This window comes from Manacus vitellinus, unplaced genomic scaffold (genome assembly GCF_001715985.3).
Source record: "Manacus vitellinus isolate BGI_N305 unplaced genomic scaffold, ASM171598v3 scaffold_22_pilon, whole genome shotgun sequence".
Taxonomy (NCBI): Eukaryota; Metazoa; Chordata; class Aves; order Passeriformes; family Pipridae; genus Manacus; species Manacus vitellinus.
In genome coordinates, this window is record NW_021939632.1 from 9,869,750 (window position 1) to 9,928,992 (window position 59,243).

The 59,243-nt window shown below is 38.6% G+C and overlaps 1 protein-coding gene across 1 annotated transcript; it reads right to left on the bottom strand.

The window, feature by feature from the left end:
• Positions 1–9,652: 9,652 nt before the first annotated feature.
• On the bottom strand, positions 9,653–54,773 carry ITGB6 (integrin subunit beta 6). The gene is made up of 17 exons (XM_018072708.2): positions 54,667–54,773; positions 40,230–40,294; positions 39,711–39,787; positions 38,890–38,969; positions 35,938–36,162; positions 34,800–35,026; positions 33,760–33,925; positions 33,064–33,225; positions 32,205–32,300; positions 26,877–26,966; positions 22,080–22,214; positions 21,467–21,884; positions 20,783–21,005; positions 17,905–18,002; positions 13,229–13,348; positions 11,764–11,930; positions 9,653–10,459 (listed from the first exon to the last, which is right to left on the bottom strand). The coding sequence occupies exons 3-17, from the start codon at positions 39,769–39,771 to the stop codon at positions 10,358–10,360; spliced, it is 2,370 nt and encodes a 789-aa protein (XP_017928197.1). The 5' UTR covers positions 39,772–39,787; positions 40,230–40,294; positions 54,667–54,773; the 3' UTR covers positions 9,653–10,357.
• Between the last annotated feature and the right edge of the window lie 4,470 nt (positions 54,774–59,243).

Consider the following 59,243-nt stretch of genomic DNA (forward strand, 5'->3'; position numbering starts at 1 on the left):
CCGTGTTCCCAGGTTCGAGGCTCTGCCCTTGAGCATCCCTACTGCCCTAGATCCCATTCGGAGACTTGTGTTTTTAGCACGTCAGCTTGTGAACTCGAAGTCATTTTACGTTTTGGCATGGGCAAAAATAATGGCAATTTTCCATTTTGTTCATCTCTGTCTTCAGTGGAGTATTTGCAGGAGCTGCCCTCCTTGGGTTGAGTTTCAGTTTTAGGGAAAGCAGAACCTCTGGGTTAAAAATAGAGTAACTTTACTGGAATCAGCAGGAAAGTTCGTTTTTAATCTGCAAAAGCATGTTTCTGCGGTGTTCTTTATGCTTAGGAGACAAATACTTCTATAAATATGTACATAAATGTATAAAAATATGTTGGAGCATAACTGAACCGCGACTCTGTTCCCCCAAGTCCACCTCAATCATGATACAAGGATGGAAAACAGAAGCCTTTGTGCTTGGGGAAATTTCTCTGATAGTTCAATAGAAGAAGGAATTGAAATGCAAATGAAGCCGAACACTTAGAAAGAAGCACATAAGTGGAGAAGTTTCTTCCCATTTAACAGGTGATAAAAATGTCTGGCAGACAACAAGCAGTAGGAAAATGCTGAGCAAGCTGGTCTGACTTTGCAAGACAGAAGAGTTGTGACTCTCATGGAACTGTGATGTATCTCTTCTCAGGAAAGCTGCAGGTTTCCGAGATTTTCAGGTTCTGAGAAAGAAGGTTGTTAATGAGCCATTTATAAAAATCTGGCCACTCATAACTGTCTACATCTCTTCAGGAGTGTTTGGCCACTGCTTTGAGTACTGATCTCCAGAAAAAGACTCTCTTACTCCAGAACCTGCTGCTGGGTCACACTGAAAAATTGTGCACAGTACATGGTACAACATTTAAAAATATTGGGCTAGTAAACAGAAATGAGGCTCTTTGGGCTGTGGAAAGGAGCCTTACTTCAGGTGGTTTTTTCTGCTGATTTCAGCAAGATGAAAATAAGCACGTTCTGATTACAGATTGCTAATAATTAACTTAATAGCAGTATTTTTGTAAATATTTTGCTAAGTGCAAATTAGCAACTTATTCATTCTGTGTGGTTTTCCTTGCTTTTTTTTCCTTTGATATTCAGAACTGCCTCTTTGACTAAACAGTTTTTTACTGTTCTGAATCTGTTTTCTTCTGACATAACTGGTGAATTCTTTCTAGTGCAGCTGTAGTTATACTGACCTAGCTATTTACAGCTAAGCTATACCTACTTAATTACAATAATAATGGCTGGCATAGTGGCCTGTAAAATCAACACGGTTGACAACATTTTCTGAAGTAAATTTGATGGCAGTTTATATTACCTTGCACATTAAATGGTATATCTTTCCAATTTTATTTGGTTGGTTGGGGGTTTTTGTTTGTTTGAAGCTTTATGTATGTTCCTTCAAGGCATTTGCTGTAGTGATTTGGCTCCTTTATTTTATTTTCTGTCTGGAACTCACTTTTTGTAAATATTTTTCTCTTCATTTCTCTGTTGATGATCTGTTCTCTTTCTTTTTGTGTATTCTTGGACCCATACGTATAAATATAAATATAAATATATATGCACTTGTCTGAGTTGATCTGCCTTTGCTATTTAGGTACTCTAAACAGATGTTCAATTCCTTCCCCTATCTTTTCTTAGACATTAACTTCACTTTCTGTGTGAGATCCATACCGACATATGAACTCTGTGAATGTTCATTACCTGCATCCATGAATAAAATCCCTTATTAAATTCACACTAATACAGTTTGCTCACAAACCCATTGCTTTTCCAAGGCACACACACAGATCCAATGTGTCGTGCTCAGCACTCCTCACACAGTAATTTCTGTTCATAATCTGAAGTCTGAGGACAGGTCTCATTTTTTTCCCAGCCAGAATGGAAATACCAAACCAGAGAATACCTAGGAAGAAAAAGCAGGATGAAAATTCCTTGCATTAGCAGTGCCCAGCAAGCAATACTGCCATCTTTTCTTGGAGGGACTGTCCTACATCCTGTTTGGCTCTGAAAAATGGCATCTTGAATCAACTCCCAAGTTTGCATTCATCTTCCCTTTTACTCAACTTTTCTGTTTACTCCAGAGACAGAACTACTCTCATTTATCAACTCTGCCAGTCCAGTTGCATCTGGTTATAGTCACTACAGGCACTGCTTCCACCTTCTCTACCTCATCTGCTGCATCCCAGACATGAGCAGTGACAGCCTTTCTCCTTTGGCAGTCCCACCTGTGTTTGTTACATCACTCCATTCTTCCAGGCTCCCAGGTAATTGCTGTGGCCATCAGGCTCTGCAGTTTCGCTCCCTGTCAGCTCACACTGAGTAAGGCGACCTTACAGGACAGTCTGCACAGGCCAGTTTCAGGTTAAATGAAATCTCTGATTGTAAACTGCCAGTTTTTGGTAGGAATTTTACTGTTACTATAAATCTCTGTTGAATGGGCTGTTGATTGACAGTAATATCAAATTCAGTAGCAGACAGACTTTCACGTAATTGATGTGGCATTAAGGGAAAAAATCCAATATTGAAATATTTGCAATAAAACAAAACTGGTTAATGGGGCTAGAGCTGCCTCTGGCCTGTCACTGGTAGTTTCTCAAAGCCTATCTTTGACTTATCCTTTCCCTTTGAGATCCTTAGCTGTGTTATTCATCTTTCGATGTACCATAGTCATTTTTTTGCCCTTCTTGTTAGTACTGTTAGTGAAATCAATAAAAGGAAACTGTTTTTGCAAAGATTTGCTACGAGAGAATGGCTAATGTGGTCCCAAGAAAAGCTATTAATATTGCACTGTAGACTTGTTTACTAAACAAACCTATGATTCATTGTACTCAATACCAGAAATTACCCATACTGTGATCAAAACATATTATCCTTTTTAAACAAACCAATAAAGCCATCATATAATTGTTTAGCAGAAATTTTGTTTCCTGGCTTAAATGCATCTGAGAGACTGTTTTCTCTCTGTTTGTTAATTATATTCAAACAAGTTTGTAGGCAAAACCATTCCTGATTTCTTTGGCCAGATGTGTCTTCTACCCTATGCTAACCAACTCCTTAAGCACAGATCATCTTTAATTTATCAGAACAAAGCTTCGTAAATCACAGTAATAGGGAATATGCAGGTTCCATTTTAAAAACAAAGTGGGAGTGAACACAGATTCTGACAATGAAGCATTGAGGAAATTTTTTGTTAGCTCTGGGAAAACTGATGCTTTCAAGAAGCACAAGACCCTCAGTCAGTGTGTTCCCTCCATAGCAACATGCCCACGCTGCCTCACCAGCCAGCCTTGATCTCCAGTGACTGCCACCAGAAGCTCTCTTGCCAGGTCCCATTGCCTCTCTGTGCATCCTGCTGATTTAATGGTGCCTAAAACAGGAGGGTCAGTGAGCCTGGCTTGCCTTTGTTGTAACCTGGAGTGGCCAGAAGTGAAGGTTAGGAAAATTAAACTTTGTCATTTACTAAAAGATTATGAACAACTCAGAAGGAACAGACAACTGCTAACAAAGTACTATCAGTCTAGTCGGAAAAAAACTTGACTGTGTGTAACACCTGGAACAAAGATACATGCTTGCAGAAATTCTAGGGCATAATGTGTACTCAGTGCTGACATGATTTCACAGGTTAGGACAGGGTGTGCCTTTGCACCTTGTACACTTCTTCTCACAAGAGCTGATCGTGTTTTCTCAGCCGTGCATACACATTTAGACTCCAAAATCCCAAAGTTAATATAAAAAGACTTATTATGTTCATTAGAGAATATGCACGCAGAGAAACTCAAAGCAATTTTATTTTGCCTCTTTCCTTTAACCAGTTTCTTCTCAGGTGAAATAATACTTGCATTAGATACCTTACTTTGTATTCAATAAAAATGCATTGGCATAGATTTTTTTTGTTATCTTCAATATTTTGCTTTGTGGCAAATCAGATATACAGTCAGCCTCATATTTGAGGATTTAAGAACCATCATTCAAGAAAGTCTGGAAACCAGAGCTCCCATTGGTTTTGCAAGCAGTAGAATCTGTCTTCATTACTTATATACAGTTATATTTTATATTATATCAGCACACACACATATGTGTAGGCACCAGTGTTAAAATTTCTGCTCTCTTCTCTGAATTTTATGCTGCAAAAATATTTTTCCTTTGCATTCTTCCATGCCCAAATTGAAAATTCATTAACAAGCACAAGAAATCAAATTGGATTGATAAGACCAAGCGTTTTCTAGTCCCTGCTCATTTCTGGAAGAAGGAGAATAACACTTGCTCGTGGATTTTTTCCTATGAAGAGTTAGACATGTTGGTGAGAACTGCATGATTTTTCTGCAGAGAAATTCTGTTTACTAACATGAGGCTGAGTTTATCATCAGATGCAAATGTGTAGTCAAAAAACTTAAATGCTTTAACTGTAATAGGGTAGATGCTGTGACTATGAGTCACTGAAAGGTTCTAATCAGTGGGAACGACTTGCCAGCAATGCTTTTTAACCAGTTTGGCCTTTGATACAGAGAAAGAAAGGAAAATTCCCAGCTATTAAACTTTCTCCTCCTTTACATCCTTAGAATCTCAACATGAAAAAACTCAAAATTTAATCTAAATTAATTAAATTAGTGACTGTACAGTAAATCACATAAATTGAATTAAACATGTTCAGACACTCTTGTCCTTACTTTGAAATAAAGATTAACTTGATTAAGACCAGTCCAATTCAAAGTGAACGTTTTCTACACAGTTTTCATGTGGATTATTCAGCCCTTAATAAATTCCTCAATATATTTCTGAATTAATTTCTTGAGTGCCACTAGTGGACAAACCCTTAGGGACAATCTTTCCATAAGCTCTTTTGGGATGCTGACAAATCACCCACAGTAAATAAAGTGTTCAGTGAGAAGCCTCTCTAATAAAGCTCTCTATCTGCCAGATTCAGAGAGCATCAGAAGGGAAATCCAAAAGTTGTAGTCTATGGGAGGGAGATGTTGAACTGTTCTCTTGCAGCTGCTGTTCCAGACATGTGGCAGCAGTAGCTGTAAGTACTCTAGGATGAATACAAGAAGTACAGACCACTGTTTCTGTAAAAAGCCAGACTCTCTTGACTGTGGTTCATTGGACTGTCACCTTGTGTGCTGGCTCGTGACACAGTACCACAGAGGACTTTCTCTCCCTGCAGATGCTGGTGAAGGAGAGGGAAAATGTGTCAAAAGTTTTTCTAACAATTCATTGATGTTAAGGACTCTTTTGCTAGGACTCTTAGGCTGAACAGTTCTTTTCTGATTGGATATATTGTCAGGCTTAATTTCTCCATCACCTTTGAGATAATTGGGGATTTTTGTTATTGTTGCTGGACTTTGTTTTGGTTTTGGTTTTTTTTTTTAATTTATCATTTTTCAAATCCTCCATAACCTAAAATAGAAGCAATCAAGGTTTTGTTATGTGGTAATTACACTATAATTATAGGTCTGGTTTTTAAGTTGTTGAGAGTTTTGGAGAAAGCAAATTTTAACCTCACCTAAGAAGATCAACATGAGATACAATTTGCCTTTGAACTAGTTATTAACTTTGAAGCCTGATGTTGGTACACAGTTTTCCAAACACAGGTAACATCTAACTGCTGAATGCTAAATAGAAATTTCCTGTTTCTTCACACCTAAAGACTTTAGTTTTATTTACACTCCTACCTTTTCTAAATATGGAAACAGTAATGAAAAAAACCCCTGTTGAGGAAATTTACCCTGTGGAAAAATGGCTTTTTAAAAAAAGTATCATGTTTTGAGAACCTCATCTATCTGAATACAGAAATGTCTTGAAATTGTTTTAAATTGTCCAATTTGATTAAAAATAAGTCTAAATTGTAGTGTAAATACCACAAGGAAGGAAGAGGTTGCAATGAAAGGCTTCTCTCTGCTTTTCCGTGATGATTGGTTGAAAAGAGAGAATGACCCAGCTTCAAGGAACTAAGTTCTTGTCTACCAAGATCTTTGAAAAGCCAAAGCCTTTTTTTTATCTACACCACCTGTTGTTACTGTGGGTTAGTTGCTATCTGTCAATGTTAGCTGATATGTAGATCAGTAAAAACATAGAGGTTTCTAAGCATGATCATTCATAAAAACAAACCAAGAAAGTCTTGGGGTAGCATACATTCCAAATTACATGCCATGAGTATACATTATGCAATTGTATCACTTTTTTTTTCCACAATCCACTGTGAAATGCAAGAGAACATGATCTTACTGTATGCCTGGAGAATACAACAGACTTTAAATATGTTTCTGTTAAGGATGGAGAGGAATGTTCTCTTCCTCAGAGCAGGAAATCAGCAAACATCAAAATACATGACTTTTCATTAGAGGAAAAAAAGGAATTAAAGGGTTTAAAAAGAAAATATGCACCTGTTGTGTATTTCCTAAAAGATATTGCTGCTGTTACACTTACAGAATGGATGGATCTTTAGCTTTAAGCAAGTTGTGCAATTTAGGGGTCACTGTACAAAAGAATCATAGAATGGTTTGAGTTGGAAGGGAACTAAAAGATCATCTAGTTCCAAAGAATGAAAGAATGCCATATGTCATCAATCAGGGTTCCAGAAATAGGTTGCTTACAACATTCATCCACTAACTCATTTCCTTGAAAAGCAAAAGGATCACAAATGAAGAAAATCCAGACATTAAATTGCTGTCTTGAAAAAAGGGAGAGAAGTTATAAAATAATCTCTAGGCTATGACAAAGCATGAAAAATTTGCTAAGATTCATGAAACTATATGAAAACAATGATAAAGACAGATGCCAAAAAAGAAAATGTAGAATTAACAATTAAAAATATTAAAAATGCATTCAATTTTACAATCTTTATTCAAGGTCAGATAACTCCTTTTTTACACAAACAAGTTGAGACATTTACTGGTTTCTTTCAAATGGATGAAGCTAAAAATTGTCTCTTTTTTTTTTTTTTACTTTTAGATTGTGTGTGGTAATTTTCATGCCCACTGCAAAACAGACTTGAACTTCTACATAAAGACAGATGAGACATGGAGAGTTGCACCTGACATCTCAGTCCTGTATCCCAGACTCATTACCCACTTGTTATATTACAAAACAAAGTTGAATGCAATCTGGACATGTAAAATACCAACCAACATGCAACTTTTATAAATCAAACAAAAATTATCAATTTAACATACATTACTGAAATTACTATGCTATAGGATGTAAAAGATACACAAATACCCTAAAATTGCTAAGGATTATTCTTTAATTCAGTTTAACTCTTCAGTGAACAGTAGTATTACTATTAAAAAATGTTTTGTCCTCTCTCAAGGTCCAGCCTCAGGCCAAAACAGTATTTGTGAAAACAGCAGAAAGACTTTTTCATCCCACTCACCACACAGAAACCCACTTATAGTTTGGTGGAGAAAAATAGAATAGAGAGAAAAATATGAACTTTGGTACAAATGCTACAAGATGAAAGTGATATAGTTAATACAGAAGGATGAACATCACTCTTATCTCTAGGGTGAATGCCAAGTAAGATCTTGAAAGTTCTTGAAATCTGGGAGTTGAAATCTAAATTAATGCTGGTAAAAGAATGGCTCATATGAATGAGTCTAGTTATTTGGTATCCCTCAATAACAGAAACCTTCCTCACCAAGCCCTTCTATTTTCTCTTTTCTCATGAATTCCTAATCATTTGAGTGATTTCCATCCTGACAGTTCGGAAGGTGGACAGAAAATTTATGGTACAGTCATCGCAGCAGGGAATTGCAAATCATACTCCCTGATTTCATTACATCTTTGATAATTTGGAGAGAGATTGTTAGGAGGAGTAATTGGGCTGTAAACATTGTCTACATACCAAATTGGATCTTTGATGATGACCGGAAGATGCAAGTGATGAGAAGAGAGCAAGAAGCTTTGTGAAACAAGATCTCCTGTAGGAACATGGAATGTAGACCACCAAGCATTTGATATGAAATGCAAACACCACCCTTTTAATAACATTTGAATACTGAGATATGTTGCAATATTGAAATGGGTGACCTACAGAAGAAAGGCTTTGAACCCTAATATTGAGCAGCAGAATCAGCCTTCTCAGAAACAGAACTTAAATGGTATTTAATAAACACTATAGATTTTTATTACTTAAAAAGTAATAAAAATATTTTCATTTCTTTCAGAGAAAGTTTATAATTTGATGACTTCTGCATGAGAAACAAAAGAGTAACAGATTACTTACATGGGCTAAATCTAGATTTCCCTAGTCCCTTAGGCAATCCTGACCCAAGTAGTATCTAAGCAGATTCAGGGGCCAGCTTTGCATCCCATGAGTTTATCCATGTGCCAGGGAAACAGGATTTGATCCCATATGTAACTTGCACTGACATCCGTGGGAGTCTAGCAGTTGGAAGGGCCAGAGATGCAAGTTTTTATCTGTGCACAGTTTCCACAATGAGATATGCAGGAATACCAAAGAGTACAGATGCGAATCTGTTCCAGTATAATAAGAGACATAATTTCCATCATACTGCTATATTTTTGTACTTACTTCATTCGTGAAGCCTAGCCATGAAAATGAATATGGATATTGCATCACCTTCTTTCCAAAGGCATCTGATACTATTTCTCTTTGCACAGAAATATATAAGTTCTAATCCACTTACAGAGAGAATTAATCAGTTTGTTTAAACAAAACAATCTTTGTAAACGAAAACTAATAGTTTCACTGAAACTAGATCCTCATCTGTAGCCATTGACTCCAGTAGGCTTTGTATCAGGCCCTAAAACAGGCATGGGTCAGTCTCACTTCCAGAAAGTGTAGCAGATATGGAGTCTGAAGTTGCACAGACTTTGTAAATATTTATTACAAAATGGACATAATTTTTTTTAGATCAAATACATGATTTACCACAGGGAATGTATGTGATCGTTTGTGAGTGTGTCAATGTTTCTTTGATTTCTAAGTTTTCTTTTCTAAGTACCTTCATATGTACCTTTTGACCACCTGTTTCAGAGTAGCAAAAAATGCAGCTGAAAAGTGATATTAAAAAGTAAGTACATTAGTGGTATCTTAAAATAGCCCAATGCTGTAATTTTTTTATGCCAGCATGTTAGCTGCTTTTTGGGGCTTCTTTACCTGGTGCTATGCATGGTAACAGCATTACAATTTAAATATTTATGGCAAGTCATCTGTAAATAGCTAAAACTGAGATCTAAAAATCCTCATTAACATAATGTAAATGAAGTGAAATCCATAGATCTGTTTCTTGTTTAGTTTGGGGGAAAATAACCAAACAACCCAGCCCAAAAGAGCTGAATATGTTATTTCACATATGACTAAACAGTTTGGCTGCTGGGCATTGAGAGAACCTCACAATTTTGGATATATCAACAAAAAAGTATTGTCTTTGTGTGTGATCCTGTGTATTTTGTGTGAACATTTTCTGCATGTAAAGGGCTCCTGAACCAGTTTGTGTGATGGGCCAGCATGTGAGGTTTATTTTGAGTGTCTAAACCATTCACAGGATGCAAATGGTGAAATGGAGTTCTGGTAATCCTCTGGTTTAAAAGATTCTCTACTGGGGCCTCTAATTTACAGATATTTACCTTTTGTTCTGGATCCTTTCTACTAGAATTTAAAGGAAAAAAACCCAGTCTATTCCTGGAGGAGAAAAGTATTCATTGCAAGTGAATAAGGCTTGACTCAGCTTTCCCTGAGAAAACCCCAGGGACCGGGTCCTTAAAGAACATCAAACAGCAACAAGGACAAGGAAAGAGGGAAACAGGACAAGAAAGAAGAATCAGAGAGGAAATGCTTCTGTGTAACTTAGACACATAAGACAGTCAATACCACTACTTTTTTCTGATGAAAAACTATTCAGTCACACAGGTGGTATGAGGAAGCTCTATCCTCAGTAGTTCATTCATGAAAAAAAATCTTTTTTAAATTTAAATCAGCCCACCAGATAGACTGGTACAAATACATTCCTAAACACAAATATATGGGATTGTTTGTATGAACAAAGTAGTGTAAAGCTCATTGTAAATACCTAATTTAACAAAAATAGTCTTACATATGATAATTTTTAATCCTCAGTATTAATGACAAAATTATTTGTGATGCCATTTTTTTAAGATGGGGGCTTAATAGTAAAGAATTCAATTTTTTAATATTTCTACCAACCTTTATGTCTAATATGATATCTATATTTTTCCCAACACAAGATATATTTTCTCCAACAGAACAGTTATACCACTGCAAGGTGCAAACAAATATCACATAATCAGCTGAGAAGAAACAGGTGTCTTTAGATTCCCTGCCAGGATAACTAAGTTTGTAGTGTTGGAGGTGCTAGTAGAAATCTGCAGCCATGGCCCCTTTTTGCTTTTCTTGGTTCTTGTAAGTTATATTTTTAAAAGTGGTTGTTGAGCCTCTGTACAGTGGATTTGTTTCCTAAAAAAAAAAAAAAACAAAACAAAAGAATCAAAACAAAAAGACATGAAATGGGAGTCACACAGTGTTTGTATAGAAGTAATTCTGTACTTTTGATGATTTTAGAATAGCCTTCAGTGCCTCACTTATATTCCAAGCCACTGAAATTCAGAGTGGTCTATAAGAGGCAGCACAAACCAGCCTGGGGTCAGGAACATGCTCCCCTTCACGTCTGCCTCCCAGATTAAAGTCAAACAATACTTTATTAAATGCGTCCCATATAATCTGTGTATCAAACCTGGTGGCTGGACAATTATAAAAGCACAGAGAGTGTCTCAGCAGTGAGGTGTTACCTGTCATGGTCCTCTTTCTTGAGCCACATAAGCTATCTACCCTGTGGTGGGAGAAGGGCAGGTCTCATCTGAGCTTTTAATCCTGGTCTCTCATCAATCACTTCCTATCCTTTCGACTTGTGACAGAAAAGAAAATTAAAATGCTTCTATCAGGTGCATCCTTCCCTTCCCTCTTACCATATGTAGCTCTCCTGAAGGATCAAGAAAACATTTTCAGGTGGCCTTGCCTGTAAGTAACTGATTTTTCCCATCTCAGAAGCTGAAAGGCCCATTCTTGGAGTAATGTTGCAATCACAGGACTTGGTAGGAGAATGGAGCGGAATGAACAGCAGCACATTGCCTATCCTCCTGACACTCCCTAGAAACGCTTACTCAACATGTTTGTTTTTCAAAGATCCTCAGAAGTCTTGAAGATTTTGCAAAAGAGCAAAAAAGTCAAGGGCAGAAAGGAAAGAAGAAAAGGGAACATGTGGTGTAAGCTTGCATTAGATGCCTGAAGCTATAGATAGAAGATAAGGCCTGAATTTCTCTGTCCTTTTACCTACATTTTGGACAGCTTCCATTTGCTGCTCCTCTGTGTGAGTGGGCTCCCATCACACAGGCCATCACAACAGCTCTTTCCTAAACAGCTGTTTCTGGGCGGAGGGGTACACCTCTGATAATCGCATAGGCAGCCAAGAACTTTGTTAAAATTAATCAAAGACAGGGCACTAATTAAAAGCAACTAATAAAAATAAAGTTATCTACACATTCTTACATGTGCAAGAAATTAAACCAGGAGATTAAACTCTAGATATTTTTCATCCATAAAGGAATCATAATTTTACTTTATAGGATACTAAGTGTAGTGAAAACCTACCAACAAAATCTATCCATTTAAAAGAAAAAACCAAGACACAGAATTTTAAAGGCACTTGTGCATCATGCAACCAAATTAAATAACCTTGTATGAAATCAATGCCTGTCACGTACCGTTTGCCACTTAACTTTTGATTTTTCTGCTTCAAACTTGGCCACCTCTTTTCGGTCTTGAACTGACACCAGCAATTTCCATATACAAAGTAAAACAATGCCAATGAGAAGGATAGCAAGGGTGACACCCACCATTATCATTGGGATATTTGGAAGTTGTGTGCAATCTGTGAAAAAAAACCCGTTATGACCATGGATATCTCCAATCAGTAAATTTTAGGCAATTAAAAACAGCCAAGAAGTGTTCTGAGCTTCTCATTTGCCATGAGCTGTGCACACCTTTTTCTCCAAGTCCACTTTATTTTCCTCCTGCTAGCTTGCTAAAGGGTTTGTGAAACCAGTTGAAAAATATTGCATTAAAAATTTAAAAAAATTAATTGTTAACTTGTTCCACTGCGCTTTTACCATGTCAATCAGTTAGCAGCTGCTGCATACAGAAACAGATTCAGAAAAGCCAGAAAATTGATTTCAGATCTGTGGCAATATAATCCTAAAAAACGGCTGAGTTGACAAGATTATGAATTTTACAATGTTATGGCTGGAGCTCTAGTCCAATTAACTGATATTCAGCGTGTTGCAGAAGAAAAGATTCTAGCGAGATCTGTATCAGGGTAAAGTCATCAATGATATTGATAAAACAGAGGAAACTACATTACTGTCATGAATACAATCAGTAAAAAAAAACCCTTTAGACTTGTTGAAAATGTAGGACTGGGCAATTGGAAGCAATTTTGGATTTCAAGTCCTGAATTAATTTTATCATACAATATTTCAGAGAGTCAAAATTAAAACTGAAGTTTTTGCTTCACCAAAACACAAAGAAGTTTGATTCTTTTAATATTAGAAAGTATTGCTTATGTAAGTTGAACACTACTATTTTAAAAAATTTTCTGCTGAACCATGGTTTAAGGACATTGAAAAATTCATTTCAACTAATCTGTCTTACATGATTGTATTTCACATTTTGATTTTCCTTGATGTCATCATTTGACTAATTCTGAGGGATCTTTTAGGTCCCTTCCAACCCAAACCATTCTATGATTCTATGATACTGCAACATTCAACAGAATTACAAAGATATTTTAGAATTTCATCAGGTAAACTCAATCAGATAGTCTTTTGAATATTTGTCCATCTATGAAATATATATAAATTTCAAAGTGAATTCTAGTTTTATCATATAATGCAAATGACATCTAGTATCTCAGAATTGCACAGGGCTTTAAAAAAATTTGCTTATTCTTGTAGCAATGATCACTGTGCCCATCTTTCATGAAAGGTCAAGTATTCATTTTACCACTGCATTAAATAAGTACTTGAGGAGGTACTCTTTTGGCTGGGCAGAGAAGAACTACAAACACAGGGAGGTGCTGTTCTGCTTAAAAGAGCTCAGCTTCTAGATTGCTCACCCTGTCTGTGGTTTTAAATCAGATTTCACATAGGAAAAGCAATATTCACTGCTTACCTTTCTGTTCTATGCTGTGAATGACTGTCCTTCCCTGTTCATCCACAGCCAGCAGAAATGTGGTTATACATTCATTTTCCCCCTGCAAAGAGCAGGAAATGGATTTATCCTCTGAATAATCTGCAGAGAGAAGAAAAAAAGTCATTCATCAGATCAAATTAAATTTAACATTTAATAACTAGAGAGACTGCTGGCATCACGTTTGTCATAGCCCCATCTGTGGATGGTAAAGAGTGAAAGACAAAAGCAGTAACACTCTCAGAATTTCCGCTAAATTTAATGGCTTTTCTACCAATCCCAATTTTGTTTAGTTTCTGATTTTTCGCTTATATTTCCGAAGAACTAATCCTGATGTTGTCAATCTGCACTGACCATCTAGTGTATCCTATTAGTGTGCCGTGAATTTCAATGAATTGGAAGTGCCTTCAAGATGCTTAACTGCCATCTGTCTAGGAAATGTAGTCGTCCCAAATTAGAGGACAAAGTAAAGAGTAGAACCAAGTGTGTTCCTTTGGTTTACAGCTACTCCTGCCATCTCTAGATCACGTGTCAGAAGTAAATATACATATATCAAACAGCAATGGATGCTGTTAGAAGGGCTGCCATTCATTTCTTCCACAAGAGCCCCCTCAAAGGTCAGTGTGTGTCCTGTACCATCACAAGAGTAAATATAGATTAATAACAGAAAATTGTAATTCTGGGATTTTTGTAATGTGATTCCAGGGGAAGCAAATAAAGTGACCTGAGATGACAGTCTGCCCTTGTTTATTCGTCTCTCCACTTACTGTTGATCTGCACAAAAGCTTAATCCACTTCTTTCCTTCCAGATTATTCCTAACTGGGGAGCTTTTCTGCTGAGAAAAATTCATTCAAAGGGAACAGGGAGACAGGAGGAAGGTGGCTTTGAGGGACAATATAAAGCAAATAAGACAATCAAAAATTACCATAATTTGGAGCGCAATCATAATATAATATTTTACAGAGAAAAAAATATCTTATAACTGTGTGCAATAATGGATTATAAAGAAACCTATGGTACATAAAGAAATAAGTGCTCACTCTGTTTTTTTTATTCACATGGCTTATTATAAAGTTTGGTCTTACAGAAAACACTATTAAACGCTATAGAAAATATGACAGTATTGACTACAATAGCCCCTTTCTCTGCTTGTTATAAAAAAAGAATCACATCTGGTTGGATTTTAATGGAAACATGCTCTTGATTTAACGATAATCTTGTATTTAACCTGTTGCCTGTCCTTAGTGGCAGAGCAATGTGTTATCTAGCAAAGTGACAGGCAGCCAAGACTTGCTGATTTAACAAGATTTGGTTTTGTTAGAAGGGCCACAAACTGCAGACTGATGGCTCTCATTGCCAGGTCACAGTTCCAGTAACACTGTCACAAGTTCTGCAATATTTGTACTTTCCCAACTCCTTTAAGCAAGCAGATTCAAAATATTAGCTTGCTTAAAACAAACAAAAAAAAAGGGTAGTTGTTAGCTATCCTGAAGATGGCGAAAAACTTGCAGACATATTCCAAATATCATCCAGAAGGCAGTAACAGCACATGTATTAGATATTTTTAAATAGTAATTTTTAATTTAATGTCATCATTTGAAACCAAGGGGAGCAGAAGCATGATTATGTGTAATGATGTAGAAATGAAAGCAAAGATGTCCGTTCAAGCTATTCAGAACCCAGCTTACAGTTAATGTTTTTATTTCTCTGATGTTATTTTTAGGATGAGGGATCACTAAGAGACTCTATTGCATATATTATTTGCAGTTCATCAGCACAAAAATTTGCCTACGTAGGTAAATTCCTGTAATTTACATCTGTGTAATTTTCTGCATTCTGCAGTGAATCATCACTTCTGCCTGCAGCCTAATGCTATTAATTTCAATTGTATTTGAAATCATTGGAGTCACACTGGAGGAGGAATTGGGAAGCAGTGGCAAGAGGGATACTCAAAGCATGAAAGACTCCTAAGAGAAACTAATATAAAAGATTCAACAAAAAAAATTGACTGTAAATTTAAATGTCATTATGCCCTTTCTTGTTTGCCTTTTGCTCAACAAAATGCTTTTTTTGAACGGAGTTCATCTCACTTTGAGTCATAACAGAGCAGTGTTGATATAGAGGTTTATTCAGGCTTCAGTATCCGTTTTGCTGCTGCACTTGGAATTCGTGAGGTGTCAGCACTACGAGGGAGGAAAAACTCAGTTTCTCCAAAGAAAGCGTAACTGTCCCTTCTGGGCTTGTGGCAGGAGCAGCCTGGTGCCCTGTGGCTGGGGTGGTGGCAGGAACCACGTTTTTGGAACAGTGGTTCTTCTTGGGTAACGAGGGCTCCTCTTGCACCCATCTGGCAAAGGAGGGATTAGCCTAACTTAAATGTTCAAGTACTAAAAGTGAATGAAAATAAATGTATAAAAGTGATGCCTGCTGTGGAGATAAGCCCAGTAAGTGTGAAGCCATTAGCACCTCCAGAGCCGCTGGGCATCCCATTCCCTGACAGATCCTTAAGGGGAATGGCTGACCCATTGTGTTGTGGGGAGCAGGAGGAGAAAGCCCTGGCAACCCCAGAACCAAAGCAGAGGAAGTGAAAGCCACGACTCAGAGCCTAAAATGGGCATTCCCGTTTAGGAAACAGGAAAATGTAAAGCCTACACTTTTTTCCTTGCTTCATACTTCCAGTCATTGTATTGCAACATACACATGCAAAAGAGAAATGAAATTTTTTCAGTGCTAATGTTTGTCCCAAAAGCCTTGAAGCATTAAAGAAACCGAAACGTAAACCGGAAAGAAGTAGACTACCATATGAAGTTGCTCAATACTCTTTCTTAAATATTACGTGGTGTGCCAGTAATAGTGTTTCAAATTGTTGAGTTTTGTTTAAGTAATAGTGTTTATTCTATGATTATTTTTTAATTCTTATTTTGAAGGTTATTTTTTTCCTCTAAGGACTTCTTAATGAGGCTACCTCCATGCCAAAACAAATCCTTGGAGCTATTAGACAGGCATTTAAGATGAAACACAGTTTGCAACAGCTTCATCTTTTTCTCTTTTTTCTTTTTTTTTAGAGGTCCAGATGGGAACAGTTATTCAGTCTTCACTACAGTAGTTGCTGTAACTGCTAGAAATAAATTTTAAACCTAAAGAAGTAGCTGACAGTCCCAGTCAGGGAAGCATAGGACATGAAAAAAAGGAAATAAGCAGGAATAGGAGATGGTATTGTCATGCTCATATTCCAGTGACCTCTGTGTATGTGAACAGAGGCATATAAATGGCTCTTTCTGCTCTTGATCAGTTTTCATTGTATTTGAAAATAGAATGTTTTACATATTCCAATCTACAAATATCTGCCATCTGACAACAGCAACTTGCAAACTTTACAGAGATACAATAGAAGTGTTTATATATTTTTTAAGCCTGTAAAGATATTTTTATATTTAGAAACAAATACTGATGTTTAGAAAGGCAAAGCATGATAATAATTTTAATAAAAATACAAAATTATAATTAATTGTCCTTAAAAGGGCAATATTTGTGATATTTGAGCTCTGTATTATGGAGTATTTTCATCCAAAAAAAAGGTGTAGCTTTCCTGGAAATATGTACATCAGTGATGACATTTCTGCATGCACAGCTCTGGATAGCCTTCCAACAGCTTGCGGACACAAACCTTAGACATGCACACAGGATTCTGCGTTATCATCCTTATTCTTACATTTGTCTTATTTAATGCTTATTGTACATATGTGATGTGGACACAATACACCTATGCAGAATATACCACCTAAGGAGTCCTTCTGCTGTACCTTTTGCAACCAGACATGTTTATCTGGTATTGGCCTTTTTAGCCACCAGCACGCTTGTAACAAATGTGGGTAGAGCCCTTCCCAAATCTTTGATCACAAAGCCTAGCCATGATGTCCTGCCTCACTTAACAATTGCATGTGCCACAGGGTTGGGACTAGAGTTGCCATTAGAATACATACAGACTACCTGTTGAACAGGCAAGCGTCTTCCCCTACAAAAAGAAAAATATGCACTCTTTCATTTAAAGGTTTGTTTCTGTTTTTTTTTTATTTTGGTGCTTTTTGGTTTTCTTTTTCTGATAGTATTATCTCACTCAAGATTAATTACTGTTCCAGAAACTTCCCTAGATGGAGGGCAGCTTTGAATTAAAGTGAACAACTGGAAGATGTGCTTAGCCTTTTAGAATATAAGAAATGTCTTTGCCACAGGTTAAAGGGTTGTGTCTAGTCAACCAGCGATAATCAAGGGTCTGCCTAAGGACTGGAGTCAGGTTTTGTATTTGTATGGTAGAAGAAGCCCCACTGGAACTCATGGTACAGTCGTAACTTAAACTTAGGGACTTTCATCAATCACTGGTTTACAGGGACTGGTATTTATTAAATTCTATACTTTTCTCCATAAACTTCTTAGAAAATAGGCATGATTAATATGATAATTAACCTGAAAGGGTAACACCAGCCCTCTTCTGCATTTCCTGCTTGCCTCAGAAGAACCATAAATGACAGTAATTGCCTTATGAGCCATAAAATAATTCCACAACAGAAAAACAAGGCTACTTTCAAATATAAAATTACTGAAAGTGGAACCTACCACTAATCACACACACACACAAGAAAGGAGAACAGAGTATACCAACCCTTTGCAATGCTGACAGTTGCATCAACCAATTTGCATTTTTCACTGCAATCTCCCAGTGACTTGTCATGGGAAGCCAAGTGACATTCCACACAGCTCCTGTGGAAAATAATTCAGCAGCCCATCAATCTCTGCCTGTCACAAAGCAACAAGACAAAAGCCAGTATGTGTGCATCTGCATTTTAAAAGGAAGCTAAATAAAAGGTCTCCTGCTATGGATACAGCAGTTCTCAGGAATATGATAGGTACTGCCGCCAAAAAAAATCCCAACAAAACCAAGCAAAAAAACCCCCACCTGAATAAAGGTATTGTGGATAAGCTCTGTCTTGTCCTCTATTCTCTCCCAGTTTATTAGCTACCAGACAGAACCCCAGGCAACATTATTCATGTAGGTCTATCAAAGACATGTGGTTAGTCACACACAATATTCATTTTTTTAAAATTTCAAAAATAAATATTCTGAACATTAAATACTCTTACACAAAATATCAGCTGAAGGAATTCCTATCAGATGAGTGATATCTGAAATTGACTTCAAAGAGATCAAGTTGGGGCACCAAGTATAAGTCTGCCTTTGTTGAAAGTCTGTTGAATAATGTATTAAAACACTTTTCAGGTGTCTCAATGGTTGTCTCTTGAATGTGATTACTTGTGTCAGGAATTACTTAGATCCTAATAATACTAATGAAATTTACTGGAAAATTATTTTTTTATTTAATGGTGGAATGATTGAAATACTATTTAAAAACACAGAATTTGAACCAATTCCTCTAGAAATCTCTCAAAATCTTCCCATAAATTCAATGAGGATTTTAATAAATCCAGAGTTTATTAATGGAAAATAAAACAACAAACAGAATTAATACATGAAAATTTCTGATGAAAAATGCATATACTGATTTCTTACAAATAGCTTCAGGGGCTGAGACTCTGAGAAGCAATCTGAAGAACTGAATGCATAAAAGAGGGAAAGGGAAAGGGGAGGGGAGGGGGGGAGGGGAGGGGAGGGAGGGAGGGAGGGAAGGGAAGGGAAGGGAAGGGAAGGGAAGGGAAGGGAAGGGAAGGGAAGGGAAGGGAAGGGAGGGAAGGAAGGGAAGGGAAGGAAGGGAAGGGAAGGGAAAGGAAGGGAAGGGAGGGAAAGGGAAGGGAAGGGAAGGGAAGGGAAGGGAGAAAGGAAGGGAAGGGAAGGGAAGGGAAGGGAAGGGAAGGGAAGGGAAGGGAAGGGAAGGGAAGGGAAGGGAAGGGAAGGGAAAACAGTGGCTATGTTCTGTTCCACTGAGTTATATATATCCATGGGAATATGCTGAGGCTGCTGAGTTTATCTTCAGGGGATGGAGATGACCTTATCGCTTGCTCTGTAGATAGTGAATAGTAAAGTGAGCAGGTAATGGGATAGCCTCTATCTCATGGAGACAAATTCAGTGTTGTTGGTTTTGTCATATTTGCCATGTTTCTTTTACAACACACTCTCTTTCTCAGCTGCCTAGCCATTGATCTCCACCCTCTCTGACCTGGTCTTTCAGCTCTCTTGGTTACCCTACCCAGGTGTTCCCAATATTCTCTCTCTCCTGGCTTTTTGTGTCCTGCATTTCAGCACAAGAAGACACTGAAGTAGAGAGAAAAGATCTAATATTGTATACAATATACATGTTTAAGCAGGATAATGTAATGCCTATCATGTAACTTTATATTTCTTATTCTCTGCCAAATCGGGCAGAGCAAAGCAGCAGCCCCGTCCTTCATGTTTAGAGCAGTTGCATGCAGAATTTCTCTTTACTCACAGCTTTGAACGTACTGAGAGGCTTACTTTTGTAGGTCAAATTTAGCACTAACAGAAACAGATTCATGATTTAATCACATGCCATGGAATAGCTTCTTACTTAGATACAGTAGAGACTGCAATGACAGGTATGAACATGCAGTGGTATGGAAGAGAAATGGGACTCAACTCTAAATGAGACAGGACATCATCATGAAACATGCAGCTGAAACTGCTCATCACTCAGAAGGCAAAGCCAGGGTCATTAATAACATGTTCTGTGAAGCCTAATTCAACTTCTAGCTTAAATTTCTACTGAAGACTGCCCAGTTTGGACTGTAGCCCTGCAAGAACTCATTTAATACAAGCATGAGCGATGGTGTACTTTGAGTGGTCAGCTTCACAACCTGAGTATTTTTGGTTGATTTTCCTGTTATGCACCATAGCATTTACCTCGCATCACAGCAGGAAAGCTACATAAATTTTGTATGCTCAGTGGACAGAAGACATTTCACCATTTACAATCAATTTATCATCAACTTATACATGACATACAGCTACCCACTAATTCATCCCCAGACTATTACCTGGTTTATCATACTTGCACCTTTTTAATTCAACCAAGCTTAACTGAATTTGGACTATGAATTTGCAGATGTGTAAAACTTGAGTGGACAACACTACCTTATTCATTCATATGCATGAGAATGGTAATAAAAATGCCAATTTTTTCTGCAAGTCCTCATTTTTGCTGCAGCAGCCATGCTGGGACATTTTTATTTTGTACCATGCACTGGAAGGAGGTTCGTCTGTTTTTGTCTGATGTCATATGAGGTCACCGTTCTGATTAGTTGTACAGCCAGGGACAGCAGTGGAACTGTGAAGTTTTACCTGTGCTGCTTGAAGGTGATTTAATTGTTTTCCATAAAGTCCTTTTATATGAGAGTAGTGCTCATGAATGGTTGAAATATAAATTATGACTACCTCTCTCAAAGGGCAAAGAAGCTCTTGGGTTCTGGTCTGTAATTTACAGACACAGCAGTAAACATAGTGCTGAGGCAGTATAGGAAATAGATACCTGGATGATACAAACATCAGAGATGTAAAACCAGCACATTACCATCTGGAACTGCAAGAGTCACCGCAGAGAGGGCATTTTTCACATGTTTGGCCTGAAGTCCCTGGATGGGTGCAAGCACATGTCCCACAGATGCATTCTCCTCTCTCACTGCACAGTGTCCCATCCTCAGCAATGCAGGCGCTGGTGTCAGTTGTGCAATTACAGTATTCACCAGTCCATCCACTGTGGCACTTGCATTCCCCACAATCACAGTCACCATTGCCTGGAAAAACATTTATTGTGCTTCAGACCAATCTCTTAATAAGAATCTGAAAGATGACCTATAAAATCATTCTCCTTAATAGAAAATATTTTTCCCTCTCTAACCTTTCTTCCAAACATCTTTCTCTCACAGCATTTTCAGTTTTAAGCTAGAGGATCAAATTTTTGTTTAGACTGGCTGTAAGCCAGTGCAGCTCCATTGTCTTTACTGGAGTCCTCCACACAGACCTTGTCTCCTGACAGTGCACAACCTAATGGGTAAATACTTCTGATTTATAATGGTATAGCCCAGGAAAAAACTGGTTTAAGTCTAAAGACCATCCAGAAATAGCAAATTACTCTTTATACAGAATTGATTGCAACTGAATATATGATGAAAGCACAAATTCACAAGCTCACAGCTAAGGGTGAGTCAATAAAGCTCTAAATACAGACACTCAAAATAGCACCAAGGGACCATACCTCCACACTGAAGCCCTCTGTGCCTCCCACAGGAGAAGTCATCACACTCGCAGTGAGGCCCGTACACCTTTCCGTACGGGGACGGGTGGCACACACACTGCCCGCAGTAGCAGTCGCCTCTCCCGCTGCAGGAGCTCTGACCAGCTGAGCCCTTGCAGGAACTGGTGCCCAGGGAGCTCTCGTCGCACTCACAGTGCGGCCCCACATACCCCGGGCTGCAGACGCACACCCCACACTCGAACGATCCTTTCCCTTGGTTGCATTTTGGGCTGTTCATCTCGGCCTTTGCCTGACAGTTGCAGCTGCATAGGGGATGTATTTCCATTTCCAGCACGTCACTGAGCCCCACAGGTTTTATCATGATATGCCTTCTGTTTTTTTCACAAGAGGGGAGACTTACAGTCACATTGAAAGAGACCTGGAAGAGAGAATGGGGGCTGTTAGGAGGTGAAGCACAGGGAGCTCTGCAGAGTAGTCAGGACAGGGTAATAGATACTGCCAGCTTTTTGGAAATTTTTTTGGAGGAAGATTATTTAATAAAGAGAAAACTCTCTACCTTGGTGTCCTAAATTCTCTGGACTTGATGTCTTTGGAGAATTTGTTCTTTACTTACTGTATCTCCCACTTTCACGCGAGAGCATTTCTTCTGATGTGGAAAAATGGTCCCATTGTTACAAATGGCCGTGAAGGAGAGATTGAGCCCTTCTGTCTCTCCCAGGATCTCCAACTCCACCTCAGACCTTAGCTCCTTCAAGGAAAAAAAGTGAGGTGAATGGAGTGATAACACCGCCAAGCTCTGCCAATGTTCTGCATCTGTGTAACGTGGACTGTAACTTATCCCAACTTACACAGAAGTAAACCCATGCTTTGGTACTTTGTTTACAGACCTCTCTATTGCAAGAAAAACAGGGAACAAGCAAAACAAAGTAAATGCCGATAGGCCTGGCTTTCAGTGGAAAGCAATGGTGGCATCAGTTTAATATCCACTATCACGGGGCTTATTTCCTGCCCTTGCAGGAGAACAAATTCAATGTTTTATTAAATCATCTTTCATCACTCTGCTGACTGATACAGGTTTTCCTTTAGATCTGGTCTTACTGAGGTGTGGATTTGTGTCCCTGATTGCATTGCTAGCTCTGGGCTTTTCCTGATTAGCCAGGCTGTGTCAATATTGTTCCCTCCCTTCCTTTCTTCTCTTGATGAAATTCCTACTTCATAAGCTGTATGTGCTATTTCAAGCTGTATTCAACAACATTCTCATTTCTTAAATCAATTTGTTCAGTCAAACTTTCGTTTGGTAATTCACAAACTTTCTTCCTGAACTTGCTCATACTAGGTTTTTGTATTTTAAGTCTTTAAAATATTTTACAGTGACTTTGCTTACATAGCCTTAATCCAAAGCCTGTCACAGACAATGGGGAAATTCCCTATGATTTCATTGGCCTGTGGATCCAGTAAATGGAAATTTTTCAAAAGTACCTCAGTAACTGCTGAGTAAACATCTCACTGACTTGACTTTGTGCTCATGCGAGCCTAATTGCTTACAAAATACCCCCTGCCCTTCAGTCAGAGCATGAGGAGCTTGCTGACTTTACTTCAGTGAGTCATTCTACTAAAGTTATCAGGATGACTCACTGGAGTAAAGGTCTGGTGGAGTAAATCAAAGTAAAAGTAGAATAGGTATAAACCTGCACAGACAACAACTCTCTGTCCTTTGTACATTCCCTGGAAATTTGTCTTAGGGTTGTAAAACTGTGCCCTGGGCATCAGGTTGGTAATGTTGGTAGCTTTAGATATGTCCAAATTTCCGTTTACGTTTGTTTTAGAGATAGGTGCTTATGTCGCTATTGAAACAATGCAAAGAGTCATAAAAATTTGTTTGCAATAGGTCGGTTCTCACGAAAGGAACAAATATAAACATCTAGATAACACTGTAACTGTTGGTATGTGTTGATGTTACAGGAGATATCACCAATAGTTTCTCTTCCACCAGCTGCAAAACTTCAAGGCTCGAACAGAGTGCAACTGTGAGAGAAAATTAAATGCTGTGGAACACCAAATCGTAATACTTTGAATTCTGGAGTCTGTATTGGGTCATTGGAATGTGCCTTGCTATTGTGAGAGGTCAGATTGGACACTTTATGCCACCAAAAATGAACACATAAACTGTGACAAATTTGAATTTTTTTTATCTTAATATCTGTGATTAATATTCTAATGATGTTTTAAATTTACTGAGCTGCCTGACCATAGTTTGAGGACAGACAGCAGACAGTTTAGTGAGCTTCAAGCCATTCACAGAGAAACATTTATGGTTCAAAAAATTTTCTGAATGAAAGAACAGACAAAGCAGTGTTACATACTTGTGCCCTTTTGTTACCTGTCTTTTCTAATATACTATTTCTTTGGTCTCATTTTCTTGCAAGTGAAAGGATCAAACACTGGGGAAAAAAAGCAACAAGTGGAATTTTTCTGAAATTTTAAAATCTTGGAATGGCTTTAATCAAATGGCCTGCTATCTGTCACAATGCATTTTAGCCTATAGCTTTGCAATACAAAGTTATGGGGAATTCAATGCTAAACAAAACAGGCAGAAATATGCTTACAGAAGAAAATGAATCATACTTGGAAAGAACATGAGAACTCTTTGTAACAAATATTTTGACAGCTCAGATTTTCTTAACTTTCTTACTTCCTCTCTGAAGAGTCTAGATGGCAACACATTGTGAATGGCATTAGCAAACCTTATGTTTGCACAGCAAGCAAATACTCGAAAACACTTTAGAAGTGTTAAAAGATTTAATCTAACTCTACCCAGGGGGACAAAGAGTTATTTATTCCTTTTGTGTGAGTAAAGAAACAGAGACACACCACATTGAATTACATTGCTGAGAGTATCATGAAAAGTGTCTGACAGAAGTGGCATTAGATCTTCGGGTTTGCATGTGATTTTTAACTGTAGATCTACCTTCATTTCCCCCCTCACAGTAAAAACCTCAAAATTAGATATCTTCACTTACATCAAATAAGGTGGGTTTTTTGTTTCCTGCTTGGAAGATTTTCAGTCTTGAAGCAATAAGACTTTTAATCTTTAAGGTTATATGTAATAGGATGGACTTAGGGAAATTTTGAGTGTGACATGTTGCTACTTGTACACATTTTACATCTTGAAATCTATGTGGGATTTTAAGAACCTATGTGCCGCCCTGGTGAACTGTCTGGACATGCTGTACCTGGATGAGGATGAGATGAGTTATGGCCCAAAGGCAGAACCACCCTTTCTCCAGTCACCTCCCTGATGCTCCTCAAGTGGAACAAGCATAGAGCTTGGAGCTCCCTCCAAACCATGTCCATGGGATGGGTGAAAACAGGATCAGCTGAAACAACTCAGGAGCTGCATCGTGGTCACCACTGAGAGCTCTGAGAGCTGGTTGTCTCAAAGCATGCAGCAGCTAAAAAGCCAACAATGTCCTAAGTATATGAGCAAGGAGGCTGAGAACAAGACAGAGGGCATAATTTTGTCTTTGTATAAATAGTGTGTGCCCTCTATTGTGTACTGCAAGCTCTTGTGGTCTCCACATGTCAGGAAGCACTCGTTAGAGTCAGGGAGCATAAAGGTACAGTCAGATAAAGTCACCAAGAGCATGGAGCAGCCAAAGAGAGACTTAAAAGGCTGGGATTTGCCAGTCTGAGATTGGACAACAGAGAAGATTGGACTGTGGGTGGAAGATGTTTTAGTGATAAAATATTATGAAATCATGAAGACATTAAGATGAGGTAAATGCAGAGCTCTTATTCACCAAATTCTGCAACAGCAGAACTAAAGTGGACTCTGTGAAATTTTAAAGCATAGGGAGTAGGCTAAGATAGGAATAAGAGAAGTGTATCTTGATACAGTGTGACTGAAGTCCTTTTTGCCGTAGAAGGCAATAGAAGCTGAAAAATCAGCAGGTTCAAAAATGAGAGTAGGAAAAAAGTCATACATGATAGGAACATAAGCAGATGTTAAGAGGAATAGACAAGGATGCACTCTCCACATTAGCAATCTTCCAGTGAAGCACCATTCTGTACTTGATGTTACAGCACCAGCACACAGCCCTGGAACTTTTTTTGTGTGTTTTTCCATTACTTACTGGACAACAAATTGGTATTTCAGCTGTTAAATGTTGGAACCTCTGCCTATATGTTAGAGTGCCATCTTGGAGAAATCCTGATAGGAACCAGATGTGACCTAACAGCAGGTTGGAATCCAGAAGTGAAATTCTGTTGCCACTCAAAGTTTAGCAATTGCTTTCCTCATGTAAAAATTCCCTCACTTGTATTTATTACAATTTGTAAATTCCTAAGACTAGACCTGAAGCTCTTTCCTTATATATAATTTTCCATAGAATGGAGAATCTTCTGGTACTTTGTATCTCATTTAAAAAATCATACCTCACAAACTGTATTACTTTCATAAGAGTTATAAGAGTCATAAGAATCTGGTTTGTTTTTGACCAAGACCAAAATAATTTTTGCATAGTGATGATTATCTCATTCAGGTGATAGAAGGAAGAGCAGGAAAAAAAGTAAGGAAAGAAGCAGAAGCTATTTGCAAAGAGTTGTTTGTCATTGCAGACAACTGGTAGAGCAGGTTTTTTAAAAAAATGGGCTGAGACAGAAGAGAGAAATCTGTTGTATATCAGTATATATATAAATTAATATATCTGAGTGAAGACCTGCACAACTGTCTAAGAACATTCCCCTGACAGAAGAGAAACAGGCACGCAGAATGCATTTTACAAACAAAGCTCTGAAGAGCAGTGCTGTGTTTATGTTCCTGACATCGTTACAGTATTTCTTTGTATTACTTAAACAAACCCATTCAAGTCTTGATGTTATCTAAACAAACCCATATTGGCTCCTGTGTTCCCCTTTTCAAAAACTTCAGAACAGCCTCACAGGGGCAGCACCAAATTGCTAAAGCAGAGAAAAGCACTGAGCATCGGATAGCGCTTTTTTCCCCCAGATATTCCCACGAGGCAATTGTATATCTGCTCTGGTGGCAGCTACCAACTGGGAGAAAACTGAGTCCCCGTCCAGGTGCAGAACTGGGAGCCCTGAATATTAAAGAAGCCTCAAGAGTAGGTGTGAAATAAAAGACTATGATGAAGGCAAGACAGATGAGATGCTGATTTAAATTCAGTATTTCAGAAGAACCAAGGCGTGACAGATGATTATAGGAATTTCGTTTCTGCGCTCCCTCAATCCTCAGAGTGAACACAACCTTTCCTGTTAAGGTCATCACCTAGCATTAAGAGATGATGCAATCAGTGCATAAAAAGAATCAAAGACACTTGTTTTTACTAAATTGCAAGCCAATTTTGAACACAGAAACATGAAGGAAAAGACTGCATTATAACCATCTTACCTGATATGCAGTAATGATCAATTGGAGAATATTTCCAGAATCCTTCTGTAGTCGTCCAACAGTAGCTCCAGGAATAAGTTTTGCATAGTTCTGAAAACATAAAAAATTAATTTAAAGCACAAAAAAACCTTAGGTGATAAGGAGCTAACATCTAAAAAACCCAAATCAAAACAAAAAACCAAAACCCAAAATGCCCTCCACGATACCCCCACAACAAAACCAAATACATTGAAGCCAGCAAAAATAAATGACAGTGACATTTTCAAGGATCCTTGTAGACTCCATTCCACATGTCCTAATGAAAAAGTCCTATGGAGAAGAGCTAGTTTCACTGAAAATTCATTGGACATATATTGCTGAATCACCTCTATAAGTTTGATTCTATAGTATTCTTTGAGCTCTAATTTTTCAAATTTAGAAGGAGGATATGTTTTATCAACAGTTTTGTTTTTCTCTAATAAAAATATCGAGAAACAGACTCATCTGCTCTACTGTTGCTGCACGATTCAAGAGACTTGGACTCTACATTTTTGTCCTTGCAGATGTATCTTAGTGGTCTGTGGCTACGATGGATGGTATGTTAAATTTATGTTAATATTATAGTACCTATTTAGCAATTTATTTTGGTGATAAACTTTCTTTTCATTTTGCATTAAATTGCATTGTGCCATTAGCATGACACCTAGCAGCTAGAGTTTAAATATGCTGAATTAAAATTTATCTTGCCTGATTGTTAATGACATGAACTTCTCTTTCTTGTACCCGTGACTTTGGAAAACAATGTATTCGTCATTAAAAAAAAACATATTGTAGCATTAATTTTCTTTTGCATGATATCATATCAATGCTGTTATTCTTAATAAAAAAAATCCAGAGAACTATTAATAACATGGATAATTTGATACTCTTATATCCTTCTTATACTTCATCTCTCCAAAAGTCCTGTGATTACTTTATATATTATGTGCGGAATAGTTATCATTCATTAGATTTCTAAAGTGCTATTGTTAATCAGAGGGATTAACTACATTTCAAGTTACAGCTGGTGACTTCTCATTCCTGACTCCTCCTGTGATTAGTGCCCTCTCAAGGATTCCTGGAATATTGAAACTGCATTTTTTGCACATGACCTTTTTTGTGAGAAAAGATGATAAACCTGGAATTTAAAATATAGCCCTCTTTAATCTGTGGTATGCAAAACAAACAGCAGGGATATACCACTCTGAAGACTTCATTTGATCTTTCCTCTTTGAACAAAAATTTTCTGCATGGTGATACAAGGATGATGTTTCAAGCCCAGGCTAAGCACGTATCTCCAGTCCATTGGTTAAACCCTACCTTTTAGCAAATATTTCTTTTTAACCACGAATAAGGTGAGGTATATTGATGCTTTTGGGGTGCTACTATGGTAAAACATCCAAAGTATGCAATGGAATTTACTCTTTTGGCAAATATTCATTAAGAGGTGAAGTGCCATTTTATAGAGATACTCTGATTTATATTAGGGAAATTGGACAATTATAAATTTGACCTCAGTGGGGCCGTGTCTAACTTTTAGCTTGGTAAATGAAAGAAGAATTTTCATCATAAATAGAGTGTCATGCAAATATATAACAATAATTTAAAATTCTGTTAAAGTGTGGAGACTAGAGTATTTTTAGTTAAATTTTCAGCAGTGCAATGCAGCATGAAACTCCAATTTTCAAGCCGCATTATTCCGTGATATAAATAGAAATAATTAATCCAAAAAGGAGTAATTTCTGTTTTGAAAGAAGTGCTGCTTAGTCAGGATTAAAGAGAGAGTCTTTCCCTTATCTAGATTTGAATAAATTTTTAAAGAATTCTGCTTGAAAACAAATAATATCAACAATAATAGCAACTACTTCATAGAAGCTTAAAGACTGGTGTTTTCTTTTATGCTAAAATAGGATATGTCAAAATATAATTATTATTACAATAGTCACAGATGAGTGAATGGCTTCTATAGGATAAAAACATCCTCTGCTGCTTTGGTAAGACTCATCTGAGACTAATGATGCTAAAAGTTAGATATACATTAATATATTTTAAAAGATAATTAAAAAAAAATCCTTTTTATAAATCATCTCAAATTATCTGGTCTCAGTGTAAGGAATTTTCTCTACTCTCTTGAATTTAATTTTGAGTGGCTGTAAAAATGTTTCCACATGACTGCTTCTTGTACACAGAAGTTCTTGTGCTCAGGGACAGCGTCAGATGTCAGACCTAAATGATCTCTTGCAGTTGCTGTACAGTAGCTGTTTGGATGCATGGAAGGATCAAAACTAACACCAGCTCTGCAAAAGCATATGTATTCTGTGCTTGTGCCACCCATAATAATTGTGTGTTAGATAATTATACACATAAGTGGGTAAAGTGAAAATTCAGTTGAAGAGGATCAACAATATAACATGAATGAATTATTTTGGGCTAAATTGTTGGGGATTATACAGGGCTAGAAATATAAAATATGTATTTGACAGTCGGAACACTGCACTTAAGACTAATGGAATCTATCAAGTGTATTTAAAGAGGTGCTTTCTAAGTCCTCACAGTAATTTTAATGTATGTTTGTCCCTAAGAACTGAATTATAAATAGCAATGGTCAGTATTGGGATCTGATATAATTAGTTGCTGAGTTCAAGTAGATTTGTGATGAGATATGGGGAGAGGCTTTCCGCCTCCAAGAATAATTGGAAAGGTTTTCAGAGGGAGGCTGCAGAATCTCCATTGCTGAAGCTTTTAAAAAGTGAAACACCAAGACAAATGTGGTTTAATGGTGGTTTAGGGTCCTCTGCTACCTCTTCCAGGCTACCTGAGCAGTGGCCTTACCACAAGAATAACTCTTGCCTTGTTTTGCTCTTTTTGCATTCTTAAGTGTGGATACTGGTTATTTACATTTATATTACAGAATTTGCATCACACAGATGAAAACATGGCACTATTGCCCTGTTTGCACATCCTACATGTACCCTTGAAAGCATATTGCACTGTGAAAAAACTGCACTGTGACACTTATATGTGTTTTTTGTATTTGCTTTGACTGCTTTTCCACGTCACCTACAGGACAAAAAGCAGACCATAACAAGTACAGCTATCCAAAGAAGTGAAAGAAAGCAGTACTAAAAGACGAAAGCAGCAGATAGAATATATTCAGTGGGATTACTCTATACCCTACAAGATAGAAGATAGTTGTACTTTCTTTTTTCTGACAAAGAAAGTAATGAGAACAAACCATTCCCTAGTTGGGTTAACCAGGACTTTCATTTTTTTGTAGCTATAAGCCTTTGTTTAGTGTTACCATGATCAAAGGGTGCCCCTCGGTAACTTTGATACTGATATAAGACACAGGGATACTGGAATAGAAACACCTTGATAAGAATGCTGTTGGCCATCTCTGAGGGTGACCACTAGCAATTTCCAAGGAAAAATACAATGCCATCAGTAAGAAAAAAGTTTCTTTGGACAGAATAAGGCTCTTTAAATCAGATATTTCCAAACTACCTTCCTAGAACTGTCCTTATTTATGCAGCACCTATTAAAATCAGGAAAAGTATTTCACTTTTCATTAACCAGGTCTCTATTAATAAATTGCTGAGCAATAATGGAATTTAGTAAATTTTTTTAAATGTAAAAATATTAATGAAACTATGCAAGGACTATAGAATCTCACTGCATTTGTAGATTGACTTCTGCTGTTACCGATCTAAATTTTCATGATCTAGCTCAGTATTTAATACAGTCTTTAAAAAGGCCAGGCAGTCAGTGCTTCAAGATGCAGAGTGTTTCCTCCCTTGTCAAGGCTGTAATATGAGAATCAGTTTCTGAAAGTTGTGACTTCTGTCAATTTTGTAAAACAGCTGGAGCATTAGTTTTACTCTAAACAACTCTACCACTGGAATCAGTTACAGAAGTACTGGGGGAGTCTTCCCTGGCTTACACAGAGGACAGAAATAGAAAACCGTCGTACTGGTGAGTACTTCAAGGATGCATCTGCTCTCTCTTTTCCCCTACGCTTTCTTTCCTTTTTTCCATGTGGTAATCACACCAGAGGAGCACCTCTCTCCTCATTACCGTACTTTTGTTTTTAATGAGGAATGTTTTGCAAAGGTTTTTCCTTTGGAAAGCCAAGCTTATTGTATTAGCAGGATCAGCCTCATTGACTCCCTCTCAACCAACCTGAATAAATTTGAAGGAACAATTTCTCTCTGCTTGTCCCCTTTCACACAGCAGCAGTACGTGGCCAGGCAGCCAAGGTTAGGCTGCAAAAACCCTTATTATCCACACTGAACTCAAATCTAGAATTTCTTTTAGCATGTGAAAATTTCTTTCCCGGAGCAGGACTGGACAGAAAAAGAAATAAGAATTGCCAGTATCCATCCTATTTTGTCTTAGACGGGTTTTGCTCACATTCACTGTAAGAACAGTGAAGCAGCTGTTGGCAGCTCTGCCTCAGCTCACAGCTGGAACATCCAGTGGGTCAAAAGTAGCAGAGGCCTACAGGAGGGCTTGTAACTGTGGAGGCTGAAAACAGATGCCTGCACAGATGACTGATGGAGCTGCAGGTATAAATTATATTTGAGTTATTAAAAATATGGATTTTGTATATCTGTAACCACTGCTCTTCTGCTCTCCCCTCTCTCCTGGGTCCCGTTTGCCATGACATGACTTCACAGAGCAGGAAATTGACTTCACTGAAGAGGATTCTGCTAGTCCTAATGTCCAAAATTCCTGTAATGAAGTGTTTTCCTTCAGTAGTCATGAGGACCAATATATGAGGAAAGAGGACCTTGTCCTTCATGTTCTTCACTTTTCATCTTGATGCTAGTTTCCTACTAGTCTCACTGGAAAGCATCATAGAAATAAAAGAAAAATGGAAAAAACCCCAACCAACCCAAAACCCCAAAAAACAAGATCTCAGAGTTGAGCGTGAAAACAAGTGTATGTTTCAGAGTGTGTTCTTTTCTTATAGAAGGCTCAATTGTCCTCTAACTTATAAAATACAGAAGACTAATCCCAATGATCACACTGAAGTTTAGCAATGCTTAGTTTGACAATCCTTGACTTAAAAGATTAGTGTGATTCAACTTGAAATCCAATTTAAAAGTTACCTAAGAATGTCAAAATCAATACATGCAGAAGCACTTCTTAAGCAGAAGAGCTTTCCTCCAATATACGATTTCCTAGTTATTTTTAATACATAAATATCTTGCAGAATTCAATCCTTAGTACTAGCATTACTGCATCAGCTGTACAAAAAGGTGAACTTTAAAACAAATACCGGCAAACTGAACATTTTAATTTGCTCACCTCATATGTGTGAACTTGCTCATTCGTTACAGCAAAAATTAATAGAACATTGTTTTGCACAAGTTTGTCAATTAATTGTCCAATTGTGGGATACTCCTGCAAACAAACAGAAGAGAGGCACATCAATCTGTTTCTCATGTGCTTTCAGTTACTGTCTGTCTTTCCCGTGAGAACACACATTCAAGTGATCATAATTAACATTATGTTCAAGTGATCATAATTAACTCTGTGTTCTCTGTGTAGTACAAACTATAATTAGGAATACATGTATACAAAATAGAAGATAGTTTATATGATTTCCTCACATTGTTTTTAAGGAAATCCCTCTAAGAAAAGTATAGAGCCTGCTTCCATGCTGGGAGATTTGGCTCCATAGCCTCTGTTATCTATATATTTAATCCAAAGAATAACACTGCACCAGAGTAACTGGATATTTGTCCTACACTGAACACCATAGTGTATATATTCAGTATTTTTGAACAATGAATCTTAAGCTGGTAAATCGTCCTATAGGAACAGTGTCCTGCAAATCCCTGAACTACTGAATTCACACCCTTTTAGGGAACATGATCAAGGAGGAAATACTAGTCAGTCCAATTCTATGTGCTTTCCTGGTTAGCAAAAATCAGATTTGCTATTTCTTTTTTCTTAGTTATAATCTATCCTAATTCCATACAAACACACCTCTCTGTTTACTGAAATGTGCACTTACAAATAAATAGACTACATGAAATACCTTCATTCCCTGGCTTTTATACATTTCAGTGTTAAAAGTATAATTCATTAATTTTTTAAGTTGCTCATTTTAGTCTTTAAATTTCCAGAATGCGAGAGTTGTACAAAATTCATAGTTACTTGCCAGAACAGTTGACATGGAATATTCGTTATTGTGGTCCAAATGACAGTTTCCATCATTAGGAATAACAATTCCTGCCAGTTTACTGTCCATCCCAAAATGGGAATCAGCATCACTCACAAACACCAGCAAATGTAGAGAATCATTCCTCCATCCAATTTTTTCCTGTCATTTAAAACACATCAATTTAGCAGACTATATTGCATGACAATATAGAAAAGCAGCAAAATATTTGGAGGACGGCACCTCAAAATAAATGAAGAGCATAATTTTCAAGGGAGTGTCAAAGGCAACACTGTCTCTTAAAAGATGATGTTCATTCCATTGTCTTTGGCTAACATTTTGTCTCCCCATCTCTGTGTTTAATAACACAGGCTGGCCATATTCATATCAATCTGCTTACTACTCTTAACAAAGTTAATGAGAAATATTTGAAGAAAAAACAATCAAGAAAACAGACACAGTAATTATACAGTTATTTGGGGTTATTTATCCCTGGCAATTAAAAGGAAACACTAAAATATTGCAATGTGCATGTTTTACTTGGTACAGCCAAAACTATTTTAACACAAATTTAATGAGGCTCTTGGGTGGCACTAAAAATTCTTGAAAAATATTCTACCACTTTGAAATACCACCATATAATACTAGAAGCAATAATACAGAATAATTAATATCATGCCTAGAAATTTCAATTACCTTGCAAACAGCTGCCTGCATAATTGCATCAAATCCTCCCTCTGGAGTGTCTATATTAGCAGAGATTCGCTGTACTTTCACGATTTCATTGAATTTTTCAGCATCATTTGTTAGTGGCAAAACATGCTTATATCCAAAGGTGGGTAAGCACTCATATGGTACACTTCTGCAAGAAAAGTGAGACAGCTTATGGATAATACAGAGTGAAAATTCACTACAATGAACACTTCAAAGGCCTGCCTGGATTAGTTTTTGGCCATGTATCTCTCTTCTGTGTCTGAGAAGATCTAATGAAAAACATAAAATAATTAAAGAGCATCCAGTAAATTGGGCAATGGAAAAAGGTCTGCATAAGGGCAGGGAAATGCCTCCTAGAGCAGTAATTCAGCCAATTACAAAAGTGCAGCCCTTGCCATGCACCCTGCTGTGTCTTGATTTCATATTTGGAAGCACATTAGGGCCTGTAGTTCCTTAATGACATTCAGAGAGCACCACCAAGCTGCTGCAGTCCTGCTCCAGACTGCAGAGAACAGCTTCTCCCTCACAAGGGCTAGGGCAAGAGCTAGGGCAGCCTGGGTTTAGGCAGACTGCTAGACCTTCAGGGTGTGGAAAAAAAACCAGGAAAACAACATTGATGGCTAAATGAAACTGATATTCTGTGTTGGGTTTGAGTTTGCAAATCCTTGGTTTGGTGTCATAAAATTCTTGTATATATGTATTTTTTTTCTGGAGAATTAAAGGAGAGTATATAACTATTCTGCATATCTGTTTGTTAATGCATTAAGCACATCTGTCACTAGCAGGAAAGACTAAAACGCACAATCAGTCCCAGATTCCTCTCTCCAAATAACATCATATTTAACAGAATACTGACCAGAGTGTGAATTTAAAGAAACAAATCTTGTTTCACAAACTTACTCATTTACAGCTGGAAGAGGGCAGAGGTTCCAGTGAAGCTGCTTAATTGAATTTTATCCAAAAGATTAATATTATGACTTAATGTTGGCATGCAAACAGATGTCGGGACTTTCCCTGCCTACCTGCAAGGGTTGTTTATTTCTGCAGCTGTAGTTTTGATAAATGGTGAAACTGGTTTTTCAACAAAAGATCCAAACCCCAGTCTGAAGTTGCTTGTCAGTTTTGACATTTCTTTAGAAAGAGTTGAACCCAGTTCTTTGATTGTATTCAGATCATCATCCATGGAGGCTGAAAGATCCATGAGGTAATAGAGATCAATTGGATAATCTTCAGTCTGGCGAACCTTGATCTGTATTGTTTCTTCATGTCCTATAAAGTGGGATACACATCAGCACTTCTAGGCAGAAGGTATGAACAATGTCAATTTCTTCATAAACTTCTATATGGTGAAAATTATCTGGTATATTAAATAACCAGCAGCATTAACAAAATAACTTTAAAAATTCTTTGTCAAGAAAAATCTCAAATGAGGGTCTGATAAATTAAAAATAGTTCTAATGTTTGGGGCTTTTTCCAAACAGTTCTGCAGTAAAGCCATAAGCACAGAATTAAAACTGACTGCTATAATTTGAAAAAATATGAGAACATCTTCAGCAGTATACAGCTTTAGAAAATTTAGATGTGAAGCTAATTAAAACTAAAGGTAGAGCTTATGGGTCCTACCATATACTTTAGAAATTCAAAGAAGGCCAGAGTGTACACATAAGTTTTATTCTCGGTTCCAGCACTATGACATGACCTAACTGGATGTCTCCTACTCTTCTTTATTTCAAATTTTCTCCAGGAAAAATTCACACCTGAAGGACCCCAAAGTAGGTCTGGTGTGTAACCATAAACGTCACTGGTACCTTGTAAATCCTCAAAGCAAGATTTTACGCTGCCTCTGAGATATGTTGTTTGCCAGACCAGCAGAGGAGAGGCAAAGGAGGTGGGCTCAGGAGGAGCCAGGGGGTTTCATTCTATCCCTGCCACCTCAATGGCAAGAGAAGAGAAGAACTAAAAATATGAATCCCTACTTTTATGATGTACCCAGCACTTCTGAAAGTATTTTGAACTCAGTCAAACCTAGTTTTCGTATGATGTGTCAACATATAACTCTGGACTCAACACAGGTTTTCATCTTAATTCTGCCAAGATTTTTGTAGACCATTCAATATGAGAAGCTTCAGCATATCACATTGTCTGAAAAAAATATCCGACATCTATGAACTGTGACTTACCTGGTCGCAGCCTGAGAGTTAATTTTTGAGGAGAAATCTGTGTGACATCAGAATTGTTCTTCTGGACTGATATAGTTAGGGGCTTGTTTCTGTGAATTTCTACTTCTGAAATGGGAAATTCAATCAAATTCAACTGGCATCCTTTTGACAAAAGATTTTCTGGGGTATCACACCTCCCATGAATTCCAGCCGAGTCTGTGTAATTCTAAGGCAAATAGGAGAAGGAAGGGATGAATTAAATGTTTTTCCTGACTAGCCACCAGCATCTAACTGATGAAAGGTGAGTCCAATGCAGGCAACAGAAACAAAAATGCAAGTTACTGCAAATTAGTGCAGAATTAGATCTAGGTGGCACAGAAACCCAAATTTGCCCTGTATGGATCATGTCACACAGGCGCATAATTAACGTAACTTACACTGACTTGTTGTCCTAGGAGAAACTGCCCTATTGTTGAGGAATGGGAATTGTGCCACTCACTGCATTTGGCTTTTCACAGTGCTGGGAATGATAACACAAAGCCCCTCTGAGCCTCTGTTTTTTCTATTAAAGAATTATGCCACAAATTCATCAGTCTTTCCTAAACAGTTTTGAACTGCTGTTCGAACCACATCATTTAATAATGGAAGAGGTCTTGCAGATAATAAACCCCTAGACATTTTGTGACAAATTGATTGTGGGGTACCAAGTGTTCACTGTTTCTTTTCTTAACTGACCTACTCTTTCTCCACAGCACTCATTTAACATGTTCACTGAAGCAGGTAGCAAGTCCTTGTTCCTCTCCCTGGTGCCCAGCAAGCACCACAGCCTGCCCCCACTGCTCCCCAGCACTAGAGGGATTCCCAGCATCCCCACATCTATGTTTTGCCCAGTATCCCACTTAACCTTCTTCCATCCAGAGGCAATCACACACCTATTAATATCAGTTGGATATCTTGCAGTTTACTTTTGTTATTCAATTCAAAGCATTGATATGCATTCCTTTCCACAACACTGCTACATGGTAGGTACTAACCCCGTGTAGTGGTGAGGTTAATGGTTAGTTTTAAAAAGTGGTTTCTGTGTCTTATTACCATTTCCCAGAGCTATGTCTGGAGTTTAGATCCTCAAAATCAGTCAGCTGGCTCCTGAAATGGAAACTGCTCTGGCCTGCAAGACCTTTCTAATCAAAATCAGGCATTACCTGGTCAAACCAGCTCTGAAACATTTAATTCCTGGCTGATGGTCATGGGCCCATGCCATGGAGCCACTCTTCTCTCCTACGTTTGGGCAAGCAGCCTGGGTTTCAGCCATTAAACCACAAATATTCTTTGAATTCAGTCACTGAAAAAATTTCCATCCACAGCAAAGCAAATTTATTTAAACCTATTAAAACCAGAACTATGACCCTTTTTTCTACCAAAACATCACCCTTCATACCTGAAAATTGTCAGGGATCTTATATATTTTGGTGGAAGCAGAGCTGAGACACCTGCTGGGAACAGTGGTTTATTATTCTTCAGACTGAAATGGATGCCTTTGCTCAGGCAAAACTCTCACCCACTGCTTCTTGAATACGGAGTGCATATAATACATATACCATTATAAAGCTTTCACAGGGAGATCCATATCATCTCCTTTAGTTACACAGTTTGTAACTTTTCAAAACATGTGTGAAGAGACAACCTCATATTTCAAATACAATTACAAGGTGTGTTTTTATCCTACTGAAAAAAGTGATTTCTTTGGAGGTGCTTGTGTTTGCTCTGACGCTAAAACTCCTATGTCTTTTGCACTCTTAATGTGCTGTTCTCTAGCAAACAAGTGAATGAGCTCATGAACAAAATAAAAAATTATGTTTACTACTCTGAAGTTTTCAGTAGTTCCACAGTTTTGCTTTTGTTTGGTTTTAAATCAATAAATTATATTGGGCTTTTTTTTTTCCTGAAAAGACATGGCAGTAAGTCAAAATTATGTGATCTCATTTCAATAAAATCCTGTTGCAAAAGGCAAAAGATATTTCTTAGAAAACTTATTTTTTAAAAAAGTGCAGTTTGGTCTTTGTGAGCTATTTCATAAAGCAGTATGTTAGTCCCATCCTAGGTATCATTTTGCTATACACAAAAGCAATAAATACATTTAGCAGCAAAGGTGCAAATCAGAAACTACAATGAAAAAGATGTTTTATTTCTCTATTACTTCTGTCAAGTTTTAATTGTGATAGCTGGATAACTCACTAACATTAATGAACTAGAATATTCACTGTGAAGTGGGGAGATAATATTTAGCATCATTTACAGGTAAAAGTTTTAGAAGCAGAGATGTGAGTTCACTTGCCCAAGGTTACACAGAAAACCTGAAACAGATGTACAGGAAAAAATCCAGATATATTTTTAAGTCCAGTATTTTAGCCAAAACACATCTATATCATACTAATTATAAAACTAACACTATCATCGTACTTAAAGTCCACCACAGATTAATAATTTCTGTATGCAAATTTTACATCTGCAAACTTACACACTGTTTACACCTGCAAACCTTCTGTTTACACTGTCTGGCTTGACACATAATATGTAAGATACAGTCTGGACTCTGACTTCATGTCTAGAGCTTCATCATTGCTATGGGTGAGTCACCCCTTGGGCTGATGAACTGAGCCCCTCTAATAGCACTTTTATTTCTGCCTTAGATGACGAAGGCTGATGTTCTTGGGTTTTTAAAAAAAACAAACACAAACCAAACCAAAACCAAAAACAAACCAATCACACTCCAACAATGAATAATAGACCATGAAGGGTAGACACAATTCCACTTCTGATCCCCAGGAAGGCTTCACTAAGTGCTGTATGCACTACAAAAACATGGGCTGACCCAATTAAGTCAACACTTCATCACTCAGAGCGACTACAAAGACTTCAAGTCTTACTTTGAATTTTTTTTTAATCACTGTACCTCTTGCAAACACCAAGCGCAGTGTGGTCCGGAAAGCAAACAATCTTCACAAGTCACTGTGCTTTCCTGCGAACAGGTCCCTAAATTTAAATCCGAGAAGATAAAAGGCTATTAATAACATGCTTAATCATTCAATTTATGAAGAAATGAATAATTTAGAGAATGTGGGAGGTGAAAAATGCACATGTTTAGCCATATTTAGGATTACTGATAAAATTCCTTCTTAATGGTAGTTCTATTGGTAGAAGATTAACTCTCTAATAAAGATTAAAACATCAGAATTGCTGGCAATTAACATGCTTACTTTTACATTCTTTATGGGTGGCATTCACTGAGAGCATGCTAACTTGTTTTCTCCAGTGCACCTGATAAAGTGTTACATGTGTTTCTGGTACGGTGTAGGTAAGTAATTTGCAACATAACCAGGGATATTAAAAGAACAGATTTATGTTCACTCTATATGCTTAAAATTGCTTCACTCAGCTGTGTAGGTACTTAATATGATTTTTATCCGCTGTGCAAGTACCAGTGAAACACTCAGTCATATGTATAATATTAAAGTTTCTCAGCAGATCAAACTGTGATTAGTATAAACGAAATTGCTCAAATGTCTGTCTCTTTCAAACATGTTGTGCTATGTAATGACCACCAAATCATAGGTGAATTGGCAGTGTAGCCCTACAGCAGTCTGTCAAAAAAAAAGTCATTAAACAGAAAGGAAGGATTAAATACAGAAGACACAAAGCTATTTCATTTCAACTTCAGGCAAGAAACAATGCAGAAAAGGTTTTGAAATGGATCTCCCTGCCCCTGAGCCTTACCTTGCACATAGTTATTTCTTTGCAGGAATAGGAAACAGAGGCAAAGCAATTCAATCCCCATTCGTTTTCAGTGCTGGCTGCGTGACAAAAAGTATTAGCTTGTTAATTATCATCTGCGTAAAGGTAGAATGTCGTAAAAATTGTACATTCCTGGAGGGTATGTTTTCACCTACACCAGATTGCGAGGAAACTTCAACCCCAGCAGGAGGGACCATGAACAAAAGTGAAAACAAGGGCTACCTGAGCAGGTAAAGAGGACAGGCTGGGCATACAGTAATGTGAACATGGTTATCACTTCCTTGTTTTCCTGGACTCCTTATAAGGCATACAGGGAAAATTCATTCAGGTGAAGATTTCTGTCAATCCCAGTCACTCTGGGTCCTAGAGCAACCCAGCCAAGAGACTCTGTTTGTATGTGTACAGCAAAGCTTAAAAGGGTCCTTCAAAATAACACCTTTAATTGTTCACCGAGGGAGTGCATTGAAGAGATGGATCATTACAATTGCCAAGTGAGTATACCTGGAGAGATGTAAAAATCCCATTTTTTCAGATTTCCTGATGTGTAGGGAAACTCGTAAGGGCAACTGTGAAAAACAAACAAACAAACAAACAAAAAGCAAAAACCAAAAAGCAATTACATATTAAGATTGAGGACCTGGTTTCAGTATTTCAAGATACATAGTAATTGATTTTATTAATATTCCAGACTGAAAGGGAAATGCTGCAGTTGTGTGTTTTTTTAATATGTAGAAGGAGGAATAATTACATTCCCAGTTCTGCAGCTGACTTGGAAAAAAAATCATGTCAAAAAAACTCTGCCTAATAAGTCACTGAATATTCTACAGCACAGATACAACTGCATAACAAGTTATTGCTGTCTACTCTTTCCCCTTCTCAACCTGAAATGAATGCAAAATATGCATTTCTTACCATCTTATTAAAAAGAAATAAAATTTCTTATTTGTACGTTCCATTTCTTCCCATCTTTTCTGCTCTGCTATTGTTTGTTTTGAAAACCATTTGGTCAAGACAAGTCCTATCTTTTCATAGGTGCTTGCAATAGACTACATGGAGCAGCATAAAATTCTAATTTAGTAATTTGTGTTGCTGGCCTGAAAACATATATCTTTTTTCTCTACAGTCAGAAATCCTACTCAAGTTAGCTCATAAGGACTAGGTTGCTCTCACCAAGCAAGAAAGCTGGCAAGATCAGACCCCCCCTTTTCAGACTGGTAGTAGCTGCACTCTCAGGGCAGGATGTGAAAAGTAGGGATGGGTCTGTACTAGTTACACTGCTGAAACACTCCTGGGCATTGAGGTTAACTGGCACAGAAAGACCTGAGTTCATTCCAAAGTGCCTATTGGAACCATTTTAGCAACCAAATTGTGCCCAGAAATTGTTTGCAGAGAGTGTTAATTGGAAGAGGTCAAATTCATGCCAGGGAGCATTTTAACAGTTTAATAGCATAGACGATCTCATTCCAGTGCCTGGAAATATTCCCAGGCCCATCCAATTTTACTAGTATTTACACAGTCTATGGGTAGTTTCAATAGCAGCTCAAACTGGATTACATCAGGACTACCTTTGCTCTGCCCTTGTGTTCCCACCCCTTCACTCTTACCAGTCAGTGCTCATGTCCAAACAAGCAGTGAGCTGTTTCATACTGATCCAACTAAAATCCAATCACCTACTGTGGGGAAGGTGGGGGGCTGTTTTTCATCTGGGTAGGTCCCTTGAACCCTGTGACTGTCCAGTCCAGAGTGCAAGGCAGAGTTGGCAGGAAAGGTGGGAATATGTTAGGCTGAATTTAGCCCAGTTTAGGCTGTTGTGGAACCATATCCTAACATTTCTATTTATAACAACAGACCTAAGTCTCCTTCAACTGCTCTCTATACCTTGGAGTGTCCCTTGTAAGGCACTTGTTCAGCTACAGCAACTTTCCTGTGGCATGAAAAAAGCATTGATTAGATTATGTTCCCTCAGCTTGTGAAGACACAACTCTATCAGAACGCTGTAATTACATAAGGTCAAAAAGAAGTATAATCAACTGAAAATGTTTGCTCTTACTAAAAAAAAAAATCCTCCTGTAAGTGCCATCTTATTTCCCTGTTTGTAACTGTCATTTGTGTACGTGTCCCTTAATACTGTTGCTGTGTCGACAGCCTTGCACAGCTCCAAAACCCAGTGCTTTCCCTTTCAATGTAGAAGGTCACCTTGTAGCTCTTACCAGCCCCTGGTAATGTAACACTTCAAAGCATGTGCTCAAAGGACTCAGTGGCAGTCCTTCAGCCACCAAAATGTACCAGCCACCAGCAGTGTCCCAAATTAAGGACCAACCAGCTGAACAGCTGGCAATTAGCAATTGCTTATTCTTAGATTCAGGATATCAGACTTTTAAGTGTAGAGAGAATGAATAATACAGCCTACACAAAACTTACAAATTCTATTTGATATTATCACTTCCCCATTTGCTTGTGAGGTAATATTTTATATATGTCTTGGCAAGGACAGCATGGCTGGAGGCTAAGTGTGTGCCTGCCTCTGAATGGGGTGGCTGCCAAAGACTATCTGCATAAGTCTTTCCTGAATAAAATAGCTAAGTTTCTGCAAATTATTAGGAACAGACCTCCCCAGATTGTCTGGAGAGAGCAGAGAAGAAAAAGAAAGTAGCAGAACTAACAGCAATAAAAACACACAGGAAAAAGTGATATCTAAAGGTAAGTTGATCAGGAAGTTCCTCTACTAGATCAATGCTTTACTGGCTTTAACTATCTCTAGAAGAACAGAATTTCAATCTGGAGTAGCCATGCTGATGTGGGAAGGATGTGTAAAATCCTTTGGGGTCCTGGCATTGCTTGATTTGACAGGGTTTCCATCCTTCATAAGGGTTTTAAGAGAGTCTTGTTTCACTTACCCAAATTAAAGGCATCAATTCAATGAGATACAACAAAAAGGTAGTTTAGAGTACAGTCATAACACAATTATTATTGTTTCCATCAGCCACTACATTTTCATTTTGGAGCAAATTCTGGTTCAGTTAAATCAGAGTTACAGTTTTATAATGCCACATCAGAACAGAAAATAGCTGTTTATCTTTCACTATGGGCAATGTTGCAAAATGCAAGTCTGTGGCTCTTCAAAAGGTGATAAAATCTGTATAGGTTAAAACCCTTAGTACATTTTCACCCATACCTGGCACTTATAGTACACAAAGACAGCACAGATCTCTCAGCTTCACATACGACCCAGCTCTTAACTCCCAATGCTCTTCTCACAGAGTCACCCTGAAAGCCTTGAAAAATATGGAGCAATTTAAAGTCTGAATGTCCCCTGGGCTGAGATGATTCTCAGAATATTTACAAAGGCAGGGGGAGGCATCTCCTGCACTTCAAAAAATATTTCTCTCTTCTGGTGAGAGGGGGTCTCCCTTCTCTCCACCATATAGAGCCACCATATTCACATCCTCAACACATCTTTAAGAGGCAAAGGGCTGCAATTCGCAGGTCAGAGGCAGGTTACATTGTACTTGGAACATCTGGTGACTTTATTCTCTCCCTGGTTGGCTTCCCAATCAAATTGGACTAAAAAGCTCCTGAAAATCTCTTAGTGAGGAATCAAAGTAGACTTTAAAGTTTTGGTCAAACTTTTTAACCCAAAAGATAGTAACTGAAAAATATACAAAAGTCTGCAGGTTAAAACACTTTTTTCTTGAAGAAGACATATGTTCCATAGCTGTATAGTCAAGTGCTTCCAGACTCTTGGGCCAGCAGAAATGGAAGGCATTTTCTTTGGAAAGTCTGAGCAGAAATATATGCCTCAGCAGCCTGACAGACACAGTTCCAAAGATGTTTCAGAGGATTTCTGTCAGTTAGCTAAGCAATGAAGCCTGAAAAAAGTTTCCAAGCTTGAAACTTTGATTCATCTCTAAAGAGCTAAAGGTGATTTGAGTAGCCACATAGCGGCGTGAGAGTCCTGAAAACAGGCCAGTCCAGCACAGACAGAAACCACAGACAAATACTGCAGTGACACTGCAGACTGTCCTGTCTCTGCCTTTGCTGCAGGACAGGTCTGACAATGCTTTACAAAGAGCTGGTAAAACCATTTAAAGAGGAAGCAACAATCCCTAACAAACAGTTGTATTTAATGGGGAAATTCACAGTGATGGTAAATATGACTAATCAGCAACTTTTTTTTCAGTTGATACTACCTGCTATCTCTTTCTTTGTCAATCACCATGGCAAGAGATGGGTACTGCTCCAACAGCAAATGGCATCCATCCAAAGAAACCACTGTAAGCATTCAGGTCCTGTATAAGTGACATGGAGCCTGTTGTAAGCAAAGGTCTGAACATACAGGGATGGAGCTGCTTAACTCCAGCTCCTGTGTTTTGGGGTGTACAAATATCATATCCCATTAGGAGCCTAGGACCAAAACACCCCTGTGTAGGGTGAGCCACAGAGGCCACCGAGACATGGCCGGGCATATGGAAAGGCAAAGGTCTCCAGGTGCTGTTTCCAAGCATGCCTATGCACAGTGGAGAGCAGATTTGGAAGAAGAGGAGGAGTGTCTGTAGCTCCTTCCAGAGGGTCGCAGAAGATGAAGAGCCACATAGAGGAAAGGAATTTTCCCCTCCAGCTCTGATCAAAGCAGGGCGTTTGGGATTGGTGACTCAGTCTGTGATTCATGCCCTGGTCTCCTCTGGTTTCCGGAGCAGCATGCTGCTGGTGGATGAGGGCAGAGAGTGAAGTCAACAACCTACCTCTGAACAAACAGAGAGGAAGAGAAGGAAGGAGGAGGAATTGCTCACCAACTGTGCAATGAGCAGCAGGCAGGCAAGTCAGGGTGTTTTCAACTCATGTTTACCTTACCCACAGCTCTGACCTGGCTGGTTCCAGCCGAAGGCATGAGCAAACCTCTGTTCTTGGTTTTCTTGGCATGGGTAAGCACCCTGAAAGATTTGTTTGCTTTTCAGATTCGAATACACTCTCACACCCAAAGCAAAATAATCAAACCTCTGAACTGCAGAAGGGCTCAGTTGGAACTGTAGGAAAATCACCTGGCATTGGAAAAGGACTGCCAGTCAGCCTATGACACTCAAACCTGGCCAGGGACTTCCACACAGCCCATCAAATCTGGCCTTGGTTTCTGTCTGTTTTTCATGGTTACATGGTACCTCTTATTTTCCCTACTTGATAAAAACCTGGGGCAGGGGCACCAGAGCAAGCACTTCTCCTCAAGGCTGGTGCAAGGCTGAGCATATTTGGGATGGGAACGACACTGAATACTGACTGCACAGTTCCTCAGATGCCTGCACTTCAGCTGTAGAACTTTCTGTAACTTACTCTGTTCAGATTAACGCTAAATTCAGACCAGACCTGCTGTCCCCAGCACAGAAGGCCAAAGTGAGTCCTGAGCCAGGTGTGTTGGAGTGGCACGAAGGGAAAGACAATTCTTTAGCACAGCCCAGCAGCAAGCTGAGCTTGCTTTTGGAAAGGCCTCTCAGGTTATGCAAACACAACGTCTTCAGGCCTGACCATCTATATGTAAATTCTAAACTATGGAGCTGGGATTAAATCACTTGTAAAAAGTGATTCCACTCTGGCTTTACACACAGAAAATAGTTTTAGAGCTGACCTTACTGAGACCTACAGAGGTGTTGTGCTTTGCTACAATACATGGTTTGAATAAAGTTACTCTAGAATAACCAGAACAGATAAGAAAAGAGTGCTTAGCTCAGCACCCAAACAGCTGCTAAAAACTGAGGAAAATGGGTTCAGGTACTGCATGAAAGCATTTCTGAAGCTTCTCAGGAGTTATTCTGGGCTCAACCAGCTTGATTTCCATTTACAGACACCCAGCGTTCAGGCCACTTGTTCCCACCAGTGGCTGACGTCTCTTTTTGGGAAAAGAGCAGGATTTAGGGTTTCAGGAGCTTTTGTGCAGAGTGCTGCCATCTTATGGCTACTCTGCTCCCCTGGAGTAGAGAAGTGAGGACTTTCGAACTCACGAGGGAAAAAGGTGTTCAGATACTGACAGGTCTGTTACCATTTAGCAATATTTTGCCTTGCAACTTATATAAGAATCTTTGGAGGCGTTCACATATTTTTTAAACAATTTAGTCACTTATGTTATATTAGAGTTATAATTTAATTTGCATGTTTTTTTCAAATTCCATCTCTCACAGTAAACAGAACATTGTACTTCTATTGTCTTTGCTATAAGCTCAGTTACATGATTCTGAAATGTCAGAAATTGTTTGCAACATCTTTGTCAATGTAAATTATTACTATATTTTATAAATTTTGCCTTATTCTTATTTGTTTCTTCTGGAAATAGGAAGGAAATTTAAACAAACCGTGTCTGTTCACATGTAAACGGGAACATTGGAAAAAACAACGTTATATATAATGATTAGTGCTTCTACAATTCTTAAAGAACTGATCAGAACTGTCGATATTCTATATCTAATAAAACCATGCAAGACTAGGAACATGTAAATAGAACCACCTCTAAATAAAAATAAAATCAACTAAATCAAGTATTTTGATGAGTAAAACGAAAAGGATACTGCAGAGCAGATTTTCCCTAGCAATGTTTTCTAGGAGTTCAAAATGATTAATCGTGTAAATACTGGCAGTAATATTAGATCCACTGACACATATGTTTCTTATACATTTGCAACTGCATTGCTGTGCTTTAGTTGGACACTTAGCACACAGGTTTATCACGATTTTAAAACAATATTTAAAAAAATTTAAATCTTAACATTTCGTAGCATGTCAATATGACACAGGAGGCCATAGAGTCGTGCTTTCTATCTGAACCCATACATTAGTAGAAATTTAAAAAAATACTATTGCCTCAGCAGTACAAAGCAGAGGGCATGACACTGCAAAGGACCCCATAGATACTGAAGATGTGCCCTTTCATCTTACACAGCTCTGTTAATAAACTTATGAAAATTCATCATAAGGCTACTCAGACTGTTTGACTCTCTGGCAGAGAGGCAAATAGAAAGTGGCTCTACTCACCGTTATGCAAGAGCTAGGTTAATTCTTATTATCCAATTTGCAAGCAAATAACTTCCATTTCACTGTGATACCCACACCTATAATACTTTGTTCCTGTTACTCTTACTAGAAGATTGTTTCAGAGATTTCACTCTTCTCATGGCTGGAAACCTTCATAGCTCCAGCCTGGATAGACTAACTTTCAATTTATATCCATTTATTTTAATTACAACATTGTCTGGCAACTTAAATAACTTCTTTCCCTTCCTAGTATTTGCCCTGCCCTTTTTCCCCTCCTCTTGATATATTTATAGATAGCAACTGTATATGCCTCATTCTTTGTTTTGTCCAATACTGCTTTTCTGCATTTCTTTCAATGCTCTTTCCTAATTTTGGGTGACTGTTTTCGGTACCCCAGAGAAGCTTTGACCAGTGCCTCCTACAGTGGTGTCCGTACTTAGGTATCCCTTCTTTGAGTCTCCTATATCATATTTAAGAAGGATCATTTTTGCATCTCCCATGGCTCCATCCCAGCTCTCTCAGCATCATTAAATGACTAACGAAGACCTTGTGGTCCTTCTGTTGTCCAACTGATCCAATTTACAACAGAAATCATTTCTACCTCCATTTGGATGTGGTCCAGCACTTGTACTCTTAAATTGTACCCCACACCTTCAGCTCTCTGTTTCCTCACAATTGTATAAAGGGGAATAATGGTACAGATATTTTTCTCATCTGACCACTCCACTTTTAGGAACAATGGAAAGTGTTAACACTTTGAAGGACTAGATGAAACAGTGACACTTGAAAATCTCTACACAACCCTAAAGTTGCCAAACAATGCCCTTTCCAGAGAGATGGTACCATACATACATTCCCCCAGTCCTAATACACTGTATTAAACAGTTATTGCTTATTTTCTCTATTTTATCTTTGCACCCTTATTTATTCTTTCTTGCAAAATGTGCACAAAATTTTCATATTACTAAGGTTAATTAATGAAGTTGTAAATGTGATGTCACTTTTTCATATGCTCTTTCTGTCTCCTTTGTTTTGGTAGATCTTTAAAGAAAAACTTGATCCTGTACCTGAAATTTAATTTTGCTTCTTTGAGCATTTTAGGATGTATAACAGACACCATTTCGCTATAGGCGTACTACGCTTTGTATTTAGTTTTCAAGTTTCTACAGATACTTCCCATCCTGATTCTATTTTACTCCATGATCTGTACCATCATCTTCACAGAATTTACTTGGTTTGGGCACTGTCCATATAGGCTTTGATCTCTACCACATCCTTGCCACATACCAGACCCCCTTTCATCTGTGTGGTAGGAGAAACTCTCAGTCTTTCCAATGTTGTTTACAGGTGGCATGTCTGTAAATTTGATGGATCTGACTGCATCCTCTTCTTCTAGGTTACCAAAATACTGTTTTCACTGATGATCTGGTATGGTAGGGACTTCTTCCCCTATGACTTTCACGCTCTTTGCTCACTCCTAATGTTTATTTTTTTTAAGGGTTTGTAAGGTGCTAACACCCTTCACTCTCTACTTACAGTGCAAATTACAGATGTTTAAATTATTATTTAAATTAAATTAACTCTAATAGATTTGGAACCTTCAACCAATTTATATCACTAACTAATTCCTTTAGGTACAACACTTCAAAAGGACAAATTCTGAGAAACTAACGGGCCTATTCTTGTTCGTTCTTTCACTTATTTTGAGTTTTATCAAGTTGGGATAACTTTAGCTAGGTTATTTTCTACAACCAGCTGCTCTATGCCATCACTACCTAACAAAGACCACCTAGAATAGCATCATGGTAGTCCAGTGACTGCTCAGTGATGAAATCTGCCAGTTATTATGCCCTGGAATAACTGGCTCTATCGTTATCAGGAACATTTGCTTTATACTCTATTTCTGACGAGTTTAAATCTCCTGCAATGAGGCAATGCTTGGGAGTTTCTCTTCCATGTTTTTAGTAATCTGATTTAGATCTAAGTGTAACAGTTCCTTAGCGGTCCTTCAGAAGACCTTTAGTTTGACAAATTCCATTCTGCCTACGTTACCTTTCTCTGCCTCTGTAGGCAACTTCATTGCTACTGAGTGATGCCTCTGTACCTCTGGTTTTATTTCTAGTTTTCTTAACAGACTACACATTAGTTTAAGTGCATTTCAGCCACAGATTACCCATCCACCATATTTCACTATTCTTGGAAGATTCGGAGTCATCCTGAATGCTGCAGTTCTAGCCTGTGTGTGTTTGCATGTGATTTTTGTACACAAACATCTCAGGTCCTCTTGTATGACTATGTGCAATTTTTTTTTAATTATCATTCCTCTTATACCTGACATCCAGGCCACACACATCACATTCACACTCACATCAGGCACATCAGTGCTGATTTTGCCTGTCCATTTCTTTCCCCATTTCTTGCCCATCTTTGCTCCCACTTCTTTCTCTTCCATATATTCGCCACTTTCTACTTTTCAGAACCAGGCATGGAAGTTACTTACAAGTGTCCCCCAGAGATTCTCTACTATTTCTTAGCTTACAATTCTTTTACTTACTATACTGATATATTAATATATATGTTGTTATCATCTGCTATTTTTTAGCATGCTACATGATCTAATCCTATTATATTATATTGAAATAAATTATAACAATCTTGGTTCCAGAAAATTAATACTGTGCTTGCTGCAATGTAGGTCATGTAGTTTGTGTGAAAAATATTCTTTCTTCTCAAAAGTTACATGCCTTACAACACTCTTCATAATACCAATTCGTAAGACATCTGTTGCTCTTTATTATCATGCATGCTTTAACACACCCTCTTCAGGAATGAAACCATGAAGTGGGAGCTTTTCCTTCAGGACAAACCTACTCACACAGATTTTCTCTGTTTTTTGTTCTTTCCAGTGCTCGCTGCTCAGTCTTTTATCCTACAGTGTGATCTGGTGCAGTTATATTTCATCTCAGAGATGACTGCATTGCCAGAGGCACTAAAATGGCTTCTGTCTAATAAATGGGACAAATAATAAAACTCCATGCACATACTCTGTGTGCATTTGTCTGGAATACACTCATTTTAGCTTAAAACTATGCTCTAACAGTACTGCTGACTTTATATTTATGAGGTAGTTTTAAAATAGCTTCAGCTAAAATAAGTGTGTTTTTGCATGAGAGAACTAAAGTGAAAGTTTGAATATAGTTTTGAACTTGAGTAATTATGTGAGATGTCTCATCAGTTCTCCTGGAGATATTTTAGTCATTGGGAGTTAATCATTACCTGAAATTACAGGAAAAACCTATTCAAAGCCATTCTACCATATAGTGTTGTGTTAGGGAAGAAATGCAGACACTGACTCATAGTTGTCAGTTATTTATTGAGTCAGTTATGCTGTGATTCTTTCCAACATTATTTTTGCTTTTGGTTTACAGTAAGATACTGATCTGGTGGATGAGACTCTCTCAATTAGAGCAAGACCCTGCCCACCTTAATCAGGAGAGGTGTTTGAGTGTCTAACTACCATAGGGTCACTACAAAATTTTAAAACTCTATGGGAAATACACATAAGGGTAAAGAGGTTAATGAGTTAACATTTATTTGAAAGAGGCATCTGAATGCCCTTTTACATCAGAAAGTGATAGCTGTGCTCTGCAGCTGAGAGGAACAGGAGAAGCCAAGGAAAAATTTAAACAGGTCAAACAGTGGTGCTATGGTTGCTCCCAGCGACTGTGCCAAGTCATGGATAAGGAGATAAGCAAACCTCCGGGAAACAGCAGACACAGGGCTTGGGCTGACACACAGGAGGTGCCTCACTGCACTTTCTGTAGACACAGTCAAGAACAAACTTGTTCCTAACTTGGGGATATCAGATGCTTACTGCTACAGAGTACACCTTTCTTTCTGTACTACAAAGCTAGGCAAGTTCCTCTCTGGCTCTGTAGTGTGTGAACTTTCTTGAATGTAGGAAAAACAGAAATTCCTTCTTCTGCCTGTGTCATGTTAACCTGAAGATTAGACAGGATGGGTACACGACCTACAAGTCAAAAATCACGGTAACCATTTCAGGTAAGATTATCTAATAGATAGTGTCAGCAGTGGCCTGAATATGCTAATAATGTCTTGTGGAAAGTGCATATTTTTTACGTTCTCATGATGTCAGCATTTTCTACCTCATTGTGAAAGTTGATCAATATTTATGGTTTTAAACATACAGAGAAGCAAACAAAACCATTGCAGTTATTTATTCAGACACACAACTATCCACAATGTCTGTGCAGTCATATTACTGATAAAATCATTCATTTTTGCTAGGTCTCCTTCATCATCAGCTTTCTCATGTGGAGTAATAAAGCCTATTTTTCCTTCATTCTGAACTGATGTTTATGTTCTCATGTTTTACCACCTGATTCATCCTCACCACTTTTATAGGAGTATTTTTTTTTCTTCCCCTGCTGCTTCAAAAATCCCTTCTTATGTTTATTTGCTATGCTTGTGGATTGAGCAAGGACAGTTTGATTTAGCTCATGCTTCTGAACTTCCATGTTAATGAATCTTTCAAGACTTGGCCTTTTGTTTACATTTTTCTAAGTTCATAGTCTCCATAGTGTATAGTTTTCTTTATGAACTTGGTACTGTGCTTCTTCTGTTGTTATAGTGATGCTTGAGGAAGATTGTTCCTTGAAACTAATTGCTCCACTCTTACAACCAGAACCAGTCTAGGTTCAGGGCATCACAAGCTCCAATCTGGACAGCCTTCCTGGCTGAAGAAATTCCTGAGTGCAGCTCTTGTAGCAGAAATCTGACAATCTCTTTTGTTTATAATGTCTATTAATACTCTGAATAACAGCACAGGCATCACAGAGGCTTGATTCTGTTTCACAAGGACAGCAGGTAAATATTGCCAGAAAAATAACGGTCCACTGTCAGGAGCAAGGGATTTCCAAATCTGAGCCTGAAAGCCTGGGTGGAGGACAGCCAAGCACAGGAGATGTGGAAGCCAGGAAAGGGTCAGAGAGGGAGTAAAGCTTGCTGAAGTTGATTTTTAAAAACCATTGTAGGTATTGGCTGTAGCTTTAACATCCTTTGCTGTTGGATGAGATTAATTGCTGCTAGCATGGCACTCAAGGAAGCAAGAAGTATCTTCTAGAGATAACAAGGTTCATCATTCCAAGTAAGTTTTCTGTCCTGGAGAGAAATGACAGCATTTGCAGTCCTATCCCTAGACTGTTCTGCTAAGGGAAGAAAAAACAATCTCTCCGTGACCCTAATAAGACACCTCAGCAGACACAGCCAGGGATCTTTATCATACAAGTGCCATTCCTAGGTAGTCTGTCAGAGCCTCATTTCAGGGGCAGCACTAAATGAAACCTCATTTGGACCAAGGTCTACCCGAGGATTGCCTCATCAGCCTTCAGGCTGTCTGGGTGCCAGCAGTGGGAGACAAACCCTAAAGGAGAAACCTATCCCTGGATTTGCAACTCTGTAGCCTAGGAAAAGGATGAGAACTGCTGCCAGAGCAGCACTCCTCCAGCTCTGCTCTACCGAACTTACTCGTCTGCTTTGGGTGCTACTGGGAAAAAGTGCTGAGTAACTGTCCAGGAAAATCAGATGAATTCATTTGTGTTTTCTTTTATGTAGGGTACCAGAGAATGCCATTCAGATGCTGACCAGGGGACAGACATCTGATTTAAGAGGCATATTCCTATCTTCCTAAACTTTCAAAAAGAAATATTGTTAATGACAGGACAGGCATCTCATGCATCCCCAAGCTCCTTCACTCTGATAGCTTGAATGTTTAATCAAAGCTTTGACAGAGGAGTAGATCAGGACTACTGTATCATTTTCCCTTCAAGGCATGCTTCAGCAACCTGATGCAGATTGCTAGGTCGATGAGATATATCAATATTGTAAGACACCACATGTCAGGCTGAACACATTGAAGGCTGTGTTAAATTTGAACATAGGTCATGAATCACTCAAACTTATTCAGCCAACCAGAATTAATATGAAAATTATGAGTAATAAGGGGCTTTTGTTTTGTTTTTATATAAGCAGGAGGATGAGGCATCTGAACAAAGGTTCATATGAGACAACAACTGTAACTCTGCTCATGTAGGAATGGTTCAGACATTTGGATCACGATGCAGAAAAATCTACATTTGTGTTTTGTTGAAGACTTTACCCTAGCTTTCTGAGAATTAAAACTTTGACAACTTGATTTGGGGAGAGACTGTTAAAACCATCAAGTCTGGTAAAAAATAATATACTGTATATAAAACAAAAGCTTTTAAGAAAGCTTCCCCCTATATCTCCTGAAGAGAGAACAGATCATGTTAAAATTGAATGCTACTTTAATTAGTTTTTCTCTTTTTCACCATTTATAACCTTGTTAGCTAAATTTTCTTACAAAGATAATCTGTAAGGTTATTTTAGATTTAATCTCAAACACAAACTCAGTCACTAAAGTGCACTGAATAGTCCTTGACTTTACTGCTACTAACAATGACTCTATGCCCTACACATCATGATAAGTATTTACATGTTCTTACATACTTTGAACAATATGTCATCATGATTCATCATCCTTTATCTGTCTTTGTTTTTGCTGATTTTGCTTTTTTTATAGCTCACCTCTGTCTAGACCAACACACAACTCCTTCTAAACACAAGCTTGATGATACCTAGACATGTAAGCTCAGATGGGGAAAGAGATGGTGGTCTCATCAGATTAACCATTTGCTTTTCTATTTCAGTACCATGGAAAAATTTTGCTCTCAGAAAAAAATTTTTTTTCCTCCTTATTGTGGGATGTGCATTGATGAAGCATCTGACATTCACTGCAGACTATTATTGAAAGCTCTTGCTACAATAAGATTACTCATTCACTTTTTGCACATTTTTGGTAAGTGTGTGGTACCTCAGAACCTGTGCCTGTCACTGGGGCCGGCACAGAAGCACTCACTGAGCTCCATGCAGCTCTACTAGAAGGAAGAGGACTGGTTTTTGGCATCAGGAATAGCAGTAGCTCAAGAGTGAAAGACCATTGTTCATAAGTGGCACAATCATCAGAAGCGGTGGCACAGCAAAAGAAGCTCTGAGAGCACTGCAACCAGAGATGCAAGTAACAGGTCTATTCATAGCCCTGCTTTTCCCCAGGGAATGGCATCTTGCGAGTGACTTCATTAGCTGCTGACAGCAGACAGACTGCGACGCGCTGGGAGCGAAAGGGAAACACTCATCAGATGGCCCCAGCCACAACTGAGGAAATGCACAGAAGAGATAACTGGCAAGCATGGTCCTTTCCTCTCTGTTCAGAAGAAGTTAGTCACATCCCTGAATGCAATGCTGTATTTCTTTTCTTTTGGCAGGGCTCTCTTCTTGTGTACAGACTCACTCTGCACAAAGGGTGTTGCTGTCGATTCAATGCACCCTTGGAAACTACCCAGACTGTGGGAGATGGGATCTGAATTCCAGATCAGTTGCTAATTGTAAGAAAAAAACCCAAAAGTCTTGGCATTTGTTACTTTTAATAGTCAAAAGAAGACACCCACCAAGCCTTGTTACCTGCCATGCAAATCTGCCCTGTGTTTGACTTCTCGCACTGTGTGCAATAGAACTTCCCTCACTGCATGGCCAGCAGGATGTGTGCTCTCTTAGGTGTCTGCAATGTATTTACTCATAGAACAGGGTCACACAGCCCAAATGACCCGTACCCATAAAAACAGGGATCCCCACTCCCTTCACAAGATTAAACACATCCCTCCCTGCCGAACTAACTTAGAGGGTATTGTTTGTTTGCCCGCCAGTGCCCTCCACGCTCAAAAGATCTTACAACAGCTAAAGAGCTGAGAGCTGAAACACAAGGTTTTCTATACACAGGTACTTCCTACTTTGCCCCAAAAGTTTACAGAAAAGCACATTGCCTTACCTGCTGTTCCCCAGTGCACTTGTGCATTTTTCGGGTGCAGAGCAGACTTGCCAACATCACAGCCATTCTTGCGCTGCAGCCCAGCTTTCTGCTGGATCCGTCTTTCTCCGTGTGGCAGCTGCCTTGCTGCTTGTCAGCCCTGAAGCCAAGCCTCCTTTTTAAAAGCACACCACCATCCTCCTCCTTCTAGCTTCATTTTTCTCTGTGGATTCTCCAGGCTTGCCGAGTGTCTGTGTTTCAAACATTAATACTTTGATTACTAGCTTTCTTTAGCAGCTTTCTACTCTCCAAACCCTGTCTCCTATAGAAAGTTTGACAAAAACTGGCCTAAAATGCCATTAATTGAAAGTCCTGTTCTTCCCAGAAGAAACACTAGTAGTCCTTCATAACCAAGCAGGCTATTTATAAGAATGGTGACAGTACCATGAGTATGAGGCTGTCCAGACAAGACAGGATGATAGAGGCTGTTCATAAAATCAAAACTGGAATTCACGTGCTGTATGTCAATAGCGATTTAAGCAACCACTTTCTTTCTCCATTCCAGAGGGAAGAAATAAAAGCCCTCTTAGCACAGGGACACACAAGACATTGTCACTGGAATAATGAATCCATTATTTTAAAGAATAATGTTGAAGTTTTGTATCTCTTATAATCCTAATCGCCCCTCTTTCTGTAATGCAGTGCTTCCGCCTCTTGTGCACCTGCTTTCACACTTCCCAAAGGAGATTCTTCCCCATAAACTGCACTGCAGTTTCATCTTAACAGACATATAACTAGGTTCTTTAATCTGAGCAGCAGAATACAATTAGTTTGGGATAAAGAACAGAGGGATCCCAGACAAGCCCCAGACAAAACCAGAAAGGCAGGGAGGCAGAATTACCTTAGGGAATGCACAAGGAAGCATCAGTGCCAGCTGGGTTGTGAATCAGAACAGCAAACAGCTGTAACATTTCTTCTAAGGTACTCGGTGGGAAGCCAGGCATAAAGAACAGAAGCATCCCAGTGTACACATCATTTCCCTGTGCAGGAGATGAGGAGCTGGGGAAGCACTGTAAGAAAAGGAAAAACATGTTCAAAGCAGGTAGAGATGAAATAAGGATCTAATGTAGGGTTAGGAATGCTCCTAGTGAAGGATTAGAAAAACTTGTGAAGAGGCAGGAAAATCACATTACTTGGAGTGAGGCTGGAAGCTGCAGTGCCTGGGACACCCTGCAGTGGCACAGTGGGCTCAGCAGCCCACTGGCCCCTTCCCCATGTCCAGGCTGCCCTGATACAGGGGCAGAGGAGACCAGTGCAGGCCTCACGGGTTCCAGTTGAAGACCCCTTACCACCAGAACTGCCACTTTTCCCTCTACCTACAGCAATAAATAAAGCCACCACCTAATCTCTGCAAGACTCAAGTAGGAAGATAACAACCAGCTCGTGTTACACTCTGCCTTGTCAGCCCTTTGGGCTGATGCACATAGGTGGAGAGGCAACGATCCCCTGTGCTGACTCTCCCCGTGTTTGAAGGCATGTGGGGTGTGCTGCCAGGGAACAAACACCCTGTACTGTCCTCTCCCCCACCCACCTACAAAGACATGAAGCCCCTTAGCAAACTTCGCCCACCTTGCGCTTACGGGTGACTCCCACCTGAGAGCTGGTGGCACAGTTCCTGCAGCAGCTGCGGGGTCCCTCGCAGGCTGGGTGATGGAGGGTGCTGCAGTGCACCCCCATGAAGCTCTGCACCACTTGAGCTCTGCTCAGCCTGTCCCTGTCCTGAGCCCCTCTCAGATGGGGCCAGTTGAGCTGCAATGTGGCACTCAGTGAGGACCATGTTTGGAGAGCAGAGCCCAGGGAGACAAACCCTGGAGACTGCTGGAGGTTACTTCTTTAATGTCAGTGTCACTCATGACTGTGTTTGCTTTTTGACAGAAAGTTGCCTTGGGTCAGAGATGGCTCTGTGTTTAGTCCAGCCTGTGCTGGGGTGTGAAAGGACAGTGGTGGAAGGCAATTTTCCCACAGAAGCATCCAAGCGGCAGAGGTGTTTCAAAGCAGAGGGAGAAGGGGAACAAATGACAATCAGAAGAGCTTCAGGGAGCCAGGCATGGACCCAAAATGGAATTAATGAGTGAAGCAGTAAGGTCAGAGTAGAAGAAATAGGCTACATTGTAAGAGAAGAATCCCTTAGAATTGGATGGAAAAACTATCACAGCACAAATTTTGCTCTGAAGGAGAAGTAACATTTGTGGCCCCCCTATAAACCCATATGATGGCTTTTCACTGATATGTCCCTGAAAGCTAATTAGAGCCTGAAGTTGTAAATTGGCAGTTGATTAGGAGGCCAGAAGCACCAAAAAACCATGGATACCGCAAGAAAGCCCACTGTGCTTCTCCAGCCAGGAGCCATGTGGGGTGGGCAGCACTTCTCTGCCCTCCCCATTTTTGTCTGACAGTCAGGTACAGTGAGACATAAATTGCCTTGGCAAATTGTGTCCGGTGCATGGGTTACTGAGCAGCAATTCCCCAATGTGCCAAAAGCCCAAGCCACTTGTGGCAGCTGAGGAGCACAAGGCAAAGGGAGGCTGAGCTGAGGCAAGGGGGACTGAGCTGTCCTGAGGGCAGCAGGTGAGACCCAGCACATCAGCAGCACCAGAGATCTCCTCCGCCCTCTCACAAATCCAGCAGCCCAGCCCCATGCACCAGGTGCTGATATGCATTTATAGGTATTTATATAATATCAATCAGAAAGATGATTTTCCTGAGCTTTTACCATCAATGTGGCACTAGGTCTGTGACACACTAGGGAATTCTATTATGGACCTTTAAAAATGGAATTTAAATGGCTACAGAATGACTTGCTAATAATAGGTGGCAATAAAACCTCTCTACTTAATACAAATATCACATGAAAAGAGGGAGACCAAGCGCTTCCATACTGTGTTTGCCTTCCACACACCTTCCAATAACCATGACTGGATTTTTGCTTTGATACCAGGAGGAATATATTGCTAACAACTAGAACTGAATTTGTACTTAGATATGTATTCCAGGGAAAAATATTACCCAAGTTGTCTGCAGTGGTAGCAAGTCATTAACTTTTTTTTTTCTTTTCTTCATACAGGCACAGAATTAAAACATTAATTACCTTTTTAAATAAAGATATAAGGCTTGATTCATCTCACATGTAATCTCGTAATTTTGATCCCGTTGATTGATTTATTTCTTCAGTAATCCCTAAGGATCAAGAGTCATGGAAAATTTGAAGTGAAAGAGGATGTTTGTTAAACACAAATACAGGTGCCTTAATGCACAAACAATAAGTAAAACCAGAAAATATTTTTCCTGGAATAAAATGCAAACCCCCTTAATCCCCAGAAATTCACTGCTTTTCTTCAGAACTAGCATTTTTTGGCAACATACACTTCCCTGAACTAGGTAAAACTCCCAGCTGCAAGAACAGTGGCGGTAAACCAGAGGTTTGAACATGCAATGAAGAAATTACATGTAGAATTATTTTTGACAGGCTCAGTGAAATCAAACGCTATCATTGCTTATGACAATCCACCTCACTGACCATATTGAATTTGCCTAGGTACATCCCTGAGAGCAAAAACTGCAGCTGCCTGGCATAAAACCTCTAGATACAGAAGCCAAAAAAAATCCTGTGTAAGAACTTTATCAGAGCAGGGAGGATAAACCCCTTTATATCCCTGCTATGCAAACTTAAGTGATAGAAGTACCTGAATATTTTACGGGACAGAATCTTCTGATATATATTTATTCAAGGTGTCCAAATACCTCAGGTCTGTGTTTTTGAAAATTTTTACTTGATCTGTGGTTAAATCTTTGGGTCAAATTAGTGCTAAGTTAAGTCACACCACTTTACATCATGATGGACAAATATTGCCTTTACTTGATGTGTAGATATAAAAGGGGCTGGAGGTAGTGGTGGAATCAGTTTATATGTTATTACTTCTATTACCCTGCTACCTTATGCAGAAACAGAACTTCATGGTAGAAATTGTACAAATATCCTTAGATACAACTCATACCCAGAAACCCGACACAGACGAATTAGTTCCACAGCAACAGAGGTAAATTCTGCACAGGAGTTGCTAGAAAAGGGGCATGGCAACGGGGCTGGACTCAGAGCATGATGCAATCTGTTAGCAAACTGCAGCAGAAGACCGTATGGACCAAGGAGGGACTTTGTGATACTACAGGAGCAAATGAGCTTTGCTTCTGCTGTCTGGAAAGGGGACTGCTGAGCACTGTGCTGGGGAGAAATCAGGCATCATTCAGGGTCTGCCCCAGACCAAGTAAAGTGTCAGAAATTACTGTTCAGAACAGAATTTAGTAGCAAATATATGAGTTCTATTTTATCACTCATAAGCCTGGGTGGAATAAAATGTAATGTAGGGTTAATAATCTCAAAGTATCAATAAGGAAAATTTATATCAAAATATGATTTCCATAATTAATAAAACAGGCAACTATTATACTATGCAATGAATGGTTACATGTGTCTTGTGAGACTGAGTTCTTAGCAACACCACAGATCATTTTATTACAACTTTACAATTGCTTTTTTAAAA

Bases quoted from the DNA above. Each gene is read 5' to 3' on its own strand.
- ITGB6 (XM_018072708.2), bottom strand. From the start codon at position 39,771: ATGGGGATTGAATTGCTTTGCCTCTGTTTCCTATTCCTGCAAAGAAAT. The intron at 36,163-38,889 runs GTACAGTGATTA...TATTTGCCTTAG, and splicing joins GCGCTTGGTGTTTGCAAGAG to AATTACACAGACTCGGCTGG. The intron at 18,003-20,782 runs GTAATGTGCTGG...TATTTTCCACAG, and splicing joins GACTCTTGCAGTTCCAGATG to GAGCTGTGTGGAATGTCACT.